The following is a 72,089-nucleotide window of genomic DNA, read 5'->3' on the forward strand; positions in this document are numbered from 1 at the left end:
AAAACCAGCAGTAATTTTCCATGACGTTTGTTTCCCCATCTATTCCTACAGTTCTGTATATACCTACTTCCCAATGTTCCAGGAGGCACCAAACTTTCTGTGAAAAGCCAGATGGTAAACATTTTAGGCTTTGAGGGCCACGTGCAGTCTCTGTCACAAGTGCTCAACTCTGCCATTGTAGTGCAAAAGCAGTCCTGAACAATACATACACAGAGGAGTGTGACTGTGTTCCACTAAAACTTTATTTATAAAAACAAACAGTGGACTGAATTTGGTGCACAGATCCTAGTTTGCCGGCCTCTGCCATCTTCAATTTCTTTCTGCCTGAACTATTTATACAGTGGTTTCTGTTTGCCTAATGCAGTTCCCTAAATATCCATGAATACACTCCTTCCTTAGTGCCTTAATTCAAGCTGTCTTCATCTCTTATTAAATCCAGTTGACCCTGGCTTTGGTCACATCATCTGGAATCTTCTTCTCCATCCATACCTCACTCATGCTGCTACAATTAATTCCCTGCCATTTTTATGTAAACTCCTTCAATGTCTCCCCACCCTTTTAGTTTACCTTGTGTCAATCAGGGTCCCAATAGGAATCAGATGACAAGGTTTAGTTAGGATCATTCAAGATAGGCTCATTTACAAAGGTGGCCTGGATTAGGGGAGCCACAGGCACAGTGGAGTCATTTGGGGTTTGTATCCATAGGGGTGTTTCCACCTTTAGGCCCGTGGGGACTGTGCAGGAGTGATCCTCAGAATGCAAAAAGAGAGTCGTTCAGAAAGACCAGGTTTGGAGTTTTTGTTTCCATGTTGATTTTTCTTAACCTAACTCTTCTCAGACTAGTACTTTTATAAAATGCAATCAAAATTTATTAGAAGAAAATAGGATATTTGAAAACACATAAAGTACAAGCTCAATTTTTTGTTATTAGATTCAACAGATATAAAATATCCCTGTCAAATTGCTATGAAAGTTTATAAACTCTTACTCTCAATTTCTGTTATTACCTCATCATGGGGCCAAGACAACCCTGCAGAGAGGGAGCCAGAGGAATTAACTCCCAACCTTACTTTCCTCCCTCTCTCTCATTCCCTACCAACAACCTTCACTGGCCAAAACCAACCAGAAACCAGGCAGCAGGAGAGACTTTTCACACAACTCATGCCACCCAGTCTCCTAGGGCAGAGGATGGGGTGCAGAGGTGAAGGGTGGAGCTGGAGGAACAGAAAGCAACACAGGGAATCCCAGCTTGTGATGAACACTGGGTGTTATATGCAAGTGATGAATCACTAAATTCTACACCAGAAACCAATTTTACCATATATGTTAACTAACTAGAATTTAAATAGAAACATAAAAGGAAAAAAAAAAAAAAAGAAATCCCAGCCCTGTCACAGAACTAGAATAAACAATCCCAAAATGTGTATGGAACCACAAAAAAAAAACCCTGAATAGCCAAAGCAATCCCAAGGAAAAAGAACAAAGCTGGAGGCATTGTGCTTGGTGATTTCAAACTGTATTTCAAAGCTATAGTAATCAAAATAGTGTGGCATTGGCATAAAAACAGACACAACGCAACAAAATAGGGAGCCCAGAAATAAACCCACACACATATCATTAAATATCAACAAAGCAGCCAAAAATGTACAATGGGGAAAGAACAGTCTCTTCAATAAATGGTGTTGGGAAAACCGGACAGCCATATACAAAAGAATGAAACTAGACCACTATCATACACCACACACAAAAATTAATTCAAAATGGATTAAAGACTTGAATGGGAGGCCCGAAATCATAAAACTCCTAGAAGAAAACATAGGCAGCAAGCTCCTTCACACCAGTCTTGGTGATGATTTTTTGGATTTGACATTAAAAGCAAAGGTGCCAAAAGCACAAATAACAAGTGGGACAACATCAACCCAGAAGGTTCTGCACGGCAAAGGAAACCATCGACAAAATGAAAAGGCATCATACTGAATGGGAGAAGATATCTGCAAGTCATAAATACGATAAGGAGTTCATATGCAAAATACATAAACAACTCATACAACTCAATAGCAACAGAAAGAGAGAAAATCCAGTTTAAAAATGGGCAGAGGATCTGAATAGACATTCTTCTAAAGAAGACATATGAATGTCCGACAGACACATGACAAGTTGCTCAACCTGACTAGTCATCAGGGAAATGCAAATTAAAACCACAATGTGATATTACTTCACGCAAGCCAGAATGGCTACTATCAAAAGACAATAACAAATGTCAACAAGTGTCATGGAAAACCCCACTTCTCCCAGGCAGGTAGGAATTCCTAGTCTAAGGCAAAGCTATTTCTGAGTGCTTCATTCAACTACCAGAGTTAACGACAATAATAATAGCTTCGGTCCATACGCCAAACTGCCAAAAGCTGTACCTTGATTCTTTTAGTGCTTACATCAATTCTGTGAAGTAGGTGTTACCACCCACTCTACAGGTGACAAAATGGTGATTTAAAAGCGTGAGTTGGAGGGCACTGTGGTAGGGTTCCCGGCCCTAAGGAAAGAAAAAAACAAACCTCAAGGCAACCTGGCTGTAGGCATACGTGACAACATCCCTCATGACCACTTAATCAGACCACATGTTTGTGTGTTACCATATATGGGAGACAAAGAAGTAAAAAATAGGTAGAAAACTACACCACGTGGTGTTCGGGGCTCAGTTCTCCAGGTACGAACCCAACTGAGCGGTGCTGTCAGGAATAAAGTTACTTCCTGGAAAGAAAAGCCTCAGTGTCAGAAAGAATCCTGCTACAGCATTTGGGTAGCCCAGTCATTAAGCATCCAACTCTTGATTTTGGCCCGGGTCGTGATCTCACAGTTCATGAGATCAAGCCCTGCACTGGGCTCTGTGCTGACAGTGTGGAGCCTGCTTGAGATTCTCTCTTTCTCTCTCTGTCTCTCCCCGCCTCCCCCCCCCCCACCCCCTGCACACTCCTTCTCTTCAAAAAGATAAACGTTAAAAGAAGAAGAAAAGAAGCAGCAGCAGCAGCAGCAGCAGCTTGAGTTGAATGCTGAGACACTGAATGGGAGGGCCAGTGAATGGGAGGGCCAAGACCCAAATCCAGGTCTGTGGTTCCAAGTCCTGCGTTCCACTGGGCTGTACTTTGAGAAGATCTGAAGCCAGCTTGTGCCAGGGCAGCACCAGAGAGCCTATCTTTCTGCAGCTTCTGCCCCACTATTGGCCTGTAAGGCGCCCCAGATTGTACCTGAGTGATGCAATCGAAGGAGTTTTACGGCATGCAAACATGGAAAGCTATAACTTAATTTAGGGTCGTTTGAAGCATGCTCTTCTCCAAGGAAGTTAATTTTAAAAATCAATATTGAGAGAGGGAAAACTGCCCAGTATTTCACCATCCATCTTTCTCAACTGTCTTTTGTTATCTTTCTATCTGTTGCAAAGTATTAACCTTCACTTTCTCCAGCATACGGACAAGCTATCTCCTTAGCTAATTGGCAGTTAACCTAACTAGAGGGGTACCTGGGTGGCTCAGTCAGTTGAGTGAATTGACTTCAGCTCAGGTCATGATCTCAGGTCATGAGGCTCCTGAGGTTGAGCCTCACATCCAGCTTTCTGCTGTCAGGACAGAGCCCACTTTGGATCCTCTGTCCCCTTCTTCTCTCTGCCCCTTCCCCACTCATGCCCTGTCTCTCTCTCTCTCTTTCTCTCTCTCTGTCTTTCTCTCTTTGAAAACAAAACAAAAAAAAAACATTAAAAAAAAAAAAACCTAACTAGAGAGACTTGGTTTTCATTAATCCATCCAAAAAGGCTCATCTTATCCAAAGCATTTCTCTTGTTCCTTCCTTCCCTGAGATGATCCTTCCCTGACTGAAAGCTCCAAGTGTGGTCTTAGGAATGAATGGAAGACACTATTTTAAAATCAGACTGGAGTGGGGGCACCTAGGTGGCTCAGTAAGTTAAGTGTCCAACTCTTGATTTCAGCTCAATGTCACTGTTGATGAGTTCCAGCCCTGCATCAGGCTCTGTGCTGACAGTGCAGAGCCATCTTGGGATTCTCTCTCTCTCCCTCTCTCTCTCTCTGCCCCTCCTTCTCTCTATCTCTCTCTCAAAAATAAATAAATAAACATTAAAAAAAATGAGACTGGAGTTATCCAGTGCATGAAAACAATCAGAGAAGCTATTCTTAAATATTGGGTTACAAAAGCCACCTTCCTCAAAAAGAGTACTATTTCATGTTTTTGATAATTTTGTGCATAGGATTATTGTAGGATTATGTGAGAAAAGTATCTAGGGCTGACTATATCCCAATACCCTACTGGGCATGGCACATAGATTTATTACATTAATTAATTAATTAGCAATTTTCTTAGCCAACACAAATGATCTGTGCTCCTTGAGTAATTAATTACTCACCAATCTCCTACTCCTCTCTGTAATCAATCTCTAGGTCTTCAACACATATGAAGTATAAAACACAAACAGTACTTTGGAGTGTGATTCTTTTTGTTTTCAGCAACTTTATATGTGGTAATATTAGAGCAACAGAGAAAAAGACACTAAGACATTATTAGTTGTTATCACTGGAAGATGGGTTTGGGCTAATTTTTATTATTTTTGTTTATCTCTGTTCTCCAAATTTTCTACAAAAGTTAGGCATAAGAAAAAAAGCACTAAAAATGTCTTTAATACCAAAAACATCTACTAAATCTGAAACCATGTTCCCCCTGGTGACTTAAGTCTCATTTCCCTCCCTCTACCCCAGTGGTCCCTAAGCTGCCACCCCAGCTCTATTATTACACCCATAGCTCACCCAGGGCAGGAATTTCAATTCCCTAGAAGAAGCTCCAGGAACAAGGGGAGGAGACTAAGGAGAGATTTCTCAAGTCATTGGTCCTAGCCCGAAAGGCATCAGCCTCTGAGTCAGAGGCCCCACCAGTGGAGAAACCACACACCCTCGTCTCTATCCTGGTCTTACCCCCCCTGCTGCCTGATCCCAATAACTGGAGGCAGTCAAAAGGGCAGATCCCTCCCTTGGCCAACCCCACGTTTGTGGTTGAGATAGTCTTCAAAGGCCAAGTTTTCCTGGACTTCTGGCCAATAGTGGTTACTGCTCCCTCCAGCCTTGGCAATAAATTCCGCCCAGCTAATGCGAATCCAGAAGAAATCCCCTGGTGCTTAGAGGTTTATTCAGAATGCATGATCATAAACAGACCCAGGAGGCTCCAGTTCACCTTGCAAGAGATTTCAAAGAGACTTGACCTAAAGCCTCAGCTATTCCCAGAATCCCAGCCCATTGCTAAAAACGCAGAAACTGTCTTCACCAGCATGTTTGTCTACAACCAGGGAGAAAGTAATGGCTGGGTCTTCCCAGGACCTCTTGGGCATTGCAGAAGAAGGTCATGTGGGATGAATAGCCCCCAGCTCTCCCTGACTTGCATGCCTTGTGAGAATGGGCAGCCCACCAGGAGCCAAGCTGCGGCCACCTCAGGCCAGGACTCAGAGTACAGGGCAGAATAATCCCACCACTGCCTGTTTTCACAAGCACGATGTGAACATAGCTCTTGTGGCTCTCCTCTCCCATTCTAGGACTGGGGCAGGGCTCGGTGGGGAGTGTGTTCCCAGGAGCATGGTCAATATATTGTCCAGACAGGACATTTTGGAATGAAAGGGGCACTGGCAAGATAACAGATGTTAAATAGGAATATTGCAGACAAACCAGATGTGTGGCTACCACAGAAAACATCTTCCACTCCTATTGCCCAGACTCTGCTGAGGGACTGGCACCTTGTTCTCTTTCTTCAGAACTTGTGCCACTGAGGAAAGTCTACTTTCCAAATCAACCAAGGCCTCATCCAGCAACCCCCTGGCATCCCAGAAAGAGAAGAGGGAACTATCACATGAACCACAATAGTGTGGGCAGAGCCCTCTCTGTCTGGTTCACCACCGCATCCGCTGGGCCAAAATAGTGCTCGGCAGGTAGTAGGGGCTCAGTAAATACTTGTTGGGTTAATTCACGAATGGCTGAGCAGTTTCTCAAGTCATCAGCAGAACTCCAGGAAACCAGAGAGACTTGGCAATCCCAGATAACACTGTTGCCTGAAGTAGGTAGCTGTTTAGGTTTGAACTCTGAACTGTTGTAAAAATCTAAGGTTTTGCATAGACTGCTATGCATTTCCTTTTGGTGGAGTTTATAAATAAATATAAAATGTACAAAGCTTTAAAATACCAGACTGGGGGTGCCTGGGTGGCTTAGTTGTTTAAGCCTCTGACTTCAGCTCAGGTCATGATCTCACAGTTCATGAGTTCGAGACTCACATTGGACCCTCTGCTGTTAGCACAGAGCTTGGTTTGGATTTTCTGTCCCCCTTTGTCTCTGTTTCTCTCTCTCTCTCTCTCTCTCTCTCTCTCAAAAATAAATAAACATTTAAAAAATGAAATGAAATGAAATGAAATGAAATGAAATAAAAATAAATACCAGACTGAACTGAAACTAAGTTTCCACAAGTAAACCAGTTGGAAACAAATGATTTTGAAGCCACTGCTGAACTTCAAATAAATGAACTACTTCCTGCAATATTTCCAATGTGAACTCATTCAAAATTTTACTGGCCAAATTTGGGACTGAATCAAGCAAATGCTCATCACACACATCAGAATTCCTCTAGTCCCATCCTCACTGTGCATAAGTTCCCTGAGAAGCAGGTGCCATAGGAGAGTAAGATTTGCAAGAGGTTCAGTGGGGCAAAGGTCTGCAAAGTCTAAAGAAAAAAGGAACAGAAACAGGAGAAGCATGGAGGGCTTTCAGACCATGATGCAGGCGGGACACCTGAGAGAGGAAGGGGGGTAGGTAGGAGGGTCAGGGAAAGAGAATCTCTGATGACACAGTTCTAAGAAAGCTTCAGCCAGGTTGATGGGGAATAACTTGGAGCCAGCTGCCAAGTAGAAGAGTACCACATTCTACAGGAATGTGCCAGTATCACATCAGTCATTAACCAGGAGGAGGTATGGCCTCAGCACAAACATGAGGGCCGAGGAGAGGGCAACAACCACTATGACCCTGCTGAGGAATTCTAAGCATCACATGTTCAGGGCTCTCACACACACACCACTTGAAATAATACTCTCCCTGGAGTGACTTTGTGTGAATCCAAACAGGGTCTGGCGAAAATGCATCAGCCATCAATAGAACACTCACAGTAGGTAACAGGTAAGCTCCCACCAGCAACTTTTGCTCCCAACTGCTGTAACTTTTCGTTCTACCACTCAAGATAAAATTGTCTCATAGAATCTCAATCAATAGCAAGCTTTTATTTAAAAAATAGAAATCTAATCTTTCATTTGAATATTTCTGAAGAATCAAACTCATCCTGGGCATATCACATGGTAGCTGTCCAGAGGCACTGAAAAAGGAGGCATTTGGTCACCATCACCCAGCAGTAAACTCTTTGCACAGTTTTAGGTTTTAAGTTCTTCATGCTGCTCTTGGTCAATCAACGACTGTGATTCGGGTTCAGAAGCCATCCAAGGAGAGCAAGGGTTGAGCCATCCTTAACTCATACCCAGATGGAACAACTTCCGCAGAATGGCTGGTCCTCCCCAATAACCCCTGTAAGAAATGACATACAGAAGATTATTTGTTTCAGAAAAGATGGGGGTGACTTCAGCAGCAGAATGTTGAAAGGGAAGCCAAGTTGCTCACACAGCTTGCTTCTCAGCACATAAAGCAAGACTTGTCTAGTGAGGTAGAAAGATCCCATGATCAGGAGGGGACAACATACTTTGGATCCTGGCTTTGACACTGACTTGCTATGTGAGCCTGGACACGCAGACTCAACTCAGCAAACCTGTATGAAGCCTCTGCTACATGCAAACTGCAATCCTTTCTACTCTCATTTGCTTGTAAATTAAGTATAGTTCAGGGTTTCTCAATCACGGCCCTACTGACAATTTGGACCAGATATTTCTTTGTTGTGGGACTGACATGTGCATTTTAAGATGGTTAGCAGCATCTCTGGCCTCTATTCACTAGATACTCACAAGCATCCTCTCCAGTTGTGACAATCAAACATGTCTCCTGATATTGCCAAATGTCCCCTTGAAGACAAAATCACTGATATACATACCTGACTTAACTATCTCTTAAGGGTTTGGACAAGTGAAATGAGATTGTCATTTTTTGGACCAAGAGAATCTTAGTTTTTATTACTCTATTTACTTATTGAATGCCTACTATGTAGCTTTTTATATGTCATCTCATTGATCTTCATCCTGTGAGGTAGGCAATGTTAAGTTCATTTTGTAGATGAGAGTAATTAAGCAACTTGCCCTAGGACACACAGCTAGTAAATGGCAGAAGCAGGACTCAGGGCACAGGTCTGACTCCAAAGCTTTTGCTCTGAATCACTATGTTTTATTTTTCCTAGAACACACACACACACACACACACACACACACACACAGAAGGTGTCAGATGTAAAAGTACTTGACATGTGAAATTGATTTACTATTACTATTATTATTGTTGTTGTTGTTGTTATTAATACAGTAGCAAAAGAACACAGCTAAGGTTTCAGATCCTTCATAGGCTGCCATCACAAATCCCTAAGAAACAACACAGCAAAGCAGATCCCCTGTGCCATTTCTGCCTTGGGTCATGATGTCTCCTGTAGCTTGAAGGCTTCCTTGAGACAACCACCCTGCACAAGGCGGTGCAATATGCCAAAAGGCGTGTCTCTCTACCCTAGGCGATGACCTTACCTTAGCATCATGTTCCAATACAGGAAAGGCATCAGGTCAGCCTTCATGAGGTACATGGAAAGTCGCTCTTTGCTCTGGTCAAAGGGGAAGGTTTCCAGCGGCTGAGCGTTGTAGTCAAACTCCGCAAGAATCACACGGTTGTAGCCAGTCACCAGTGGACACGAGGTGTAGCCATCATACTAAATTTGCATGTGAGACTGAGTTGGAAAGTGGCTCTTTATCTGGCATTATATAATACTTCAGAATTTATTATTTACTCTAAGTAATTACGGTTTTATGTTTTTGAATATTTTTGTGCAGTGAAAAAATGGAAATTATATAACAAAAATATACTGAGGACAAAAATTAAAGTGCCCATATTAGAGAAACCTATTAAGGAAGTGGCAGAATTGTGGGAAAACACTGCTTTCGGGCAGAATAAAAGATGATAATTCAGACAGTGGTTCTTACAAGGCATACAAACCTTCTTTGTTGGTGTTTGATTCTTCATAACCAGAGAAATTGTTCTGTCCAGTATTCCTGACTGGGCAGCTATAAGAGAAATGGAAAAGTCAGAAAAGTATAAGCATCTAGGTTTTCCAAGAAAACTAATTTGCAAATAAATGTAGACAAATTAAGAAGCCTCCATTCCCTATCCCTCTAGATTTTTTCATTGTTTTATTATGTTTAACTTTTTTAAAGTTTATTTATTTATTTTTGAAAGAGACAGACAGAGAGAGAGAGACAGAGAGAGAGAATCCCAAGCAGGGTCCACACTGTCAGTGCGGACAAAGCCTGATGTGGAGTTTGAACTCATGACCATGAGATCATGACCTGAGCCAGATGCTTAACTGATTGGGCACCCAGGCACCCCTATCCCTCTAAATTTTAACTAGAACATGACTCATCTTACCACTTGAAGTTCTCGCTACCAGGAGGGGTTCTTCAATTCATCAAAAGCCTACACAGATGCCTCTCTAAGTTTGAAACTCAAGAGCCAGCTCTCTCCAAACAAGAAAACTGTTAGGGTGGCCCTGTCCCAACCGCAGACCCCCTACTCCTAGGGGTCAATAGTTGTCAACTTGGTCAATAGTTGTCAATAGTTGTCATCCCCTAGACTTTCATACGTTCCTTTGTTCTTGTTCAGACAGCCTAGATTGCCCCATGTGTATTCAATTAGGTAACACAGTGAGCTTTCCTCTGTACTAGAGCGCCCTGGCTAAGGCTGGACCAAATATAGACAATTAGATAGGTAGACGGATGTTTTTGTTTTTGATGGTAAGAGCAGGAGACTACTGTTTTTACTATGAAAATATTCAAACTCTTATCTTTCTTGTTTCATCTATCCCATCACAGATGCTACTTTTACTTTCTGGAGTATTTTCAGAGCAAACATCACAACAATTCACCCAGAAATATTTCTGTGTATATCTCCGATATATGAGGAACTTTTTAAATACAAACACAATAGCAATTTTTAAATACAAACGCAATTCAATATACCTGAATTATTAGCAATAATTCCTTAATACCATCTAATCCCAGTCTGTGCTCAATTTTGAATAATTAAGACTGCCCTTTTAAAAATACAAGCAGTTTGTGTCTCTCGAGGTGGAAAACTGGATTTGCTTTTGAGGAAAGATGGATTAGATTTATACTGTATAATACTCATTAAAGCAGTTGTTTTGCAATCCCCAAAATCAGGAGTCAACAAGCTTTTTCTGTAAAGGAAAATTTTACACCTTGTGGGCCAAGAGGCAAATATCAAAGATATTAAGTAACAAGAGAGAAAAAAAAAGTTTATTAACAAAATCCAAAACATAACAATAATTTTCTGTAATACAGGTCTACTAGTAAGAAAATTGAAATTCTTTTTTCTGAACCTCAATGCTCCCTATCATAAATTGATTGTAAATGTTAACCAGTAGAAATCATTCCTAGCCAGTTGTACAAAATAGGAAGCAGGTTGCATTTGGCCCACAGAGTGTAGTTTACTGATGCCCAAATCAAAAGAGCAATAATTTTTTTTCTCGAATGAGCAGTTTCAAAAAAATGAGGAGTAAATGATTCCGCTTTAAAAATATTAACTGGCTGTCCTCATTGTCTTAACATCTCTAAAGATCCTATTTCCCTTTTGGAAAACTTTCCTCCCCTTTGAGGGCCGTACAGAGTTTAGAATCTTAACTGAGAAGTTCCAAAGAGGTGCCTGAAACAAGGCATTAAGATCAACGAAGAGGAGAGATGTTGGGTGGGTACCAGTTGCCAAGAGGTTGGGATCCAGGAAGCAGTCACACTGTCCAGGTATGTGTGTATGAAAGGGTATGTGAATTGTTGTGCACTTTTTTCGTGTATTATAATCCCCTTTGGCTATGCCCAAACCTTCATTTAACTTTTGTTAATGCCACATCCTGGTCTTGGCTGTGCTGTGGGTAATTAAGGGAGAATCTTGGGAAAGAGAAAGAGGCATGAGCCACAGGAAGCTAGATTCAATGTAGCAAGATGGGGTGTCACCCACAGTAGCATAGTGGTCTGGAATGAGGTAAAACACCTGTCTGGGTAGCGAGTAAAGCCAAGGATGGATTAGTAGAACCGGTGAGAGCATTGCCAGGCATACTGAGAGGACCCAGGGAAGGGAATCTAGTGAAAAACGTAGATCTTCTTGGGGAACACTGGAACTTCTGTTATTTACTTCCTGAAATGTGAAATGACATTTAAAAAAAAAAAAGCATTCACTACAGCACTGTCTGAAATACAAACGGATTGGAAACAATGTAAATACAAATTAAGAGTAGACTCATTAAATAAATTCTGGAGCAACCATGCAATAGAATACAGACTGGAAAATAACAGGTAAAAACAATGGGGATGCTCTCTACATGGTCAGGGGGAACAAAGAAGCAGAGCAGATAGATGCAAGACAGGGCGGGGAGCAAGATTTTTCACTTATAACTTTCCATTTAATCAAATTTAATATTATCTATTCAGAACGATGAATGACATGTGTTTGTTTGAAGTAGGCCACAGACTGGCTAATCTGGGCCTCGTATGCATCCACAGGTATTTTCTTTAAAAAAAATTTTTTTAAATGTTTATTTATTTTTGAGAGAGAGAGAGAGACAGAGCACGAGTGGGGGAGGGGCAGAGGGAGAGGGAGACAGAATCTGAAGCAGGTTCCAGGCTCTGAGCTGTCAGCACAGAGCCTGATGTGGGGCTCAAACTCACGAACCGTGAGATCATGACCTGAGCTGAGGTCAGACGCTTAATGGACTGAGCCACCCAGGTACTCCCACAGGTATTTTCACCACATAAATTCAGCAGACTTACAAGAAGATAAAAGCAAATGGAAAGCATTGTCTCACAGTCTACCTATAAGTCACAAAGAGAAAAGATACCTTTACGGTGCAGAGAACTAACGGTCACTCCTTCACCCAGTGATGAAATTTAGCCTCACCAAGGACAAGACATGCTAACAAGAGGCTCCCAAGGTGATGCAGTGGGAGGCACACAGCCTCCTGTACAGAGGGTCTTACCAAATGGATAACCTGAATCTAATTTTAAAAAAGCCACCAGGGGCACCTGGGTGGCTCAGTCAGTTAAGCATCTGACTTCTGTTCAGGTCATTATCACATGGCTCTTGAGTTTGAGCCCCACATGGGGCTCTGTGCTGACAGCTCAGAGCCTGAAGCCTGCTTTGGATTCTGTGTCTCCCTCTCTCTCTGCCCCTCCCCTGTTCACAGCCTCTCTCTCTCTCTCTCTCTCTCTCTCTCTCTCTCTCTCTCTCTCTCTCTCTCTCAAAAATAAAGAAACTTAAAAAAAAAAAAAAGGAAGAAAGAAAGAAAGAAGAAAGCCAGCAGAAAGGGGAACCAGAAAGGGGCACCTGAAAGGGACACCTGGGTGGCTCAGTCAGTTAGGTGTCTGATTCCTGATTTCAGCTCAGGTCATGATCTCACAGTTCATGAGTTCAAGCCCCACATTGGGCTCTGTGCTGACAGCACAGAACCTGCTTCAAATTCTGTCTCTCTCCCTTTTTTCTCTGCCCCTCCTGCTCTCTCTCGCTCTCTCTCCCTCTCAAAATAAATAAAAAATAAACTTTAAAGAAAAAAGAAAGAAAGAAAACCACCAGACAACTCTAAATTATGTTTGTTCTACAAGACAACCAACCTGGTCTCCAAAAATACCAATGTCATGAAAGTAAAAAAATGTCCGAGGGCCTGTTCCAGATTAAACGAAACCAAAAAGACACGACATCCAGTGCAGTGTATGGCCCTTAACTGACTCATGGATTTAAGGGAGGGTAGGGGTGGGGGTAATAAAGGGGAACTGGACAAATCTGAACTGGATTGTATATGAGATGATTATATATCAGATAATACAGTGTTCAATTCCTTGGACATGATAATGGCCTTGTGGATATCGAGGAGAAAGTCCTTTTTCTTAAGAAATACAATAGTATTTGGAGGCGAGGTATTATTGTCAAAAATTGCTTTCAGGGGGCACCTTTGTGGCTCAGTCGGTTGAGCATCCCACTTTGGCTCAGGTCACGATCACATGGCTCATGAGTTCAAGCCCCAGGTCGGGCTCTGTGCTGACAGCTCAGAGCCTGGAGCCTGCCTCAGATTCTGTGCCTCCTTCTCTCTCTGCCCCTCCCCTGCTCACACTCTGTCTCCCTCTCTCTCTCTCAAAAATAAATAAACATTAAAAAAAAATTTTTTTAACTTGCTTTCAAATGACTCAGCAAAAAATGTACATAGAGTAATAAAGCAAATACTAAAAAAGATAATAATTGGTTAATATCTGAGGGTCCTATGAAATTCATTGTGCTTTCTTTCAAATTTGTCATAGGTTTGAGATTTTTAAAATAAAAAATTGGGAGGAAGTTATTTTTAATAATGAAAAAGATATTCAGCGGGTTTCCTAGAAAGGAAATAGGTTGAAATAGTGACAGTAACACAACATGTTCCGCAGGTATGGGATTTGCACAAACACACTACCATCCCCACCAGCAGGGATGTCTGTGTTTTATAGCATGTGGAGAAGACCATTCCTATCTACAGAGGACAGCATCTAAAAGGCAATTCTCCTCATCACTGCTAGTGCAGAACATGGAGGTAAAGAATTTCGTTTTCCAGGCTGAGGCCTCAATCGTGTACCAATCAGGGCATGCTCCACTGTATTTGTCCTAACAGGACAATTTTCTGGTCTGCAAGCTTTCAATGACTTGCATGTGTTTTCTGTGGAAACAAACGCTTCCCTAGCTTTATGGTGTTTCAAGCAGAAGGAAAAATAGCCAACCTGCCTAGGGTCACAGGCCAAAAAAAAGGCCAAGGATACGAGTATGGCAGTATGAGAAGTAAAAGAATTGCAGAGCTGGAAGAGTGGTACCCTCTCTCTAATGCCCCCTCCTCTGTAAACAACCACCCTGACCTACAAAGGGCAGAGGAGGCGATGCTACTCTTTATTCTTCATATGACACCACGTTCATCAACAGCTAGCCTCTGTGTCAGGGAAGCTGAAGTCATTTTGAGGCCACAAAAGTTTCCTTATGAATGGAATGCTATTTGTGCCAGGCTTTGGGTTTTGTTATGATGGTCCCTTAGGGTGACATCATTCTGAGAGAGTCAGAACATAGCTCATTCGTTCTCTTACCTACTGCAGCAGCGGTCTTTGATGTGGGAAGGTTAGTGCAGTCCCCAATCCCAAACACATTTGGGTATTTCTTGTGCTGCAGAGTTTCTTTATCCACATCCACCCAACCAGCAGTGTCAGCCACGGGACTTGTCTTGAGGACATCTGGCGGGCTCATTGGTGGGGTCACGTGAAGCATTTCATACTACAAAAGAAGGAAAGCATCCAAACTTGTGTTTATTGCAGTATTTCTACAGCCCCACAGCTGTCCCCTGATCTCCCTTACCCATACACCATACTATGGCTGCATGGCACACTGTATACTCAGTGGCTGTCCTAATCCACACCGCCCCCCCCCCGAGGTTTTCCATGCTTCCATGCAGCGTGGTGATAAAACAACTAACCACTCGCTCAGTTGATGTTGTTTCCCCATACAGAGTCAACATGATCCTTTTGGCCAGAGGCGTGGGGAAATCAGAAGCACTGGAATGAACCTCACTCACATTCTGAAAGAACCCACTGATGTTTCTATTATTACTAAAACAAAGGAAGTGGTGTTTCTCGGTTGCTCTCTGCCTGACCCTCAGCTGACTACTTGTAAAGTCCGTTACTTCCGTTTTATTTTGCAAAGTGGTGCTCAGAGTCGCTGAAACCCACAAAGGTCATGTTCGGGGCTGGTAAGTGAGCACCATTTTCAAACATGGATCAACTCTCAAAACACATAAAGGAAACCATTGGAACACCAACTTAAGATGACATAAAAGGGAGCGCCTGGGTGGCTCAGTCAGTTGAGCATCCAACTTCGGCTCAGGTCATGATTGCATGGTTTGTGAGTTCGAGCTGTACATGAGACTCTGTGCTGACAGCTCAGAGCCTAGAGCCCGCTTTGGATTCTGTGACTTCCTCTCTCTCTGCCCCTCCCCTCCTCATGCTCTATCTGTCTCTCTCTCTAAAAAATAAATAATAAACATTTGAAAAATTTTTAATAAAAAAAAATATGACATAAAGGGTGGTGAGAATATCGGCTAGCATTTTGGAGGAGAGAGTGATCTGATTCAGTAATAGGTTTACTGAACAGTCTAGGGGGGGTAGGATGGTTTGTCTGTGTATTTCTCCCAGAAAACCTGTACCAACGTTACCCTTGGTAGCAGTGCACTAACCCACCCTGATCAATTTGGATGGCTCATTTAATGTTTTGTTTATGTAGTACTTATTTGCTTATGTAATATTTTTGTGGTTTATCCTTCCTATTCTTTTTATTATTGTTCGCAAACTCCATCTAGCAATTTCAAACTGATTTAAGAGCTCCAAAACATTTCACTAAGGAGAAAACTTTAGTGTCTTAAGACAATCCCCACCTTGTGGCAGTCCATAGCCCCTGGTTTCTCTGAGGAGGCCCAGCCCTTGTCAGGGCTGGTCAGTCCTTGACAGCAGAGGGAGGTAAGGAGGTGACTTGTATGTATTCCTCCTCCCAAACAATTATAAACTTAATTAACCTTAAAGTAAAGGAGAGCTGTCAATAGGCTCTGCTCCTCTGCAAGGTCATCTTGGGTTCTTTAAGGGCATGGGTTCCAGAGGCTGGCTGTGCTAATGAACATGGAGACTGAGCACATGTCTGCAGGATAATGTATGGAATCCAACAGCCATCAGCCACCAAATTATAAAGGCTATGTCTGTTTTTCTATAGTTAAGTAGAACCACTTTTTTTTTTAGCTGAGGGCTAAGTCTTACCAGAGTCATATCTACCTACTGGCATTAATGTGCTTAAATTCCACAAGCACACATGAATTCCACACATATTTGCTATAAGAAAAGTTAAATATTTCCACACAATCATCATAAAGGCATGAAGTTTTACTCAAACTAATATCCTACAAAAGATATACTAGGGTCTGCTTTATAGATTTATTAAAAAATAACATTGGCATTTAGTTGTAACTTGCTCTTTATCCACTATTTCCACAAACTGTGTGTGACAGATAACTTGGTTCTCCTTCATTAATGTAAATAATCTATTCAGGGTAGTGGTTTTCAAACTTTAATGTTTATAAGCAGCATTTGGGAGACCTGTGGGAAATGCAGATTCTTGGGCCCCACCACCCCATGATCCCAATCCAGTAGGTCTGGGTGAGGCATAGGAATCTGCACTTTAACAAAATCTCCTACCGATTCTGACACATGAAACCTGTAGGTGACAGTCATAGAAGCTCTGGCTTGAAGGAACAGGTCCATTTACAAGGAAAAACAGAATGTTATTATATGGTAAGTCACTTTACCTTCCATTTGTTTACCTATAAAGAAATGCATTACAGGGATCCCTGGGTAGCTCAGTCATTAAGCATCTAACTCTTAATCTCAGCTCAGGTCATGATCTCACAGTTCATGAGTTCGAGCCACGCATCAGGCTCCACTCTGAGCCTGCTGGGGATCCGCTCTCTCCCTTTCTTTCTGCCCCTCCCCTGCTCATGCTCTCCCTCAGGCGCTCTCTCTCTCTCTCTCTCTCTTTCAAAATAAAAAAAAAAAAAAAAAAGAAAGAAATACATCACAGTTGACCATTGAACACTGTGGGGGTTAGGCTATAGGCTTTTTCTTTTCTTTTCTTTTCTTTTTAATTCCTTACAGTAGTAGTTGTCAATCCTGATTGTACATTTGAATTATTAGAGGAACTTTTGAAATGCCCAATCATCAGTCCACACCCCCAAACTAATTAATCAAAATCTGGGGGTTAGACCCAGACATCAGAGCGTTTAAAAGCTCCCCAGGTGATTCCAATGTGCAGCCAGGGCTGAGAGACGCTACTTTAACGCCTTTTGGTAGATTTTTGAAATTCATATTTTAAGAGTGGAATTGGGTCTGGAAAGAAATTCTGACCTGACATCCTATCATTTAAAGCAGACACAAATATCTCTTTTCTTTATAAACCCTTTAGAAGAACAATAACCATTTACATATCCAAGTTTCTATCTGCAACTTCAACAATCCACAGCACAGCTGAGAACCAAGTGAAAAAGACCAAATAACAAAATGAAGTTCATGCACTCAAGCCCATATAGTTTGCTCAGAAAAGTATGTAGTGGGCCCTCACTTGTAGCCCACTCGCTGTTACTTTACATAAAATCAAACAAGTTTGGCTATCTCATTTTCCAGACAATAAAGAATTAACAGCAGCAGCTTAAAGGAGCTGAAGTGGGAGGGACCTTCTAACGTCACTCACGACTGCCTGACAGCCAAGAAAGAAGAAAACTGGAAAGCCACAAAAAGGACACATACAAAATCAAATAGCAGAGTACTTTGAGACCCTTTTATAAAATGATAACTAGCCCTAGGAGGCTCTAGGAGCATAACTTTATAAAAGGTATTCAAAATAATGACCCTGAGCTGGGGCAAGTACATACGAGGTAAACCTAGGACATCCTGTGACACCAGAAAGCAAGAAGGTGCTCAAAATATGATGGCGACATGTCACAAGGACATAGCCATCTTGAAAGGACTCCTACTGGCCAAATCTGGGACAGTTTGAGTGCCAAAAGGACAGTAATGAGTTAAGGACAGTAATAAATTATAAACCATTGGAGGCAAAAAAAAAAAAAAAAGAATTCATAAATTTATACCTATAACTAATGAACTGAAAGAAAGGAGGGCTTTTACAGACAGAATGCCAACAGCTTACTGTTAAAGGTGGACTGAATGTTTGATTGGAAAAATCATCATTTTGCAACCACCATAATAAAGACTGGACTAGGCAAAAATCATCAGTGGATGATAAATCCAGTGGGAAACCTAATGAGGAGGGCATAGGGTATTTTCTTGGTCTTAAAGTGTCTCCCCCACCCCCAAGACTTATTAGTAGCAAAGGAGGAAAAGAATAACAATATACAGTGGAGAAATTGAGCCATCTTTTGACTGGTGATCAAAATAAATATCATTAATGAGGGGCAGGTGACCATCATGTGCTTTCAAATGTGATACACTAGAAAGACACGACATTCCTTAAACAGCATTTCAGTCTAAAAATGTAGAGCCTGAGGGGCACCTGGTAGCTCAGTCAATTAAGCATCCGACTCTTGGTTTCAGCTCAGGTCATGATCTTGCAATTCATGAGTTCGAGCCCCACATCAGGCTCTCTGCTGTCAGCACAGAATCCGCTTCGGATCCTCTGTCCCCCTCTCTCTCTGCCCCCTCCCGCTTGCTCTCTTAAAGCAAAAATAAATAAATAAACTTAAAATGCAGAGCCTGAAACTGATCACAAGAAAATATAAACAAACCCCAAATGAGGAACATGCTATTAAAAAATAAAAGCAGAGAGGGGGGCTGTATTATTCCAAAATATCCACCAGAAAAGGCTATGGAAATGTTCCAGATCAAAGGATGTTCAAGAGACATCACAAACAAATGCAATACCTGCCTGTTGACTGGGTTCTGCCCTGGAGGGAGAAGCATGCTATAAGTGCTATTGGGTCAATCAACAAAACAAATACAAATGGTAGATTAAAATATTGTATCCATGCCAAATTACCGAACTGATAACTGTATTATGGTTATGCAAGAGAAAAGGGATCTCTCAACAGATTTACAGCAAAGAATTTAGGTACATGGCCATGAAGTAGGATGTATATAACTTACCTTTAGATGCTTTGGGAATATTATATCATATCACATCATACTACATTACATTATATGTGGAGGGAGGGAGAGATCAAATGATAAAGCCAATTGGGTAAAACGAAAATAAATGAATCTAGGTAAAGGCTACACAGTATACAGTTTTCTTCGTACTGTTTGCATTTTTTGCAGCTTCTCTAAGTTTAAGATTATTTGCAAATAAAAGTTTAAATTATGACTTTGAATCATCAGTAACACCTTAAATGATAGTCAATACATACCATTTAAGAAAGGAAAGATGTGTGCAATACATTTTAGAAAAAGCCTGCACTAAAAAGCCTAAAACATGAAGTTTTGATGTTTAGAAGATTAGTTGTTGGTTCACTTCAAAATTCCCTTTTTATGGAACCCTTCATTCCTCTAAAATTGCTGAATGAATAAAATGTCACTATGTGCTGTTTTCTTGTTGCTAACAGCTCTTGCCAGAGTGATATAAACAAACGATTCTCCCATGTATGCTTCTCCAGATGCCTTTACATCTTGTTCTTAATCCTCATAAGCCTCTACAAAAGTACTATTCCTGCTACACAGCAGCAGAAGAAGAAACACACAGGATCCAAGCCCATATACAGAGGCTCAATCTTCCCAAGTTAGGGTATGGCTCCAAAACACCTTTCAAGGATTTTGAAGTGCTTCCTTTTGTGCACCAGTGAAAGATGCTTTTTTTTTTTTTAAGTTTATTTATTTTTGAGACAGAGAGAGACAGAGCATGAATGGAGGAGGGGGCAGAGAGAGAGGGAGACACAGAATCGGAAGCAGGCTCCAGGCTCTGAGCCATCAGCCCAGAGCCGGACGTGGGGCTTGAACTCACGGACCACGAGATCGTGACCTGGCTGAAGTCGGATGCTTAACCGACTGAGCCACCCAGGCGCCCCACCAGTGAAAGATGTTTAAAGACATCCTCTTCCACAGGGGAAAGACACCCGTGTCACCTGTAAACTACCCACAAACAGGGCTGTTTCTCACACAGCATAGAGAAATCACCAAATCCTCCATTTAAGGAAGCCCTTCCTGAATTCTAGGCAGACCTGAGGTCATCAAATATTTTTGGCTGCTTCAAGTGACTCAGTAGAAGAAAAGTGGAGATACAAAATAGGATATAAATTCACTTGAAACCAGGAGATAAACCCTCCTCAGCTCCCATGCATGCAGCCCCCCTCTTTCTCTTCCCCATCCATTCTAGTCCACCTTCTCTCCTATTACTGCCCTAATATGCTCATTGTAACCAGCCTCCCCCAGCATGCAGAGGGCGACAGGGAGGAGGGAGCCACAGTGTTGTCGGCATCTAGGGCAGTGTTTCGCCGACAGCTGGACCTCACCACTCACTGAAATCACTTGGGTCTCTCCAGGTTTGTCCAGATTCTCAAAAACGGCCTCTTGTCTATCGGCTCGGACTTCGATGAGGTTCTGCTTGTAGTTAACAGTGAGGTCCCTCTCCTGGATGATCTCCTGCAGTGCAGCAGCGTACTTCTTAACCCCAAAAATTGCTCCGAGGGAAGTGTTGAAGATGATATTGGCCTTGGATCGCTTCCCCGTCTGGGAAAAAAGGAAAGGACAGAAACAGCCGACACCAAAGCATTACTTCAGCCACTTCGTTTTTTAACTTACACAAGAATTAAAACCCTTACAAGAGAGCTCACCAGCTTTCTCTATCACCAGGCACCGGTGGGGCGAGGCCTCCTTCTTACTTTCTGCCAGTGACACAGCAACTAAGGGCACATTTGAGTTGGGGGCGTTAAGAGGGCACTGCTTATTTGCAGGCCAGAGATGAAGGTCAAGTCCAGGGAAAGATGGTCTGAACTGTTCATTCATATACTCATTTGTTCATTCACTCAATAAATATTTAATGAGGTCCTAGAGCTGGTCAGGCACTGTTCTAGGTGCTGCAGGAACAGTAGTGAACAAAGTTCCCGTCCCGCTGGTTCATACACACTAGAATTCTTCGTATGTTTCAGAGGCTAATATTCTCCCAGATGCCTAAGATCTTATGACGCCTGAAAGAGAAACTTCCTCTCAGCTGTCCAAGACTTAGAAGAAAAGAGTTTTGCAGAGACAATTCCAGGAAGGAAGAAACAACTCGTCTCCTCCCCTTTTCCTTTGTTCAGTTCCTTTTCAGATTTGCTCAGCTGAATCATACTATTTGAAAGAAGTGAGGTGGGTGAAAACCTCCAAAGGCTGTGCCATCCAGGAATTCTCTTGAATCAGAAGGCCATTTCTTAGAAATAGAAAAGATGAGAAAGAATGAAATCTGGCCTTTTGTAGCAACGTGGATGGAACTGGAGAGTGTTATGCTAAGTGAAATAAGTCGTACAGAGAAAGACATATGTTTTCACTCCTATGTGGATCCTTAGAAACTTAACAGAAGACCATGGGGGAGGGGAAGGAAAAAAAAAGGTTAGAAAGGGAGGGAGCCAAAACATAAGAGACTCTTAAAAACTGAGAACAAACTGAAGGTTTACGGGGCGTGGGAGGGAGGGGAGGGTGGGTGAGGGGTATTGAGGAGGGCACCTGTTGGGATGAGCACTGGGTGTTGTATGGAAACCAATTTGACAATAAACTTCATATTTAAAAAAAATAAAAAATAAAAAAATTTAAAAAAAGAAAGAGGAATGATGAGTCCGACTGTTGCTTAATTCCCCAGGGGGGTTGGCGCAGGTTGGCATAACTCAGGTGAAGGCTTCCCAGTGTGGTTCCAAGCACACGTCCAAAGGTTCTTTGGTCCCACCTGCCCCTTCCCTTCTCTCCCCTTCTCTCACCTGTCCCTTTACAGAACCACAGACTGCTTTGAATCCTGACACTGCCTCAAGTCAGACCACGCTGTGGTAAACCACATGTGACATGTCACACAAGGGCCGGAGGGCGAAAGCAGCTTCCCGGAGCTTCATGCCAGGTATACTCAAGCTGTGGACACTGGCTCTGACACGTATCTTTGAGGAATGCTGGGAGTGTCCCTACCCAAATACCTCTTTCCACTAAGGTTTGAAGTTCTAGGTCAACATTTTTTTTTTTTTGTCTTTAGATTTGGCATTTGCCTACTGTATTCTCAATGATGTTTATTAAGAACCTGAAAATATACATAACCTTGAACTTAAGCGGGAGCAATTGAGGATACTGTATGTGTAAGAACAATGTACAACAAATTGTCCAACTATATGGAAATATTTAAACAATGTCTAACACGGCTCCCCAGTAGATTTCTATATACACATTAGAAAGTATGTTACAAAGACTATTTAATAACAAGGAGTACATCTAAATTTGCATGGTATGATTGTAACCATGTTAAAAAATGTACAGGAAAAAAAATAGAAGGATGTGTCAAATTGATAACGGCAGCTATATCAGAGTAATTGGATTATAGGGACTTCCTTTTTTTCTAGTTTATAAGCCACCAGTTATATAATTTTGTACATATGTAATAAAAATTTAGAAATCAGAAAGGTATTGTGACAAGGACAAAATGGAATTCTGGCATCTCTTTATTAGCACCGTCTGCCCTCCTTGTCTCTGTCCCTGGACAGGAAGCATACCTTCCTGAAATAGGCTTCTGACAAATACATGATCTTCTGGGGGGCCCCAGCACACTTTACAGGGGTATTCGGGAAGGTGAAGATGGCATTGCCCTCCTTGAAGTCCTGCAAAGCTTTCCACGTCTTCTCTACTGTCCTCACCGAATAATTGGACCCGATTTTGGGATGCTCAAAACCTTCAGGTAAGCCTTTAATCTGCAAGAAAGCACACCAAGAAACTAGTTTTTTAACAAAAGCGCAAATTCACAGGAGTGTAAATTTTTTGACCAAAGTGCAAAAACTCTTGTTTAGAGCCTTTGTTCTCTGCCATTTCTATAACCTCTCAAGTATTTCAGTCCAATTATTAGCCCCCAGTATTCACACACACATTAGAGCAGGCAGGTAGGTGGGTGAGGGATCTGCTAAGACCAGGGCTGTGGGGCCTGAAGTCAACTGTCAACCCACAGAATGGGCCCAGCCCCAGGGAACCCCTTGGCCTCCCTGGCCTTGAGACCATGATTTGGACAGACCTCTTCCCACCATCACAGGGAGGACAAGAAGCCAGCCATACTTCCCTTTTGGAGAACGAGCTGCCATCCTGGGAAGAAGAATGACAGACAGAACCAAGAGCCATACTGTCAATAATCGCAAATGTCAACTACCCATTATCGAAGGTTGTACCATATCATTCTCAGTAAGGGCAGGTAATTAAAAACATGGACTTGGGAACCCCACAGATCTGGCTTGAGTCCCAGCTTTTCTACTTACAAGTGTTATGACCCTGGGTAAATTACCTAATATCCCTGAGCCGGTGGGGTTTCAAAGTATGGTACCCGGGAACTTCCTAGAAATGCAAATTATCAGGCCCCACCCAGACCTACTGATTCAGAAACTCAGAGGCAAGCCCAGAAACCTGTTTTAACAGGATCTCTGGGTGGTTCTAATGGACACCAAGAAGTTTATGTTCCTCACCTGTAAAATGAGGATAAAAGTAACTGCTTCGGAGGGTTGTTGGCAGAAGTATGTGAAACCATGCATGGAAAGCGCTTGGGAAAATAACACCCAACAGTAAGTGCTCCATAAGTGTTAGTGTATTCCTGCCAGGAAGATTACCTGGGCGCTTGTCCTAAATGTTAGGAGGTTGATAGAGGACAATGAAGATGGAATAGATTGAGTTGAGACTCAGGCACCAGTTCTTCCAGCAAGAGCAGAGAACTGTCAAACAACAGTCATCAAGATGCACTGGTCCTTCAGAACCCTGCCAGGCTGCTCTCCAGGCCATAGGGCCACCACTCGACACCCATCCCTCAGCTCTCAAGGAAACAGAGGGCTATGGTCTCCTCCTCAGTGTAAAAAGCAACCATTTCTCTGATCATATCTCCTGCTGCAGTTTAAGTAGTTTTAATATCAGCAGTCTCAACGATCATCATCAGTATGATTATCATTATTATTATAGGATCACCTTGTATTTTAATGTTTCTGAAGTTTCACCCCATGCTAACAGTGGATATTCGCTGCATCCCTCTGAGGCAGGTGGGAAAACAGTACTGGCTCCTAGGCACAGACGAGGAAACTGAGGAGAGCAAGGTTGAGAGACCCACCTAGAATCTTACAGAACCAGATGCCGAGGCTCCTGACCACTGCCTAGGGTTCTTCTCACATGACCTCCATACTTCCTGGTTCCCAAAGCAAAACGCACTATCCAAGAGACAAACAAACAGCTGATCTTTTATCTCCCTCATCACTTTTCTCTAGTTCGAAGACATTGTTGTCAAGGAAAAAGGTGCCACAAAGTGGTAACCAGGTTTATTTTAGGGAGACTGGTCACAAAGGGCCGTTTATGACTCCTCATCCAATTCAAGTTGCTTCCCTGGGAACTCGGGAGCAGAGAGGGGCAGGGAGAGTCACAGAAAGAGAGGAGACCTCACTCCCCCTTTGGCCAAGCTGGCCAGGGAGCAGGACCTCACACTGTAGGGACTCCACAGAGCTTGGGAGGGGAAGAGGCAACTCAGTCCTACACAGCAAGGTAGTTTTCCTGTGAGTGTGAAAAAGCCTGCTGTTTTGCAAGAACTGCCATTAGGGATGGACACACTAAACTCAGATTAAAGCTTAAAGCTAAAATATATCATTATCACTGACAGAATCTTAGAGATGATTTTTCAAAAACCATAAAACGACCACTGAGAAGAAAAAAAACAAAAACAAAACTAAGAGGATCTCTTAGAACTGTTTCTTGTCAAAACGAATACAAAGCAATTAAATACAGCATTTGATCTTAGCATAAGTAGACCAGTGTAACACAGAAGTAGTTTAAAACGGTACCTTCTCAGGTGCCTGTGTAGTTCAGTCTATTAAGCGTCGGACTCTTGATTTCAGCTCAGGTCATCATCTCACAGTTCTTGAGTTCAAGACCTGTGGTGGGCTCCACACTGTCAGGGCAGAGCTTGCTTGGGATTCTCTCTCCCTTTCTCCCTGTCCCTCTGCCCCTCCCCTGTGTTCTCTCTCTCTCTCTCTCTCTCTCTCAAAAGTCAATAAATAAATCTTAAAATAGTACCTTCTCATAGTCCAGCTGGATTCCAAGAGCAATAATAAGATATTTGTAGGAGATCTGCAACACAAAACAGTAATATTTTAGACCAGGATCCCAGGAGCGGCAGCCTTCAGCCCCACCCCTGTGTGGCCACCATCATGTTTCCATTTTTTAATGTGTATGCCTTGAGGCTGTGGGTGATGGGCAGAGCACAGGGAGGGAGGCAAACTCCAGTTTGCCATCATGTCTGCCATTCTCTGTCACCTCACACCTCAGTGTTTCGCAAGTACTGTATTGTATAAACCCCCCCCCCCCGCCCCGCCAAGGGCTTGAGACTCTTGTATTTTTACATAGTGGACAGCAATACAAAGAAGTCACAATTATTTGTATGGTGCCTGTGTTAACACTTTCTCATGCTGAGGGGTGGGAGAATCACTTCCTCATCTTAAAAGACAATCAACTTTCTTTAAAATCTATGGAGTGATGTGTGAATCCCAAGCAAATCTGACCTGTCGTGTGGATTGGACCAACATTGTGAGAAACTGCTCTTTTGAGGGCCATGGAAAAAAATGTGACATAATGTACCTGATCTTACTTAATGATCTATTTATAACCTAAAAGCTCCCTCTTTAAACATGGGTATTGTGATCACTCATGCCAAGGGCAAAGTATCCATATTTATCATGATGGAAATGTGGGTTTAAGATCAGAAGGAAGACAAGTTGAGGCCAGAAGAGTGTAAGCAAAAAGGATATAAAGAGACAGAACTTGCAGGGGCAGCTGGGTGGCTCAGTCGGTTAAGTATCCAACTCTTGATTTTGGCTCAGGTCATGATCTTATGGTTCGTGACATCGAGCCCCACCTCCAGCTCTGTGCTGACAACACAGAACTTGCTTGGAATTCTCTCTCTCCCTTTCTCTCTGTCTCTCTGTCTCTCAAAATAAATAAATAAACATAAAAGAAAAAGAAAGAAAGAAAGAAAGAAAGAGGACTTGCCTTGAAAACTAGAGGTGGAGAATGATTGTAATGAAAGTCAGGAGCCCAGAAAGGAGAAATGGATTGTAATTAATTATCACAATCTTGTACTAAATGGAGAAGCAGAGCAGCGAGCAGAGCAGGTCACAATTGAAGAGAGAGAACTCCAAGACCAGAGAGTGCTTCGCTCAGGCTGGGGAGCCATGGGCAGCAAGCTTCTGCAGAGGTCTTGCCCTGGGATCCAGGAGGCTCAGCTCCAAGGTCACCTCTACAGTGAGGCCTTCCAATGATTCCTCCCCACTGGCTCCTTCTGGGAGCTCTCTTAGTGTGGTGTACATGATGCATTATAGCACTGGTGCTATTATATAGGGGTAATGTCTCCTTCCACTACATTGACGACTCCCAGAAGATAAAGGTTAGGTCTTATTCTTTATATTCCTAGAATCTAGCACAGCCACTAAATTAAAGTGAGGAACTCAGTAATGTTTGATGGATGGATGGATGGATGGATGGTTTCAGTTGTTTATGAAATATATAATTTTTCAAAGTGGATAATATACACATCTTCCTCCATATGATTTGTCTATTCATGACAGCTGTGCCCTGAAACTCCTTGTTCTGTAGGAAAGTGTACCAGGCCCATTAACTACCTGACTGAACTATGTTGAGTCTTCAAGGTATGTGAGGTCAGATGGGACATGGGGTCAGAGCGGGAGGTGATGATCTACAGGCAAAACATGAACACTATCAACAAGAAAAACCTTTGGTTTGTGTCTGCCCTGACTGTCTAATAAGAGCATAATATTGATTATTTTTAAGGACTAGTAACTGTCAAGTTTAAGATTATAAAAAAAATCATTAAGGGAGAATAAACCCTAAGAGAGCAAAGAACAAAAAGAAAGCCTCAAGCCTTCTGAATGAATTCAAGTTTTGAGGCCAGATGATCTAAATTCTAAGGAATTTCAAAAACTTGTAGACAAGACTTTTGAGCAATGACAGAGAACAGTCTAGACATTGCCAGAAGGCTAAATACAGGCAAATATTCTAATTTTATACAGGGGAATGGGGGCAGTAAACTCTGATACTAATAACTTAGTAGATAGGATGTCCTCCATTGCAAAATTCTAGGCTCATTTGCTAAGCAAATGTCTCTTAGTGATTTGGGAAAAGAGTTCCAACACAGGTTCACAGATTGTAAACTGCTTTCAGTCAGTCAGCAGTCAAGAACTATGCTGGCACACAGTAGGTACTTAAGAATTTCCTGTTTCTTTTTTTCAGGTATTCTTTAAAAAATAATAACAGTAACAATTTCTTGAGCATGCACTCTGTGCAGGGCACTGCTCTAAATCCTTCACATGTTTTGGGGTGCTTGGGTGGCTCAGTCAGTTAAGCATCCGACTTCAGCTCAGGACATGATCTCCTGGTTCATGAGTTTGAGTCCCATGTGGTGCTCCGTGCTGACAGCTCAGAGTCTGGAGCCTGTTTTGGATTCTGTTTTGGATTCGGATTCTCTCTCTCTGTCCCTGCCTCACTCATGCTTTCTCTCTCTCTCTCTCTCTCTCTCTCTCTCTCTCTCTCTCTCACACACACAATAAACAAACATTAAACATTAAAACAATTTTTTTAATCCTTCATGTTTTAATCCATTTAATCCTCAAAATAACCCAATGAGGTAGAAGTGGTATTACTCGTCCCATTTTATACAGATAAAGAAACTGAGACACAATTTGTTCACAAATATTTATGGAGCACCTTCTATGTGACAGATCTTGTGCTAGGTCCTGGACAGATAACACCAAACAAGAAAGATACATTTCCTACCCCTCTAAGAACTCAGCCTAGTGGGTGAGATAGGTATTACCAGATAATCACACAAATAGTTACTAAATCACAGAATGCTGTGATAGCGTGTCCAGGGGATACCTGACCCAGTCCAGTAGGTTAGGGAAGGCTTTCCTGAAGGGGTACAGCTAAGGTAAAGCTAAGTAGGAGTTAGCTAGGCAAAGAGATAGAGTCAGCATGTGAAAATGTCCTGGGGAAGAAGGAGGCCAAGGCATGTGAAATGAAAGGAAAATCTACTGGAGCAGAAATGAGACAGAGAACAGAAGCAGAATCAGGTTAAGTCTGGAGAAGGACAAGGGCCAGCCCACACAGAGCCTAAGGGACACATTCCAGACAGAGACCCTTGCATCAGGGAAGAGTCAGAGACACAACGAGGCTGGATTTCAGCAATCCCTTCAACTCAGTCTTGAAAAAATAGTGAAGTGTAAACTAAGAATGGAATAACTTTGGTAAATTTTTAGCAAAAAATATTTGCTGAAGAATGTTGATTCATTGATGCGAGCTAGAAAAAGCTCTCTAGAGACAGAGATTTGGTTTTACCAAATTAAAACCCTGAACTTAAATGAATCTATCATAGATAATGGCTAGGGGGAAAATGTTAATCGGATGACAGAGTCACAAATCCAAAAGATCCAGGCAAGTTGGGAAGAGGAACTAAAACCAACAAGACAACATCTCCCCCATGAGATGTTTTATGCAGATCTCTGATATCTGGCTAACATACTTAATAAAATCTTGGAAGAAAGTTCTGCCAGCTCACGGCAATTTCTTCCCCAGCCCTAAAACAAAACCCTGCAACTTTCCTAAGAGTCTGAGCCTTACATGTCTAAGGCTCAGAAGTGAGAACACCTACCAGTGCCTTTCATTCTTAAGACATGGGACAAGTTTATGATTCTTAAGATATGCACAAACCCAACCACAAAGGACTCTGAGCCATACATGTAATATGAAGGGGTCTAATCAAGGAAGCAGGCACTGCTGTACCAAAGAGGTGATATATGTTGTCAGGGACAGGTGCCCTGGTCCCACAAGCAGTGAACTGGCAGAGGAAATGAGCCCCAAAGCTCAAACTTGTGAACTATGAATAATCTTCTGTTTAATTCTGTCTGTTCTCTTAGAGATGCTGGAGAAAATAAGTTCATCAACAGGGAGAGATAAATAATTTTTAAGTATGTATGTATATATATTATGTATAGAATATGATATATATCATATATGTAATACATGGAACATATATATTCTAATCCATTACATATTTCCATATCCATATATGGCTTTCTACATATATATATACATACATGTACATATATGTATGTAAATATATGCACATTTATGTGTGTGTGTGTGTGTGTGTGTGTGTGTGTGTGTATATATATATATATATATATATATAGCCTGACTTGACATTGGTTCATATGAGAAAAACACCCAGAAGTTTGAACTGACCTCAAGCCCAGCATGAATCAGCATTGTGGTAACTGCCTGCTAAAAAGGCAAATGCTAACTTAGGCTATATCCAGTTGTGGGAGAGAATGATCTCACTCTATTCTGGGCTATTCTGTAAAGTTGCCTATTCTTCCAGGCAACCTTTTTCATGGGGCACTAACAAGCCAGATGATGTCCAAAGCAGGGTAGAGAGAACAGTGAGAGGATCAGAGACCACAAAACAGGAGAAAGAATTGAGGAAAGTGGAGACGGGGCACAAATCTACCTGAAGAATAGATTTACACAGATGATAAGAGCCATCTTCAAATAGTTGAAGGATTCTCCCACAGAAAAGAAAAGATATTCTTGGCCAGGCTACAGGATAAAACAAGGGACAAGAAATTATTGAGGCCAATAACACCCTGGGGGTCTAACGAAGAGTATGAAAGTAGTTACAGAATGGATTCTGACTCAGTAAAGGCAAAAATTTCATATAACATGTCTGTCTGTCTGTCTGTCTGTCTGTCTAAAAAATGGAGAGGGATCACTTGTTATCAGAGAGCTCCTTGACCCTGGGACATGTAAATACCAACCCATTTTAAATTCAATCCCTCCCCCACGTGCCCCAATCTCAGTTACTCTGCTGTATTTATTTTCACTAATACTCATCACCTTCTAACACACTATATAATTTACTTACTATGTCTATTAGTTATTGGATGCCCTTCCCCACTTGAATATAAAATCAAGGACAGTAAGGATTTTTGTTTCTTTTTGTTCACTCATGCCTAAATCTGTATCTAGCTTATAGAAGATGCTTAATAGGGGTACCTGGCTGGCTCAGTCAGTAGAGCATGCAACTCTTGATCTCAGAGTCATGAGTTTGACCCCACATTGGGCATAGAGCTTATGAAAGAAGAAGGGGAGGGGAGAGAAGGAGAGGGAAGGGAAAGAGGCACCTGGGTGGCTCAGTCAGTTAAGCTTTCAACTCTTGATATCAGCTCAGGTCATCATTGAGCCCCGAGTCAGACTCTGTGCTGAGCACAGAGCCTGCTAGGGATTCTCTCTCCCCCCCCCTGCCCCTCCCCCTCTTGCTTACACACCATCATGCTCACAGTCTCTCTCTCAAAGTAGAAAATATACTCAATAATTATTTGTGGGAAGAGGAAGGCAGGCAGGCAGGCAGACAGACAAGCAGGCTGGCTGGCTGGCTAGAGAGCCAAAGATCAATAACGCTATAAGGCAGGTACTCCTGATCTGGGTTTAGAAAAAAGCTACCAAGAATCTCTGAACTCAGTGAAATTAAATGCAAAATTTGGTATGTATGTGAATTTTCTATACAGGGCTTATTTTCAAGTGTTCAGAAAAATCCATGACCCAAGGAAGGGTTACAAATGCCTGTAACCAATGAGCCCCTGCTTAGAGGAAGGGATTGGACTTGAAACCCTTCAGATCCCCACCCACTTCCAGATTCTACAGCTCTGTGAAAATGCCAGAGTGCACCGCCTGCCACAGCCATGAGCATGGCAACAGACAAGAGGACATGACACTGCAGATGCCTCCTGAGCCCATCATCTCACCATCTGCCCTCATCCCCTCAGTCAAACACAGGGGCTTTGATCTCTGGGTGATGGGAGGAGACTCTAAATGGTACTGAACACTTGAGAGCCTCAAGCTCTAGCCACAGAAAATCTTCTTAGCCCTGGTACAATCCAGACTCACACAGTCCCTCATCACTCTGGCATAGCAACCCCTGGTGTAACTGGGATGGATATTTTCCCACATCCCCTTCCTCTGGGAGGTCAGCCATCAGGTAAAGAAGCTGGCTGTTTCAAAGGTAAAAGAAGGGAGGTGCCTGCTATTTTAACACATAGCAGTAGTATTTGTTGAATAAACATTCAGATGCAAGATACTGTACCAGGCAACAGAGCAACAGTGGGTGTTCAACAAACACATGTCTTAGTTGTTCATTTATTCAGCATCACTCAGTCCTTTTGTCTACCCCATCCTCCAATCACCACATGCTTTCCCACCTCATGCTGTATCAACACACATACATCCATGAACACACATTCATATATGTTGCTCTCTCTCCACGAAGCTGTCTAGCTTGGTAACTGTTGGGCATTAACACAAGCCCTGATTAACAAAAGCCAAAGGACCCCAGTGGTTACCTCCTTGCCATTGTCCGTGTGGATGCAGTTCTTGTCTGGGTTCAGCTCAATCACTCTGGCTTTGATCCATTCTACTCCAGATGGTATCACACTCGCGGTGGGACGGCCTGACGAGGATAACTGTTTGGCACCTGCACCCACCAACGTCCAGATTGGTTGGTAGAAATGTCTCTGAGGAGCAAAGTATTTGGTGATTCAAAGGGTTAAAATTAAAGGCATGATATAGACTCTCAGTTACTCCCTTCCAACCCTTGGATCATCACAAGTAGAAGTCTTAGAAGTTTAGCCTCCTCCCTCCATTGGTGTCTCCCATTATGCTAAGCTTTGAAGGGCAGTCACCCAACATAAGAATTCTGCCAAGAACATTTAAAAAAAAAAGCCATCAACTATGTTTCATGACCATTGTATTATTTATTGCTCAAAGTTGACTTGGTGCTTAACACGTACATGTTATATATACATGCATACATACATATACATGATGGATACATTTACGCACACAGACATAAAGGAAAATCAAGCCTAGAATCCTAAATATGGTTCCTTAGAAGCATTTGGAGACTACAGTAAGTCTGGAAAGTTTATAACCATTTTTGAGGAGTCTCAAAACTTCTTTTTTTTTAATTACAAAAAAATTTTAGTATTTATTTATTTTTAAGAGAGAGACAGAGTGCGAGTGGGGGAGGGGCAGAGATAGATGGAAACACAGAATCCGAAGCAGTCTCCAGGCTCCGAGCTGTCAGCACAGAGCCCAATGTGGGGCTCAAACTCGTGAACCACGAGATCATGACCTGAGCTGAGGTCAGACACTTAACCGACTTAGCCACCCAGATGCCCCTCAAAACTTCTTTAACTTCCAACTGTGTTTCCCAAGCCCATGGAAGACTACATACATTCCCTATCAGCCCCAGTACACCCTCCTCTTCTCTCTGAGGCTTTACACCTGAAGCCGGTAGGCACCAGATTCTACCTTATAATGCCAAATTCCCACTGTGTCCTGGAATTCTCCTGTTTCAAATGGTCCTCTCTTGATATAAGTTAGTTTCGAAAGTTCTAGACTCATGGGCAAAGGGCAGATTGATCTAATGGCTTCTGAGAATCCCAATACACTCATGGAGTGGCCTGGGGGACCAAGAACTCTCAACACTGTCAAAACGCCTTAATCTGGCTGGACAGAGTTGCCAGCCACAGAGCAGTAAAGAGGATATGACAAATGGCTTTGCAATCTCCCTACAGCTAGTAATGGATGTGATCAAAGACGAGGGGGCAGACGCCTCCAATGGTGAGAACTTACTCATTTCAACTCCATCTTGAACAGAAAAAGGAATAAAAATAGAAGCCCGGACTCTTTTTCAGACTACACACAAGCATCAGCTCCACCAATCACAACACAGGACACAGGAGGGAAAGTACCAAACCCCTGAGCCCCTGGCAGCACCTTTGAAAGACTCCTGTCCCAAACTTCCTCACGGGGAAGGACCAGGAGGCCAGGATTCTGGCCTCCTAAATTGTGCCCATTGCTTCAGAAGAGCCCTCATACAAAGAGTAACCCCAATGGGAGACCTGCCCATGGCTTAGCTATAATACACCACAGGCCCCTGACAGAGCTCTCAGATCACTGTCATTTAAAACACGGATCCAGGGGCACCTGAGAGGCTCAGTCGGTTAAGTGGCCCACTTCAGCTCAGGTCACAATCCCACAGTTTGTGGGAGCCCCACGTCCCTCTCTACACTGACAGCACAGAGGCTGCTTTGGATCCTGTCTCCCTCTCTCTCTGTCCCTCCCCAGCTTGCTCTCTCTCTCTCTCTCTCTCTCTCTCTCTCAAAATAAACATTTAAAAAAAAATTTTTTAACATGGATCCTGAATCAATCACTTTAGAAAGGAAAATGGTAGGGCACACCCCCTCTACTCTACTCTCAGATCACAGCATACAGTGATTACAACAGAGATTACAACAAAGCCCTAGGCAGTGCATGAGGAACTGGGGAGACTTCTTGAAAAGGTGTGTGCTTTTCTTGACCTACCCTCCCCACCAAACAGGCATTGGATCCATTTTGCTTCCCTCCCAAGGGCACAGGCCCCAATGGGTACATACCTAGTAACTTAGGAAACCTTAGTCAAACCCCCAAAACTCTGGAATCATTTTGCTGAAGCTTTGCTGAAGCTTTGAGGACCACCTTAAAATGTTGTACATGAAATAGTGCCATACAAACACTTCCCAACTTCCTTTCTGGTATCTCTACCTTTTTCTGCTTTATTATCTATTTGTAAACCTTCGCATTTAAATTTCCCAAACCCACTAACACCTTTCCCAGAGGCCTCCCTGCTGCTCAACTCATCACCCGTTCTCCAGACTAGAACGGAGAAAGGAAAGTACCATGGTCACCGATTTTCCTCTGGATGCTAGGTTGGAATTGGGAAGCTTTTGTGGGTTGAACTGTCTCTCTCAGAAAGATATGTTCAAGTCCTCCCTCCAGTGCCTGTGAATGTGATCTTGTTTGGAAATAGGGACTTTGCAGATGTAATCAAGTTAAGATGAGGTCAGACTGGATTAGAATAGGCCCTAAATCCAAAGACTGGTGTCCTTATAATAAGGTCAGACGAAGACACTAAAGACACACAGAGAGAAGGCCACGCGAAGATGGAGGAAGAGACTGGAATGAAGCAGCTACAAGCCAAAGCATGCCAAGGATGGTCCACAACCACCAGAAGCTAGGAGAGAAGCCTGGGACTGACTCCCTCTCCCCTCCACAGCCTTCAGAGGGAGCATCACCCTACCTACACCTTAGCCTCCAGAACTGTGAACAAATAAATCTATTGTTTTAAGCCACAAAGTTTGTGATAATTTGTTATAGCAATGCTCAGAAACTAACACAAAGAAGACCATAACAGCCCAGAGATCTGTCCTCTCTGTCTCTCTCTCTCTCTCTTTCTCCCTCCCTCCCTCTCTCCACCTTCTCCCAGTCCTTTTAGACAGCCTGCTTTTTGTACCCAGAAGAAGATGCACTAATCTGGGAACGTGACGACACAGTGCCTGACAGCCATCCATGACCTACCCCTGAACACACAGGTGCACGTGCACACACAATCACATACTCAGAACAAGGACACTTACCTCACTGGGCTCGACAACGGCCACGTTCTCTGCACCCACTCTCCTCTTCATGCGGGCAGCCATGGTGATCCCGCCACTGCCCCCACCCAGTACCAGCACTTCATAGTGGTTCTTGGCTGCAAGGCTGGCCCCTGTGTGCAGCCGAAGTGGGCCAGCCTGGTGAGTACCCAGCCTGAGGAAGCAGGCAAAGAGCCGGGCCCGGGGGCCAGACACCGCAGTGGCCAATGGGGTCATCTTCAGGCTGGAAAGGAGCAGACAAGGCTGTGCGTAAGGTAGGGACCCTATGGGACTAAAACATTTTCTTTCATGCAGGAAGGGGGGGCTGGCGTCTGACCAGCTCTAGTTGGTTCCCACTGTCTATTCTCAAGACCCTTATATTCCCATCCGGCTGTGGTCAGAAGTCTCCTGGGAACACTCCACTGATAGCTAATAATTGGCTAAGCTTCCTATTATTCTCCCTCCTTCTTTCAGGACCCCTAGGGCTTTTGTTTGAACTAGAACTTACCTTTTAAGTTCTAATAATTTGCCTACACTGGGGCGCCTGGGTGGCTCAGTCAGTTAAGTGTCTGATTCATGGTTTTGGCTCAGGTCATGATCTCACATTTCATGAGATGGAGCCCCACATTGGGTTCTGTACTGACAGCATGGAGCCTGCTTGGGATTCTCTCTTTCCCTCTCTTTCTCTGCCCCTCCCCTGCTCATTTGCTCTCTCTCAAGATAAATAAATAAACTTAAAATAATAATAATCATAATAATAATTAGCCAACGCTTATCCTTGTCCATCCATAAACCTAGGGTGTCACCCATTCTCCTCTCAGGCACACTCTACAACTGTTTCTTTGACCTTTGAGCCCATCAAAGATGTAGGAGTCCACGAAGAGACACCTGTACAATTCCCTGCCATAAAGAGCACCCCAGATCTTGATGAAACAGAAACAGTCCAGAAGAAACCCACCTTCTACAACTTGGAGTTCAGAGCAAGGTAACTAGGGCTGTTGGCCCCACTCAGAGGCCTCGTGGCTCCGCCTGCTCACGGACATGCAGTGTAATCAAATCACTGGCTGTACATAAGCAAAAGCTCTCCACACCCTTGGTAATTGCAACCCGGTGATTAAAAGGCCATAAAAGGAGCCCTGCCTGGTATCATAAAGTTATATTTTATGTAAAGAATCTGCACATGCTGCTGACTGGTCTTTTATTATATCCAATTCAGTAAACAATCTCTCCTTCCCAGTTCCCCCCAGAGACACACTTTACCTTTAGGCAAAGGTGTCTCTTTGCTGAGCCGTTAGTGCAGTGGCAGTGAGAAAGTGAAAGCTTCTCAGAAACTGGCCCTGGCTTCACCCCATCCACAGAAGGGGCCCTACACCTTGGATGCCACCTACTTACCAATAGGTGAAGGGCCCAGACTCAAAAATATCACCTTCTCTGGGTATTCCGTGGCCCAAATTTCACCATCAAGTTTAGTCCTCTGGGTTCAACAACCCTTTATTAAAATGCAAACACAGCTGGGGGATAACACTTCCAGCTGCTGAGGTCACTAACTTCTTACTGGGAACAATTTAATGGTATGATTTTCCCCCAACAAAAAAGAAGGCGGCTACACGAGGGGATTAAACAAAGCCAAGAGGGGGAAAGGATATAAAAGGAAGCAAGAAAGGCTCTGGAGGAGGCAGAATCAACCTAGTAGGAAGGAGGAGCCAAGTGCTGATTTTAATTAGAATTAACTATTCCAGGGTTTGGGTACCCACCCCACCACCCCCTCCCTGCCCCCCACAAACACACAACTTCCAAGCTAGGGAGGTGGGCGGATTTGGGTGCCCACAGTAAGTGGGGCAGGCTCATAAACTGTAGTAGAAGTTTAAAATCAGTGTGACCCTTCTAGAAAGTAACATTTCTCAGCCGTTGCCCCTGCATTTCCATTTCTGGGATTCCAGACTAAGGAAATAACGAATAATGCTAAAGAAAAAAAACCTTTACACAAGTATTTCTCACATATTTATTCCTAATATGGTGAACCCTCAGTTAAGTGGCTTGTGGACTGGCTCTGATTACATCCTGGTTACAGAAAAAACTACAGACTCCACATTGGCCAGAGAAGGCTCGGGACCCAGTTTTAACTAACGTGAATTTATGACTGACTCAATTTAATGTGGTAGGGAGGGGCAGGGAATAGCAGTCTGAACGTCAAAACATCAGGGAGAAAGGTTAAGTATGGTTATGTAAGATAATGGGTGATTTTGATTTTTTCTGCTTTTCTGTGTTTTATAAAGTGTCTACTACATACATATGTTAATGTTATAATAAAATCTTTATTTTGATAAGTAACATTTATTAAGTCCTTTACACAAGCATTTAATTTGTGACCTGGATGCCATTATCATCTCCATTCTACAGATGATAAAATCGAGCCAGGGAGCTGGTACATGATTTGAACCCAGGCACTTTGGTGCCACAGCCTCTGTTTTAAACCACCACTGTACTCTACTGTCTCTGTGATCTTTATCAACAGCAACAAAACACTGCCTATGCGATGATGTTAAAGGAAAAAAATCCAGACATATATTTTCCATACTTCCCAGAGAAGGCAAACTATTTTTTTTATGGTACTGACACCTCAATATTAATGTTTTGATATAACTATAATTGGCTTTTTCCTCTTTTTTCTGTGTGATTTTCTCAAGTGTTCTTTAATGAACTCTAGATTTTTAAATTTTAAAAATCACTCAATTTGATTTTTTTTTTTTTAAATGACTGAGGAGTGGAGGAAACCACCAAGTTGGATGTTGCTGTTTGGTAGGGAAAGAAGATGTTTTATGGTGAACAGACAGTTGTCACATTCTGCCTTTTCCTATTATCCACAAAATGACAGAATCACAGCAAAACCCTTCACTTCCCAGAAAGAGAAACCATTTTTTCATGGTCTTGACACTACATCTTAAAACCTCCTGGAAAGGGCTGAACAATAGTGATCTAGGAGGAGGCCTGGCTAAGTTCCTGGTTTCCAGCCACTCCATCCAACATCATTTAACCTCCTCATTCCCTTCCAGCCTAACACGCCATGGTTTTTCTCTTGAAAGAGGAAGAGTCCACGCAAATATTTCCCTCATTCAGCCAAGAAAACTAGTTCTGTTTCATTTCAGCAGCTACCCATAGGCTGTTTCTGGATTCGATATTTGTAAATGCAAAGTCCTCTCAAACAGTTTTATCAGCTTCATTAATAACAGTCATCAAACAGAATGACATGGGGACTGATTCTATAAAAACTCTTGAACAAGATTCTAAGAACTTCTGTGTTAGTGAACATGCAGAAGTGCTGAGGGCGGGGGTCGCTACCTGGCTCCTACCCCCCCCCCACCCCCGGTACCTATGCTCTCTTCAACCTGGCTGTTTCCGTGTTGAAACAAACTTTATAATAAACTGGTAAGCATAAGTAAAGTGTTTTCCTGAGTTCTGTGTATCATTTTAGTGAACTGTCAAAACTTAAGGAGTGGGGATCATGGGAGCCCCCAAACTTGTAGTCAGCCAGGCAGAAGTGTGGGTCCCCTGGGACCCCCATTTGCAGCTGACATCTGAGGTGGGGGCAGTCTTATGTGGCTGCGCCCTTAACCTGTGGGGTCTGATTTAATTCTGGGAATTAACATCAGAATTGAATTTTTGAACACCCACTTGGTGTCAGAGAACTGATTGGTGTTGGAAAAACCATATATTTGGTGCTAGAAGTGGTGTCAGAAAACATTACACAGGAACCAATAAGAAGGTCTGACATTGACCTAAATCAAGTCTATAGCAACAACCAAAACAACCAGACAATCAAAGGAAGCAACGGTCACACAATCTTAACCAGAAAGCAAACAGAAAAGAAAGGCCAGGGCTGAGCTGGCCTTTTATGACAGTCATTGGATCAGATCAGAAAAGAAACAGATAATTTCTGTCAACCAAATAACTAAGAAGCATAAATCTTACATGATTTCATACATAGTCTCTTGAAAAGGTACCCTGAAACTGGTGAGGTTAAGAAATAAGAATTAACTCTCTCTCTCTCTAAAATAAATAAAATGACAAAAAAATTTTTAAGGGGCACTTGGGGGGCTCAGTTGGTTGAGCATCTGACTCTTGATTTTGGCTCAGGTCATGATCCCAGGGTCATTGGATCAAGCCTCGAGTGGAGCCTGCTTAAGATTTTCTCTCTCTCTCTCTCTCTCTCTCTCTCTCTCTCTCCCCCTTTCTCTTTCTCTCCCCTCTGCCCCTCCCCCAACATGTGCACACTCTCTCTCTCTCTAAAATAAATAATTTTTTAATTAAAAAAAAGAAACAAGAATTAACTACCAATGATACAGAAGAATACAGCCACTTTATCGCTACATTCTTAAGAGGTGAAACACACACTTTTAAAAAATAAATAAGGCAAACTTAACTTTCATTTAACATGTGCATGCAATAGATTTTATAATTAAATAATTTCATTATTTGAAGTTAGATAAACAGTCTTCAGTGAATCCTAAATCAAGTGCCTCCTTTAAGGGATCAAAATAAATGCTTTGCTGTATCTGTAGCCTAACTAAGCAAAGTAAAATCCCTGCTGCCTGAAAGGAGAAGTCGGTCTCTTCCGCATCTCCTACTTACATCCCTGACTGCGGGCTCTGGGCCGCGGTCCAGACAAGTCTTTGGGCCTCCACGCCTTCCCACTGCTGGCCCTTCTTGCACAGGCAGTGCAGATCGCCTGTGTCAAAATCTCCTTAATCTCATGGCACATGACATGACACTCGATGGGTGTCAGGACACCTGGCTGAGTTCAAACAGAGCGGGCCTCCAAGTAAGGATTATTCAGAGCATTCTTAATGAAAGATCCATGGGGCCAGCAAGACTTGTACTTAACCTTGCGGCTACTTTTGCTCTTGAGGAAACAGTGGGTCTTTGTACGGTTCACAATTATTTTACCTCAAGCCGACATCAAGCAGGGCCCTCCTTGCTTCGGGTTTCAATAACCACAAAGCCAACCTTCAACTTGTCGGCTTTGTAGAACACTTCCAAAATCAAAGCAAAAAATAGATAACGAACAGCCTCCAGCTCTGGTCACCCACTCTGTTCCTCCCACCCTACCACTCGGCCTCCAGCTTCCCTGGGCCAAACTTACTCCGAGCTGTTATGTCCTGATGGTCTGAATCCCTGTGGGTCCCAGTCTCCGAGACACAAGTGAGCCTTGTCCACGCAGCACAGGTGGGGCTTGCCCCTAGTGCCCAGGTGGTAGGACTCCTGGAAGGTTCCTCCTCTCCCATCTGCTCCTCGCCCTTGGGCTCTCTAGGCTTATTTACTTAAGTCAGCCCTTAGGCTATTTATCACCAGTTACAGCTCTCAACCAATTACTCCCAGAAGACAGGATTTGATAGGAAGAAGTGGGGAGAAACTGTCATAATAATAATAGCTAACATTTACTGAGTATTTACTGGTTGTACTTTACTGACACCGTCTCAGAGACTCCTTAAAATAACTTTATAAAAGAGATGTTAGTATCCCCATTTTACAGATAAGAACATTGAGGTTTAGTATAAGGTTAGAGAACTTACCTAAGGTTATAGCACTAATTTAAGCAGCAGAGTTTAATTCAAACTAACTCTTCAGTTGGGTGTTCTCACAGTTTTAGACCTAAGAGATAGTTGAGGGAACATGCCTCACAGCTGAATTCTATTTATGTTCAAATTTAAAGTAACTTCTGCCCCATGGAGAGGGGTGGGAAGGAATCTACAAACTGAAAAGTAAAAAAATTACATTTCTTGGAGAGGGGTGAGATACAACAATAATACTGATATAATTTTTAAAGAGCCCTTATCTTTTATAAATACATACTGAAATTCTTACAATTGAAATGATTTGGAATTTGCTTAAGGCGGAGTGGGTAGGAGCTTAGAAGACACAAGATTGGCCATGAGTTGATAATAATTTGAAGCCAACTACGGATATATGAGGGCATTCCCCATGTTAGTGTATTTTTGTACATATTGAAAAGTTTCCATAATAAAAAATGGGCACCTGGGTATCTTAGTCAGTTGACTGTCTGACTCTTGGTTTCAGGTTAGGTTGTGATCTCATGGTTCATGAGTTGGAGCCCCACATCAGGCTCTAACCTGACAGCACAGAGCCTGCTTGGGATTCTCCCTCTCCCTCTCTCAGTCTGTCTCTCTCTCTCTCTCAAAATAAATAAATAAACTTAAAAAAAAAAAAAAGAAGAAGAAGAAGAAGAAACAGCAGAAAACAAAAATTAAAAACCAGTGTGTCAGGGGCACCTGGGTGGCTCAGTCCATTGAGCATCCGACTTCGGCTCAGGTCACGATCTCACAATTTGTGAGTTCGAGGCCCCCGTCGGGCTCTGTGCTGACAGCTCAGAGCCTGGAGCCTGCTTCGGATTCTGTGTCTCCTCCTCTCTCTTCCCCTCCCATGCTCATGCTCTGTCTCTCTCTGTCTCTTAATAATAAATAAATGTTTATAAAAAATAAAAAAATAAAAACACCGGTGTGTCAGAGTGGGCAGTGACTTTGCTCTTTAGTTACTGAAATGGTAAGTTGTGGGCATATTTCAAGTAATAGCAAGATAACAGAAATACAGGTAATAGCAACATAATTATAATCATACTTCCCTCCCACGTGCACAGAGCTGTACAATTCACAGGGCCCACACCGGAACCTGCATGGGAGGTATGGATACCACTTTACAAATGGGCAAACTGGGGATCAGAGAGGCAAGGTGATCCTCCAAAACTCACACAATGAGTCCGCATCAGGGCTGGAGCCATGATGAATACTTTATGTGAACAACAACTTTTTCTGAATATCCCCTGGGGTAGCAAGGCAGGCATTAGCCAGAGCTCACAGTTCAGAGGAGAAGAGGGACCTTCTCCGGGCTCCAGATCCCGGGACAGCCTCTGTTCTGGGTTGGGTAGGGCAGGGCAGAAGAATCCTGCAACCCCAAATGGCCACACATACCATCTCCCAGAGGGGCAGGACTCCAGTCCTGGTTTTATGGCCATCGAAGCCTATACAACTTAGGGACTGAAGTTACAAATACAAAATTAGATATGATAGTTAATGTTAATTTTGAATGAGAAAATAAATCACAATAAATGTCTGGATTCTTGGTGACTCAGGACTCTTTCTTCTGATCTGTCTTTGAGGCAACTTATCAGAAATACAAGCATAGAAATAATTCCTGGTTACAGCCTGGCTACCCCTCCCCTCCTGGAACCCCCCGCTCTGCACGCAGGTGGACCTATACAAGAGATGGCCCCTGAAGCTTGAACTCCAGTTGCTTCTGGGTAAATCCGCATCTAGTGCCTACAGCACTTCTTTAGGGCACACTGCCCACCCACCTGCCTGGGACTCACAACTTGCCAACCTTTCCTTTTACCAGTTCTGAGTTTTGCCAATCCCCCTCCCACCCCTTCCCAACACAACACGGCTTCTCTGAACAATCTGAAGCTACATCCGGATCCCTAATGTAAAACTGGTCCATCACTGCCCTACAGCACATTCCTAAGTGCCAGGCACTGTGCTGGGCACTTGAGGTGGACACATTATCTTCATTTTACAACTGAAAAAAGTTCTAGAAGATAGATTACATTCTCAAGGGCACACAGCCAATAAGTAAATTAAGTTAAATTAAATTAAATTACAAAATAAAATATAAAATAAAATAGAATCGGGATTCAACCAGAGGAGACGGAAAAGAGTAAGGAAGAGAACGAAAGCAAACATCATCATTTTCCCTATGACATGGAGAATACTCCTGGGAACTGGCTTACACAATTATGAAAGCAGACAAGTCCAAGATCTTCAGTCAGCAAGCTGGAGACCTAGGACAGCCAATGGTGCACTTTCTGTCCAAAGGTCAGCAGGCTCAAGACCCAGGAAGAGCTCATGTTTCAGTTCCAAGTATAGGCAGGAGAAAACTAACGTTCCCACTCAAGGCAATCAGGTAAGAAAGATTCTCTGTTAGTGGGAGGGTCAGCCTGTTGGTTCTATTCAGATCTTCACCTGATTGGATGAGGCTACCCACATTGGAAGGGCAATCTGCATAAGGATTCCTCAAGAAAACACCCTCATAGACACACAAGAGTGATGTCTGACCAAATGTGTGGGCACACTGTGGCCCAGGCAAGTTGACACATAAAGTTACCTATCATACCCTCTGACTTAACCTATAAAACAGCAAATCCAAATCTAGAAAAATCTTAGGAAAGAAATTGTTACTACGATTGGATTAGTACCACTTTTGGGTCTCAAGAAAATGCCAAACATTGTCTCATAAATACTGTGGTTCCTTAATATGATCTCATCTTAATCTGAAGGGCATTCAAGTAAATGATGCAGTCCTATTTGTGGTACATATCAAAGGCACTGGATTAGACACTTCATGAAATCTTTCTGGAGGTGTTTTGAGTCCTACTGTATTAATAATGTTTTTAATTTTTTGTATTTTAGGATTGTTTGACATCTGGGGGACTTGCTAATCCTAGAGAGACTGCCCCTCCAGTGCTAGCTAACTCCTTAAGACAGTAAATAACTTGTCTGGGAGCACCTCTCTATTATGTAAACCAACCCATGGGGAGCCCATACTCCCAACCACCTCCCCCATCTGGCTGTACACTTCAGAAAGCAGTATCCTTCTGCCCTAATTATTCTACCACCAGACATCAGGCAACTGGGGTAGCCCCTATACCCCAAAGCCCACTAAAATTTATTCAAATTAGCCAACCCCAAACCTGGTCATCTCGTTCCCCCTGCCTCACAAAAACTACGATATAGGTTTGTGGGGTCTTGGGTGGCTCAGTCGGTTATGCATCGGACTTTGGCTCAGGTCATGATCCCCTGGTTCAAAAGTTTGAGCCCCACATTGGCTGCCTGCTTCAGATGCTCTGTCCCCGTTACTCTCTGCCCCTCCCCTGCGTACACACACGCACTCTCTTTCTCTCCCATTCACAAATAAACATTTTTTTAAAATAAAGTGCTTTTTAAAAATAAAAAATAAAAAACTATTTTAAAAATAAAAAAATAATAAATAATAAAAAATATAGATTTTGCCCATGCTTTCCCCTCAATTTTCCTGCCTACTGACCCACCAGGTGCTTCCCCGTGTGGCCCAATGGGGGGTATCTTGCTCCTGTTCCCGGGGAACTCTGAGGAACAATTTCTTCCTTCATAGCGGTCATCTCCTGATGTGTTGGAAGATTTTATATGTGTAACAAATTTTTTTTCTCTGCTCCTCCTTACATATCTGTTGAACTGTCAGGTGGCAGGCATTTAACTGTCAGGTGGCAGGTGGCAGTGAGGGAGAGAGAGAGGGAGAGAGGGAGGGAGAGAGGAATTTTTTTTTAATTTTTTTTAACGTTTATTTATTTTTGAGACAGAGAGAGACAGAGCCATGAATGGGGGAGGGTCAGAGAGAGGGAGACACAGAATCTGAAACAGGCTCCAGGCTCTGAGCTGTCAGCACAGAGCCTGATGCGGGGCTCGAACTCACGGACCGCGAGATCATGACCTGAGCCGAAGTCAGCCGCTTAACCGACTGAGCCACCCAGGCTCCCCTAAAAAGCAATTTAATTACATATTACTGTGGAATGTTATAATTATGTGGGTGATTGGGTCAAATTTTTACAAGTAAATAACATAGCTACAGTATAATTTTTTAATGCAATAATTACTCCAGAAGAATAGAGCACTGGACCTTCCTTTCCTTTGTCATATATTTATCACCTGCTCTACTAAAACGAGTGATCTTCTCCACCAAGGAAAGTCTCCCCATCCTTTTTGTCCTTTTACTCTTGATAGAGGGTAAGTGTCATTAGCCAGAGTTGCTCAGAAAGGGGTTTAAGGAGCAAGTTTTCTACAGGATAGAAATACATGTGCACATTCATACGTATACTAAATTTGTCTCAATCATGCAGTGGCTAAATTTGCAGAACCAAAAATCAGGAAACATAATCTAAGCTACCTTTTTATTTACAGATTTATTTCCCGCACAACAGGTCTGCAAATTAAATTATATTTAGCTGTGCTAAATGTGTAAGTATATCTTTATGGAAAGAGTAGAGTTACATGAAATCTATATGATGCTAAGACTGTTTCCACAAGTGCTTATTGAGAATCTACTACACACCAGGACCTGTGCTGCTGGACAGACACCTCCCCACCCCAGTCCTGGTCCTGGTCCCAGTCTATTAGCTTCAGGTGCTAAGGGCAGAACACAGCTTTGCCACCTAATTATAATGTAGGCCAAGAATAAGGGTGAGCCAAATTCCAGGGGAAAGTTTTTTCTTTTGATATGATATGGTCTAATTTAAATATTAGAATGTTAAAAATAAGCCATGAAAAAGCTAGAAGAATTTTTTTTTTAAGTTTATCTATTTATCTTGAGAGAGAGTGAAAACGGGAGGGACGGAGAGAGAGAGGGAGAGAGAGAATCCCAAGCAGTTTCCATGCTGTCAGAGTAGAGCCCTACACGGGGCTCAAACCCATGAACTGTGAGACCATGATCTGAGCTGAAATCAGGAGGTGGATGCTTAACCAACTGAGCCGCCCTGGCACCCCAAGCTGGAAGAAATTTTAACTGGACCATTGGCATCATTGCTGAGTAATATTTTTTTAAAAAATCTTTCTTAGTGTACCACAATTACCACCATGCTGGGTAAGATTCAGAAAGAAGTAAGGAGCACAGTAGAGAAAAAAAACAAATCATCTTAGAGACCACCTAGAGCACCAGAAACAGACAATTAGTAGAAATATAAACATTAAAGGCTCTGATGGTGAGGGCTTAGAATGAAGTGAGGAACATATTACTGAACACTGGAGAAAAAGGATCCTTGTTATAGAGGGGCAGAAAGCTTAAGATAATTCTGTCCTACAGTTATGTAAGAAGGAGAATTTGTAAGAGATAAAATTGAACATTTAGCTGAGGAAATTCTCAAGCAAGTGTTGAAGGTGCAGCCAGATTTCTTCTTGCTCCTTTAGGAAAATGTGAAAGAAAAGAGATAAACTAAAGGAAGAATTGTTCAGCAAAAATGAACTAGGACTACTTACTGGCAACCACACACTATATTTGGTGACAAACCAAGGATGGCCCAGTGGGTGGAGCCTAGAGCCGCAGAGGATTATTCCCAGGCCTTGAAACCGAATGTAATTTGTCCAACTGGATTTTATTTTTATTTTTCTAATGTTTATTTTATTTTTGAGACAGAGAGAGAGAGAGAGAGAGAGAGAGAGAGAGAGACAAAGTGCGAGTGGGGGAGGGGCAGGGAGAGGGAGACACTGGATAGAAGCAGGCTCCAGGCTCTGAGCTGTCAGCACAGAACCCAACATAGGGCTCAAACTCGAACTGTGAGATCATGACCTGAGCTGAAGTCGAACACCCAACCAATTGAGCCGCCAGGGGCCCCTGTCCAACTGGATTTCTAAAATTTCTTGGGACCAGTGACTCCTTTCTTTCCTTCCACTTTTTCCCTTTTTCAAGCAGAACCTTTATCCTATGCCTATATAACTTTTATCCTATGCCTACCCCACCGCTGTATTTTGGGAGCAGATAACTTGTTTCTTTAGTTTCATAGGCGCACAGATGAACAGGAATTGAACCCTAGGATGGATCATCCCTACAGCCTCGCTCACACGTAATTTAGATTATTCAGTAGATGAAATTGAGACTTCAGAGCTAATGAGACTCAAATTGGATTTTGTGCCGTAGTTAATACTCTAATAGGGGACCTATTTAGGGACCTTGGAGGGAATATATTTTGTATATGGAATAAGTCTGAATTTTGGGGAGCCAGAGTATGAACTGCGGCAGGCAGAATAACTGCCCCCCCACCAAAGATTCCCTGGAATCTATGAATATGTTACATTGCAGGCAAAGGGGACTTTGCAGATGCGATTAACATAAGGACATTGAGATGGGGAAAGTGGTCTGCATTGTTATACAGGTGGGCCCATGTATGAATAGGATGGATCCTCAAGAGTGAAGAACCTTTCCTAGCTGCAGCCAGAGGGCAGGCATGACTCTTGGAAAAAAGGTCAGAGAGATATAAAGTTGCTGGCTCTGAAGATGGAAGAAGGCAGCATCTAGAAGCTGGAAAAGAAAAATAAAACAGAGCAAAACAGATTCTCCCTTGGAGCTTCCAAAACGAATGTGGCCCTGCTGGCACTTGGATTTATGGTGAGACCCATGTTGGACTGCTGGACTACAGTACTGTAGGAACAGCAATTTGTATTGTTTAAACCACCAAGTCCATGGGAATCTGCTATAGCAGCAATAGGAAACTAATGCATCCTCTTACTTAATCATCACAACCATGTCAAGAGGAAGGTGTTGTTATTCCCATTTATAGATGCTGAAAATGAGGTTCAGAGAAGTTTAAGTAACATTCTAGTTAAATCCAAGAACTTGAATATAAACCTAGATTTTTGGAAGTCAATCCTAACACTCCTTCCACTAACCCAGAGATGGTGGACGTGTAGAAAATAAAGGTACCAAATTTTTTGGCAACTGTTCCTACGGAGGTGGCCAGAGAGTTTAGTGCTACCCTCTTGGTAGACTACAGAGGTTTTCTGCCTGCTACCACCAACTATCCTGACCATCCCAGAGGATGACAGGAATGGTCCAGTGGGGATAGATAAAACCAGAGTCTAGCACCAGAGTCCAAAACCACCAGGAGGTTTCAATCTCTCTGGGAAAAAAGATGCATCAAAATGCCAACAAATGACTGAGTGACCACAAGAAAGTTCCTAGAAGGGCAAGGAAGGCAACATGACTTACAGAATCGACTTGGGCTGAAGGGACTAGAGCAGCTAGGACCTGGGCTGGACGTTGAGCAGGGCATTTCAGGAGGGTATAATAATAAGGGGACAAAGGAATACCATGTACTCCATTCCCCTGGAAAGTAAGCCCTGTCAGTACAAACACCTCATGTAACATGCTCATTGTTTTAGTCCCAGCACCTAGCACAGCACCTGCCACAATGAAGGATCTCAGTAATTGCCTTAGTCCTTCCAGGCTACTATGAAATACCAGAGACAGGGTGGCCTATAAATAGAAATTTATTTCTCATGGTTCTGGAGGCTGGGAAGTCCAAGATCAAGGCACCAGCATGATGAGTGAGGACCTTTTTCCCATGTCCTCACATGTTAGAAGAGGCTCTAGATCTCTTTGGACCCTCTTTGATAAGGCAATAATCCCATTCGTGAAGGCTAATGACTTAATCACCTCCCAACGACCCCACCAACTAATACCATCACTTTTGGGGGCCAGGATTTCAACAGATAAGTTTTGGAGGGAACACAGACATTCAGACCACAGCAGTAATATTTGCTTTAAAAAATGAATTAAGAGATGAGCAGATTTATTCAATACCCTTATATGCCAGATGCACACACAATGAATGAAGGTGAGACTTAATTCATTCCAAAAAAATTTACTGAGTGTGGAGGAAAACGCAAAGTTCTAGCCTGTATCCCTTCCCAAGCTAGTAAGAGAATGGAGTGCACACTTCTAACTACCCTTAACTTTAGTGACTATAGTGCAATGTAATCAGTACAAGCCAAACACCTTAGGTATTTTGATGAAAGAGTAATCAATGAAAGCTTAGTGGGACAGACAGAATCTGAGCAGGAGGCAAAAGACTGGCAGCATTTTGACAAGTGGAAACACTTTGGGAGGGTGCACCAAGAGGAGGGAATAGCAGAAGTAAATGAATCGATGATATGGTAACTTCCCTGCACAGCTCACTCCAACCTTCTCTGCCCTGCTCAGAGCCCTGAGAGCTGACCTGTGAGGCATCAACTCGCCTCTCTTGTCTTCTAACTTCCACTGGGGTGTATTGCTCAGCCAAAAGCCTTGACTTCCTGTGGGGTGGCCCTCAGCTACAGCTCTTTCTCAGGCTTCTGGTAATCACGTCCTCTCTTTGCTCTTTTCAGGCCTCAAATCAATACGATTGCTTCACCTTCTCGTTGGTTTCTGTTAACTTTGCCCACACCTTTACAAATAGTTATTTTATTAAATCCTTCTAAATAACATGTTTGAGTGTGCCAACTGTTTCCCAGAGACGCTGGCTGATAAGGTGGAAAGGCCCAGAATGTGTTTGGGCGATGGAAGGACAACCAGATTTGGCTGCTGTTCAGAGGAGTAGAAAAGTAGACAAGAAAAAAATATCACAGCCTGATTCTAAAGCGCCACACTGATGGGGTGCCTGAGTGGCTCAGTCGGTTGGACGTCCGACTTGGGCTCAGATCATGATCTCACAGTCTGTGAGTTCGAGCCCTGTGTCGGGCTCTGTGCTGAGCGCTCGGAGCCTGGGGCCTGCTTCAGATTCTGGGTGCGTGTGTCTCTCTCTCTGCCCTTCCCCTGCTCATGCTCTGTCTCTCTCTGTCTCAAAAATAAATAGTAACATTAAAAAATAATAATAATAAGATAAAATAAAGGGCCACACTGAGGCTTTCTACTGAAAATCCATTTTGAGAAATGGGGAACTGCGGGAAGTTATGAGAAAATGAATCTGGTGTCAGGGAGCAAATTAAATAGGAGGAGCGTCAAACCAGTTCTGGAAGTCATTTTGGAGACTAGTGCAGTGGTCTAGTGTGAATGACAAGGGCCTGGTTAGGGACGGGCATTAGAAATGCAAATAAAGAATCAGATAAGAACAAGGTAGAGGAAAAGGAATGATTCAATGAGAGGTGGGAAGGGCACCCTGGGCGGAAAAAAAAAGGCAAAGTTGACATTCAAGTGGCAGAAGAAAGAATTCTATGAAACAGGAAACATGGAGGGCAAGGTAAGAGCCTGTTTGGGGTAGTTTCAGGGAGTTAGGTTTGAGGTTTGGCAAGCAGAATCACCTAGAATGAGCATCATATAACTGTGAACAAGGAAGAGGGCAGACTACAGCAGATAGATGTCCACTGGGAAGAGAGAAATAAGATTGGATAAGCATACATGACTGAAGTTTCGGCTGGGAGCTTAACCCCGGACAGTTGCAATCCCATCTAGGGGTCACAGAGCAGCAATGTGCAGGTGAAATGCAGACCAGAGATGTATTTGGGTTGACTCACAGAGTTTTCTCAAATTTTGAATTAATGCCAACAGTAAAATTTTTGGTTATCACACCGAAACAAACCTCCAGATTTTTGGCCTTACAACACTGGGCCCACATTCTCGCATGTCAACCCTTAGCTGGAGCTGAGCAGTCATTGCTCATCTATACTCCACACAAGGTTACAGTTCTCCCCAGCCCCACCTGGTCTATGTTACTCATTTGTGTCACCTGCTCCGTCTTGGCGTGCATTTGAACTCATGGTCCCTGCTAATGGCCGTTCTCGATGCAACTGATGTCTTGGAAGATCCCCAGGGGGAAGTACAGAGGATAAATTGAAGCAAGTCCATTGAGTTCAGCATTTCCGCGCGTTTACTATGTGCCAAGCATTGAGCTAGATGCTGGGGAGACGGCAACGATAAAAGAGTGGTCTGTTTTAACAGGAGAGACCAGGGGCATAAGGATCCCCTAAGTGGTTGTTTCAGAAACTCAGGTGGGGTGGGGGGTGTGGTGCTTGGAAAAGAAGGTGACAACAGAGATGGAGGTGTGAATACACATGCCTACTGAATTTTTGTGACAAATTAGCCACAGGGGATAAAGAAGGAAGGAGGTGGACATGACCTTGCTCAGGTGGATACAATGAGAGAGGGTGTAAGTGACAGTGTCGGATTAGTCAAAGTGCGGTAAAGGTCCAAAGCAAGGTGGAAGAGAAGGAAACCACACCCCCTAAAAGTCCAGTGAGCGCTGTTCTGCAAAGGCGTAATGCAGGTCGCGCCCTTCCTCTTGGCACACCTCTTCTTGAGTAATGGAGGTGCTGTCGCCGCCTGTGCGTTCAGGAACTGGATTACTTTATTGTTAACAAATGAACAAAATTAAGCAATCTTCATTTAGGCCTGTAGGACCATGTTGGAACTCTACAGAGTTGTACAATTAAATATTTTAATATTTTAACATTAAATATTAAGCTGTGGAACAAGTGCTCTGGTAGTGGACCAGGAGCAAATCATCCAGAAAACAAATATCATGTACTGCTCCTGATGATTCAGGGGTTAGAGCCACAGTGGGGTTCTTTAGTTCCCTAACTCTTTAGGAACAAAGCATAAGAAATGTCTTTGGGGGCGCCTGGGTGCTCAGTCGGTTGAGCATCCGGCTCTTGATTTTGGCTCAGGTCACAATCCCCCAGTGGAGAGATGGAGCCCTGTGTCAGACTCTGTGCCGAGCATGGAAACTGCTTCAGATTCTCTCTCTCTCTCTCTCTCTCTCTCTCTCTCTCAAGATAAATAAACATTAAAAAATAAATGTCCTTGAAGAGTTACTGAAAAAGAGTTACTAATGAGGACTTGGGCCCCCTTTGCTGCTGAAAAGTGTCCTACAAGTTTCCCTAGGCTACGTGCATTTTACAATCAAGAAAGCCTAATAAGGGGGGGAGGAACTGACAATTTCACCAGCCTCATATTTGCTACGCAGAAGATAAAAATTCTATTTACAAAAGGAAAATTCTTACACTTTGGCTTCAGAAAAGGAAGAAATAAGTCAGTCAACTGGATTATTTCAACTGAAAGTAAAAAGTTTTGATTGAATTATATGGGGCGGGGGAGGGGGGGTGCCTTGCTTTTCTGCTTGCATTAGCCAATGGGAGTGTGGCTCATGTTCTGGGGTATAAATAGTCATAATTTAGCTCTCCTTCAAGTCCATCACTCACAGTTGGCCTCTAGTCAAGTATATTGCAGGCTTCCTTTCAACATCTGCACATGCATGTGTGAGCCCATCCCCAGACTGTAGATGGGACACACTGGGGAGGGAGGCCTGATGAGCAATTAATTTGCTCCTAGTCACACAGCAGGGGGTCAGCTTAGGCGGAGTCTATTAAATGATCACCATAAAATTACTCATCAGCCTCAGGAGTGCTGGGATTCTGGCTCAGTCCCACATACACGGAATTTCATTACAAACAGGGACTGGCCAATTAATCTCTCATATTGCTCCTTGGAATCCAGGGTGTGAGGTCTTCACACAATGAGAAAAGACTCTTTAATTACAAGTTATATATCTGTTGTTTGAATGTGACTGAAGGGATGACAAACTCAATCCTTTACTGGTTAGAACAGAATGAGGGGTAGGCTGGGTAACAGGTGTGCCGGGTTCCCTAAGCCCATGTCTGTCCTATGCCTGACCAATGGCACAGTTCCCCATCCTGGTGAAGCTTTGTCTGAGGGCGTGTCAGGAGTCAGGGAGTTGGGAGACTGGGTCCACATTCCAGGCAGGGCCAGGCAGGGCTCGTCCTTAACCATTCTGGGCCACACTTTCTTCGGCAAAGGATAAAGGACTGGACTGGAAGCTTCAAAGGTCCCTTCCTTTTCCAAAATGCTGTGATCTTCTAAATGAGGGGGAAAGGGAAACGGAGGTTCACAAGCAAGTACTCAAATGGGAACACTTGCGGGGTGCCCGGGTGGCTCAGTTAAGCATCCTGACTTGGGCTAAGGTCATGAAATCAGGCGCTTGTGAGTTTGAGTCCTGCATTGTGCTCTCTGCTGTCAGCGCAGAGCCCACTTCAATCCTCTGTCTCCCTCTCTCTGCCCCTCCCTCTCTCTCTCTCTGTCCCTCCCCACTCCCTCTCAGAAAAAAAAAAAAAAAAGATATTTCAAATGGGAATACTTGTTGTACTAACTCCTTAGATTGATCAGTGCTGTAAATTATTGCAGCAGAGAATGACAAAGGTATTAACCAGGCCTGCCCTGGTGTCACTTCCTCTTATAAGAACATCAGTCATATTGGATTAAGCCCTACCCTTATCATCTCTAATCTTAATTACCTTTTTAGGGGCCCTATCTCCAAACAGAGTCACATTCCAAGGCACTGGGGATTAACGCTTCGACACACGAATTTTGAGGGGACACAATTCAGTCCATAACATCAGTATTTGCCCTTCCCAAAGTTACAGACATAGTTAGCTATAGTGTGTTCTAAATTTCTTCTTCCTTTCAAAGTTCTCTCCCCATCTTCCTGCCCCAATTTAGCACTTTTACAAAGTAAACGTCAGGGCTGGCTGGACCTACTTTTCTTCTTCCTGTTACCATCCACAATTGTTGCTACATAGACTTTTAAGGCTGGGAATTAAGCAGCAACTGGTTTGCTTCCGGCCTAGTCTGGGCAGCTTCTAGCAACTTACCCCCTCTGCTGCTGTTTACCAAATCTTCAGGGTCACAGAGGAGGTACATAATGGGTGGTGGGCAGGGAAAGATAAGAAGCAAAGAGGAAAAAGAAATGTGTATCTATGCCCAGAAATGCCTCATCATGGGTCTGTCTCCGTTCCCTATTAGACATTTCCTGTGTTGCAACACATAGGATTAACAGGCCTAGACATAGGCAAGATGGAAGAGAAACTGCTCTGCAGAGGAATCCTGGTTGCCTCTCAACATTCAATTTCATTTTCTCTGGTAGAACACCAGCCGCACAGACCCACACACACAACCTATCGTCCTGAATGATATCTCAAGCTCGCCAACTCCAGATGTGTTTATATATTTGTTCAACCAGTAAAAGAAGAAGGAGGAGGAGGAGAAGCCCAAATTTTAGACATATCTCAAACCACCAGCTGTCTCCTTGATGAATTTTGGTTTTTTCAGATATAATCATAAGCAACCCTTTCCAACCCACTTATTCATTCAATAAATATTTACTGAGTACCTTCCATGTACCAGGACTGGTGATACCAATGGTGACGGCCATAAACTTGTAGTCCAGTGAGGAAGACACACAAGTTCTAACGAATGTAACCATTCACATCTCTGTGTCAGGTACAGTGCTGGGTACTGTAAACACGCGGGAAGACATGATTATCCCCACTGAGCAGTGAAGAATCTAAGGTGCAAAGAAGTTCAAAGCCAAGGTCATGCTGCTAGTCAATGGAAGTGTCAAGACCACAGCTATGTCACCTGACCTTGGGCACTGTCCTTCCCACTATCAGGGGGGTATCTTACCCTAAGGTGTGAACTTGAATGGAAAAAAAAAAAAATCACATCTCTACTTTCACCAATCTCTAACTGAAATTTAACATTTTTTTCAATTGTACGTGTTGGCAAAAACCACAGCAGCATTAGCAATACCTATGATCGTTGCCAAAAAAAACTGCAGATGTTCTCTTTTATTACAGGGGTTGCCGATATCTTGAAATACAGTTTATGCTCATTACTACTTCAAAATTATGGTAGCTGTCAGATCCCCAGAAGGGCGCTGGGGCCACCTGTCACTCCCGCCCCCCCTTCCCCCAAGTCCTCCTTCCCCACCCACTCTCCCGGCCAGTGCCACCTGCACTGCGTAACTGGGGGGGGGGGGGGGGGGCAAAGGGGGAGGCAGGGCTGTGGACTGAGGCCAGATCTTTAATGCATTAGGGTATTTTTTATTTTATGTTTGAGAGAGAGAGAGACAAAGAGACAGAGCGCGAGCAGGGGAGGGGCAGAGAAAGAGGGAGACATAGATCTTAAGCAGGCTCTAGGCTCTGAGCTGTCAGCACAGAGCCCCAGGCAGGGCTCGAACCCACAAACGACTGGAACCCACAAACCGTGAGATCATGACTTGAGCTGAAGTCAGACGCTCAACTGACTGAGCCTCCCAGGTGCCCCAATGCATTAGGTTTTCTTAAACGCACATATATTACTACATTATAAATTATTTTTAATATTTTGACAAGAGCTTTGGAAATAGCTTTCTTTATAATGCTTGGCCTTTCAGGGGCGACTGGGTGGCTCAGTCAGTTAAGCATCTGACTCTTGATTTCAGCTCAGATAGTGATCTCACAATTTGTGAGTTCGAGCTCCTAGTCGGGCTCTGCACTGATGATGTGGAGCCTGCTTGGGATTCTGCCTCTCCTTCTCTCTGCCCCTCTCCAGCTTGTGCTCTATCTCTCAAAATAAATATTTTTTTAAAAATTTTTTTAACTTTTAAAAAGTATTTTTCTGAGAAGGCATCCTTAGTCTCCCCAGAACTGCCAAAGGGGTACATGGCACAAAGGTGGGTCAGAACCCTACATTACAGCAATGAGAAGCCGAGGCAGACGCAGAGGCTCTTCTCCCGATGTCTTTGAGCAAAAAGCTAGGCTGGGATTTTCCTAATTAAAAGAGATGAAGAGCAAATGCTAAGACGCCCGATTCCACCAAAGAACTTTTCTCTCCTTTCCACCAATTCCCGTTCGGCACGAGCCCTGAATGCTCTCTCCTCTGCTTGCTCCCGGCGAAGCTGATTCCTTGAGTCCCCCCTCCGTCCCACGCGCAGTGTCAGAGGATAAATGGGTCCCCGCTGCGTTCAGACGGGCTGTCAACCTCCGGTCCCCAAGGCTGAGCACTTATTGGTGTCCCGGGACGGTGCTAAGTGGCACATTCAACAAGTGAAAGGCGCCAGAAATTCCCACACACCAAACCCACGGATTACCCCAGTTTTCAACCTCCCCTCGCAGGTTGGCCCCTCCGCGCCCCCGAAACCTGACGCTCCGGGAAGGAAGCGCGAGCACCACCCCCGAGCTCCAGACTAGGGCAGCGAGAGCGGCGGGGGTCGCGGGTGGGGAGAGGGTGTGAAGCGGCATGGGACGCACGGTGCCAGCTGAGTGGGCGGAGGTGGGCCCACAACCAGCCTCTGGGGTGATCCGTGTCCCCGCCCGGTCCCCCTCCCCTGGCCGAGGGCCCGAGATCGGCCGCGGGAGGCCTCTTACCCAGGGGCGAGCGGAGCTTCCGGCCACAGTGTCCGCGCAGCAAAAGCGGCGGATCCCTGCCCGGGCTGGGCGCCGCGGCTGGGGCCCCGCCCGCCCGCCTGCCCGGCCCCGGGGCGGACGCTGGAGGCGGGGAGAGCGGGGCTCCCCGCAAGAAAGGTCCGGAAAGGTCCTGCCGCTGCCCCGCCTGCCGCCGCAGCCTGACGCCGAGGCCAAGTGCAGACAGGACCCCGGCTTTGAGGACAGAGGACAGAGGTCCCGCGGGCCCAGAGCTCTGCCCGCGGGGCACGCTCGCCCCTAACCCTGGGGCGCTCTGGAAACTGGCCGGCGTCCTAGCGTACGCCTGCGAAGGGCACTGGGGCCACCTGTCACTCTCCCCCCCCCACACCCCTTCCCTCAAGTCCTCCTTCCCCACCCACTCTCCCGGCCTGTGCCACCTGCACTGCGTAACTGGGAGGGGCAAAGGTGGAGGCAGGGCTGTGGACTGAAGCCAGGCACTTTGGGTGCGTGCTTCCCGCCCGGTTCCCAGGACGTCCCAGGAAAACAGCTACCCTAGCGCACACCTCACAGATAAGCCCACCGTGGCTCAGAGAAGCCCAGCCGTTTGCTTTGGTAAACGCTGGTAAACGACCGAGCCGCGCTCTCACCTCAAGGCACAGGCTGGGGTCAGCTGGCTTCAGCCACTAGCCTTCACGCCGTCTTCCATACTACCTTCATAACTGGACATTTTCAGTTGGCTGCTCTTTCAAGGGGGTTGCAAAGTGTAGATGAGCGGTCCCTCACCAAATCAGATGGAGCGGCACCTTTTCATGATAAATATGGGGTGTCCCCAAGGCCTTACTGCAATTTGAAGCTAGAAGACGTTGAAAACTGCAAGATGCTGATGAATGAAAGAGAAGAAGACACAAATGGAAACATAGTCCATGCTCATGGATTGAAAGGATTAAGGTTAAAATGTCCATACTACCCAAAGCAATCTATAGGTTCGATACAATGTTTACAAAACTTCCAATGACTTTTTTTTTTCACAGAAATAAAACAATCCTAAAATTTGTAGGGAACCACAAGACCCAGAATATTCAATGCAATCTTGAGACGAATAAAGTTGGAGGCATCATGCCTCCCCTAACACCCTTCCTTCTTCCAAGAAGATCAGTGACTGACTGTAACATCAGACAGCCAGGAAGGGGCTAAGAGGTTACTCACTCACTCATGCAGTCATTCTTTCTTATGATGGATACTCCCCAGTCCCTGCCTGCGAGGTGTCAAGCAAGCCTCTGCCTGCTCCCTGGTCATATGCTGTTGACAAAACAGACTTGGTTCCTCCCCACGTGGGGCTCGCTAAGTCGTCAAAAGTGCACTTGTGGAGATGGGGGTCTGGGAAAAGCATCATTAAAGGTGGGAAGAAGAAGGACTGGCACTGAGAGGAACTCAACCCAATTTGGGAACATTTAGGAGAAGGAAAAGCAAACTGACATGGCTCTGGGAAGACGGTGCAGGCTCCTGAGCAGGAAGGGCCAGCAACGGGAATGGGCGGGAATAGGGAATGGAACAGAGAAAGGGAGCCTCTGGAGAACAAGAAAGGGAAGGTGGGAAGGAAGGGCACGTAGAGAGGCCGGTCCTGCAAACAGGCAGCTGTAAACAGTACTCCCCGCTCAGCTCCCCAGCAAGCCCCACCCTCTCCCTTCCCGCTCTTCCCTGGGTGGAAGAGTAGCTAGAGAAAAGGCTCACTCCCTGGCCCCAGCACACCCTCCCTAGCTGAGACAGCAGCCCGGCCGAGGTGAAGGTGACGTCAGCTTCTGAGGGCCTGCAGTGACACTTATAGGGGAACTGGGGCTGGGTTCCTCCCGGGTCCCCACTGCTGGGACAGAGCGGCACACACAGCAATCATCCAGCCAGACCGCCAGGCAGCGACAGACCCACAGCAGCAAATAGGGCATAATGATAGCGTCATGCTGAGTTTTTAAAAGCTGCCCCCACATCTCCCAAATGTGCTGTTTTCCTCAGAGCCATCCTCCCTGTCAAATAAGAACTAAAATTGCTATCAGGCTCCAGGAGAGCTAGAGATTCCTCATCGGTTACATAGAAGATGAAGTTGTTTTTCAGACCAGAAGCACTTCATGCACTATAAAGGGCTCTATCTCAGTCGACATTCTTGGTAACAAGCAGGAGACCTCGTGTAGAAAAGGGATATTAAGGGCTCCCAGGGGAGTGCCTCGGTGGTTCAGTTGGTTAAGCATCCCAACTTCAGCTCATGATCTTGTGGTTTGTGGGTTCAAGCCCTGCATCAGGCTCTGTGCTCACAGCTCAGAGGAGCCTGCTTCGGGCTCTGTGTCTCCCTCTCTCTCTGCCCCTCCCTGCACTTTGTCTCTCAAAAATAAATAAACATTAAAAATTTTTTTAAATAAAATAAAAAATAAAGGCTCTCAGGGGGGTTCATAGAACTACCAGAATGATGAAGTAGTAATGGCAGGAGAAGTGGACAGGAATCAAGACAGCTCTGCAGAATCAAAAAAAAAAAACAAAAACAAAAACAAAAAACCAGAAAACACAACACCATCTGGCACCACAAGAATGCTCCCAACTGCTTTCACAAATGACACAAATATAAAGGGAATGAGAATTCCAGTCCTCGGTGGGAGTGTCCACTGACCAAATCTATGTCAAAGGCCAGCATTGTAGCTATCAAAGCAGAGAGCGAGCACATCCGGCCCCTCTGAATTCCACAAGTATTCTTATGATGGGCGTTCCCCCCCCCCCCCGCCTCCCCACCACCACCCCCCCCCCCCCCGCCATGGGGAAAGGGGATGAATACTGGGCAGCAAAACAAAACAAAAAAAAAGCTGTTTACTATGGGCTCCACAAATATAAGATCTTATTAATATAGATGTCTTCTACATACATAAGCAAGGTGGTATGATAGCAGAAACCCACAGTCCTACAGCAACAAAGGGTTCTGCTGAATCCTGTGTTCGAATGCTGTGGCATGAAGGTGTGGCTCAGGCAGGATCGGACTCTCCATCCACGGGAGTCTCCTAGGATGGAAAAATAATACTGGATCTGGAATGACGTCTTTCTCAGACACTTAGTCTCAGACTCAGTTTGGGGCAATTCTTTTTTGCCCAAACTTCCTTGTTTATAAAATAGAGATAAAACCTGCCCTCCTATCTCCAGGATACACAAGAAGAATAAACATTGTGTCTCTTAGGCCATGAATACTTAAGAGTGTGTGGGACTATGAGGACCCATATACTTTGGGTTTGTACACCACCAGTCTCAAAGAGAATGTATTAATATACCTCAGTTAACTGTATCAGTAAAATGGGTATGTTTTAAAGCGCCTACCTCATGGTATCCTTACGAAAATTAAAAGAGTTAATACATATAAAGTGATCGGTACCATACGTGGCATAGAATGTGTATTCTGTAAGTGGTAATTACTAAAGTAACTATAGTATTGTAGTTTTTCTTATTGTTGCTATCCAGCATTCAGGCAGGTGTTATACTGGGTACTGGAGAGAAAGAAGTTCAACGTGCCTGCCCGAAGACAAATGGAACGGTACAAACATTGCCCTGGTGCATGAATATTAAACCCAGTTTCTCAAAGATGGGAGGGATTTGAGATGTGGAAAAGCTAACTGTTTGCTCTACAGGCAGATATACTGCACCCAAAATTAAACATAAAATTAAACCTGAGTGTGGGAGTGATACTCCCAAGAGATGAAGCAAAAGGGGGGAAGGCCCCAGTCCATCCTCAGGGGCACATACATGCAGTGAGTGTTCCTTCTGCCTCAAGAGCAAGAGCTGGTGAGTGAAAGGGGTTTCTATGGAGTTGATGGTTGGCTCCTTGTCAAAGATCCTTTTCTCCCCAAGCAGTGAGTCTCCTCATTCCCCATCTCAGTTCCTCTCACGCTTTTTAAGTCATCATTACTTACTGCTCCCACGAATATAGTTATGTATAATGTGACAAACTGTGTCTCTCCAAGAGAAATATAAACCCATTGAAGACAGGAACTGTGTCATCTTCTTGTTCCCAGGGCTTAGCACTATGTTTTTTATCTAATAAAAGTGTGTTGGGCTCAGCAGAATGGTCTCTAGGTAAGAGTAGAAGCACCAAAACAGTTCAAACAGGCTGCCTCAAAGGAGTCTTAAAAATCCAGTAAACTTACAACTCACAACGGATAAGCACCTGGAGGGCTAGGAATTTGATGAAAAGCTCAAGACTGGGGGGAGTATGGGAATCTAAGGTCTTCCTGATCCCTGGAGCAGGTAGCAATTCTCCTAGTTGTTCACTTACCACTTTTTACACATGTTTTGAGTAACACAGGAACAGTCCATCTAGAAGGGAGCTCTAGGGGCTATGAAGTTGCAACAGGCATTTCCCTGGAGGACTGGGGGGTTCCCATAGCTCCAGATGGAGCATGAAGAATGCATGAGCTTGGGACTGGTTTGTGGTAACTCTGTTAAAGTTGGGCGATTGACACAACCCTGAAAAAGTGGCTGGGGACCTGAAGAGAGCAGTGAGTGAGTGAAAGCAAGCAGCCTCTTTCCAGCGGCCAATGACATTGGCCCTGGGACTACCAACATCCAAGATCCAAGGGGACCCCTGTTCAGGGTCTTTCTCCAGAAAATGCCACTTTTAGGCTTCCTTGTTTTCTCTCTCAACTATTCCCTACTTTTGTCCTTCTTTCTTACATGCATCCTCTCTCCTGTTACTGATATCTCCCTTTTCTATCTGGTATCTCTTTCTCCTGCAGGAGTTTTAACTTCTACTACAAACTCATGCCCAAAATACAGTCAGCCTTCTCTGAAAATGGGATAAAAAAAAGTTTAGCCTCTGTATAACCTGTGTTGCCCATTTGAAATCAGGTCACTTTGGGGGTGCCTGGGTGACTCAGTCGGTTAAGCATTTGACTTTGGCTCAGGTCACAATCTCACGGTTTGTAGGTTTGAGCCCCACGTGGGGCTCTGTGCTGACAGCTCAGAGCCTGGAGCCTGCTTCAGATTCTGTGTCTCCTTCTCTCTGCCCCTACCCCACTCACACTCTATCTCTCTCTGTCTCACAAAAATGAATAAATATTGAAATCAGGTCATTTTGTGCATAAGCAGTATCATCCAGCTGAGACCCAGGAGACAGGGGGCCTAACTTGTTTTTATTGCTGGGAAGAAAACCCTCAAAGTCATGATGAAGGGTCTGTTACATACATATGTGATAGCATAGCAGGATTAAAAGGCTGTGTGAGTCTAGGCCTTGTGAGAAGCAGATACCAGTACAAAATTAAACATGCAAGGATTTTATTAGGAAATTCTTGGGAGAAAAAATGAGGAGGAAGCTGGAGAAGGTTGGGATAACCATCAGAGTACGATGTAAGTCTGACCCTAATAGAAGAAGAGAGGGAAGGAAGGTTGAATGGAAGCTTTCTAGACAGCTGTATAGTCTAAAGAAGTTTCAACAAAGCTATCAAGCCAAAGTCAGCCTGGGGGATACCTGTATCTCCTAGCCAAAGCCAGCTTAATGAGAATATGACCTGTAGTCACACAGGGCCCACACCTGGCTTAATGCTATGCTGCTGTTGTTTTAAAATTATTTTTTTAGTGTTTATTTATTTATTTTGAGGGTGGAGGGGCAGAGAGAGAAGGAGAGAGAGAATCTCAAGCAGACTCTGCACTATCGGCACAGAGCCATACACAGGGCTCGATCCCATGAACCATGAGATCATAACCTGAGCAGAAATCAGGAGTCAAACACTTAACCGACTGAGCCACCCAGGTGCCCCGCCGTCTTGAAATTCTTAACAAAATTTGAACAAGAGGCCCTGGGCTTGCTTTAATATCCCTGCTGAACTCAGTCATTGACTAGGAGCAGCCCATGGGAAGCATACTTTAGCAAAAATGTGGTGTTAGAATTCAGAGTGAAGTGGTTGGGGTCCTTGTTCAATTATGCTCCCTATAGTTGGCGGGCTGTGAGGCCTGGTCTCCTGGCCCCACTGTGTACCTCCTGGGCCACACAGATCTGCCTCTCCATAAAGGTGCAGAGAGCAGCTCTACCATGGGCCTCCTGACCTCCCTCCTCCTGTGAAACAATTCAGAAGGCCTTTACTGGATGAACTACAGACCCCCAAGATCATCACAATGGATCTCAAGGCCACAGTGAATACTCACCTTCTCCCTTCTCCACCATCCATTCTAAACCGCCTTCAGCCTCAGCTTCACCTTAGCAGGTTTTGGGCCTTCACTGGTGGTGTGACCAGACCTTATTCCTGAGGGGTTTGAACACTTGATAATCATACCTTCCCTTCTCAGGCGGGGTTGCTGCATGTGTCCTATTCACAGTTCTAATCGGGCAAGGGAGCATAGGAGGTGCCCACCTGAGTCCCACACACATTCCTCCTGGCCCCTGTTGTGTAAAAGTAGCTCCCCTCCTCCTGAGGATCAGGGTCAGTTATTCCTGCTAGTATAGCAACTCCTCTCTTGCCTGCTTGTCCCTGGACACAAAACTCCAAAGTCAGCAGTCATAACTTCTTATTCTGTGGGACCTTCACTGTGCCTCTGGGAAGGGTGCTCCAACCATGAAGTACTTGGGACCAGGACCCATGCTCTGGGACCAGGAACCCCAATCATGCAGAGCCCAGAGTTTCAAGGAAAGGAAGCATAAATTCCCTGTGGGTCATTAGGTATGATGGTAAGTTATGCCATTCATGCTTCCACCCCTTGGTCTTCAGACCCTTGTATCCTTCTTAGTGAGAACACAGTACCATGTGGAGGTCTCTAATAAATACACCATGTCCTGAAGGACATCAGTCCACCTTCTCAGAGTGCTTTCTCACAGATGGAGCTTCCATTGGCTTTTAGAAGGCCATTCCAACAATCTGTAAGACCAGTTACTTCTGGGTGGTGCAGTACATGACACAGCCAGAGGATCTCATAGCTATGACCCTCTCCTATACCTCCTTCACTTGATGTAGATCTCCTGGTTCGATGCTCTGCTGAATGGGATTCCATACCTGTGGATGAGACACTTCTTAAGCCCCCAGAGACAAGTGTTGGCTGAGACTCTGTGGGCAGGGAAAATAGACAACATTCAATTTACAGTTTGCTTCAGGGTTATGTTAATTATCCCATTTGCAGGGTGCCTGGGTGGCTCAGTCAGTTCAGCATCCGGCTTGGGCTCATGTTATGATCTCACGGATTGTGAGTTCAAGCCTCGCATCAGACTGTCTACTGTCAGCACAGATCCTGCTTCAGATCCCCTGTCCCCCTCTCTCTCTGCTCCACCCCTGCTCCCTCTCTCTCTCTCTCTCAAAAACAAACATTTTTTTAAAAATCTCCCACTTCCTATCATTATACAGTCTGAGAGCTCTGGGCTTCTTAGACATGTAAGAGAAGAGCACAATGACCCATTTCACTGATGACATCCAGCTGGCTGGACAGGTCGAGTAAGAGAGGCTAAAATGCTACAGGTCTCAGTAAGATGCATTCACTTCAGAGGATGGGAGAAAACTCTATGAAGAGTCAGGAACAGGCCATTTCAGTGACATTTTTAGAGTTCCAGAGGCCAGGGGTATTCTGGGACATCCCCTTCTGAGATAGAAAACAAACTGCTGCATCATACTATCCCGTCACAAAGAAGGAAGTACAGTGCCTCGTAGAACTCTTTGTGTGCTAGAGGCAACACTTTCCACCCCAGGGATATTTCTCTGGATCATATATTGGGTGGCACAGAAGGCTGCCGCTTTGAGTGGAGCTGAAGCAGGAAAGGGTGTTGCAAAAGGTTCAACCCGGTGCTGTTAGCCCTGCTAGCTGCCCCCATTGTGTTAGGGGTGTCAATGATGGGAAGAGATCTAGTGTGGCCCCTAGATGGGGCTGTGGCCTCAGTAGACCCATTGTAAACTGGACTTCATGCAGGACCTAATTTTTTACTTGGTCCTCATAGGCCCCCGTTCCAACAGGGGGGCCATGATGCCTCTTTAGGTCTCTATGTATCAGTATCAACTCAGAATCTTTTGTCCAACAGTCCTAGTGAACAGTCACCCAAGTAAATGGCCATGGGTTCCTTTGAGGAAGGACTGGGGGAACTGTCACAGTCTGTACAAGCCAGAGTGCTGCAGGGTCCTTCCTCCAGACACCTCTTTAATCACTGGGCTCCAGATCTCAAAACTGACTCAAGTCTGGGAACTGAGCAAGAGATCATGACTTCTTTTTTTTTTTTTTAATGTTTATTTATTTTTGAGAGAGACAGAACACAAGTAGGGAAGGGACAGAGAGAGGAGACACAGAATCCGAAGCAGGCTTCAGACTCTGAGCCATCAGTACAGAGCCCGACACGGGACTTGAACCCATGATCTGTGAGATCATGACCTGAGCCAAAATCAGACGCTCAACCGTCCCACCCAGGCGCCCAAGAGATCATGACTTCGTATTGAAGTGACTGCCACCAGCTTGTTGCTCCTCTAATTTTGCTTTAAAAAAAAAAAAAAGAGATAAGGGATCAGCAAACAATGGCCCATGGACCAAATCAAACAACCGCCTGTTTTTGTAAAGGCAGTTTTATTGACACATAGCTACACTCATTGGTTTACATATTGTCTGTGGGTGCTTTTGTACTGTTACAGCTGATATGACCTACAAAACCTAAAATATTTACTATATAGCCCATTACCTACAAAGTTGCTGACCCCTGTTACGGATGCTAAGCTGCACCCTTGTTGACTATCTGCCTATTTTGTCCGCTGATGCAAAATTGACACCAAGGTCCACTAACCATCTCCACAACCCCCTGCCGTAAAGCCCATGGACTACCCTCCAACCTTGCCTTTTGGTGAGTAAGGGAAGTCTGGCCTCAGGGCTTTCAGCAGTTAAGAGCCACCCCCTGGCCTCTACCAATCCTCCCATGTGCTAACATGCTCAGTTTATAATCACTTCTCAGAAACTCCACCATTCCTGGCCTGCAAAACCTCTTAGTGATGCTGGTGGCCCTGTCACCAGTGCATTGTGATGACTTGGTGATATGTCCTGTGCTCTCTCATGGCACATATTCTCCGGTGCATCTTTTGGCCTTACATGATACAGCCTTTCCAGCATGTCTACTTCCGTCAACCTCTTTATTCCTTCTTGTACTTCCTGCCAGAATGAAGAAGAAAAGGAAGGAAGTTGTGGGGGGTGGGGAGGGGAGGATCCTAAACTGCTGAGCAGAACTTCAGTGATACCCATGGGGAGTCCTTTAGCCAAAGCTGACCGTCAGAAAAGTCCTGTCTTTCCCAGGAGCAGCCTGTGGGAAGCACGCCTCAGTGCAAATGCAGATGGGTCTCGGAGAACCACAGCTGGGGGCCCTTGGTCAGTGATGTAGAGGTGTGCGAGGCACGTCCTCATGGCCACGATGGGAACCCTCAACTGAGGTGGATGTGGCACAGTCTGATTTAATTGCCAGTCTCCATCCTTAACATCAGGTCTGACTTGTAAGGTGCCACAAGCTGCTGCTGAGTGTGACAGCTCTCTGGGGAGAGGAGGTGAGTCAGTAGGGTAAGAAAACTCCAGGGTGGACTGCAGAGAGGTGAGGTGACTCATCACACCTCACCTCCTGTACTTACCATTAGACTTTTATCCCATCATAATCCAGACAGGAAAGGGGCATCCGCCCTCAGTCACAAGCAAACAAGCAATCTCTTCTCTGCCTCCCTCCCCACCCTGTTCTGAGAGGGTAAACTTATGGACCGCAAGATTTGTGTGAGACCCACACTGTGAGGTAGTTAACGGCCAGAAACATCTCATCTGAGATTAATTCATTTGCCTGGATGCTGCCACCGCACTGAACAAATACACTGGTGCCATTATTGAGCGAAAACGACAGTCCAGGAGTCAATGCTACTTGACAGCCACAGAATACAAGGTGTCTTATAATGTTAATTAATGTTGGAAAAGTGTTAGGGCTCACCTCCGGGCTGCACGTTTACCCCCAAGGGAAACTGAAGTACTTAGGGCCCCCCCAGTGAGAAAACGGGGATTCTAACTCTAGCTGTGCTGTTCCCCCAAAGCTATTAAAGTACAGAACAGATGGAGCTGAGAGGTAGGCTGAAGATCCAGAAATGCAGGCTCAGCAAGGCCACATCAAAGACAGCTTTCTTGGGGCGCCTGGGTGGCTCAGTCGGTTAAGTGTCCAACTTCAGCTCAGGTCACGATCACAGTGCATGAGTTGGAGCCCCGTGTCGGGCTGTCTGTGGTCAGCACAGAGCCCGCTTCAGATCCTCTATCTCCCTCTCTCTCTGCCCCTCCCCAGCTCGTGCACACTCTCTCAAAAATAATAATTTAAAAAAAAAAAAAAAAAGCTTTCTTGAGGTGGCGATGGTGACATGTCTCAGAACAGCCATAACGGGAATGTCCTGGCCACACAGTTGTTCATTTCTCCTAGCAGTGTGACTTGTCTTCTGTCAACTCCATCCTCATCCTCGTCATCTCAAGGCAAGGCTTGTGAGCCACATCCCACCCAGTTCCAGTCTTTCCGTTGCTTGTTTCTCTCCGAGAGGTGTGGAGCTTCACGGTCAGTCTAGAATTAAAACAGCCTTGGAGGAAAATCAAAGACTTCTGTGCCTTCTTCCCACTCGGCTCTCTCCTAATGGAGGAACGCATGCCTCTTCCACTTCTGTTCTTCCTGTATTGTCAGACTCGATTAGGGGAATTAGCAGATGAAGTGGTACATCCATGTAACTCCCCATCACTGGTATAGTTTTATCAAAAGAGTTAAACTCTCAAGTTAGAGCATTTAATCTCTGTTTCTAGGGTCTCCAGCCCAAGAAAGTTCCCCAGCAATGGGGTGGCTTTGGGTGTTCCTCTAAACCAAATCCCAGCTCCACCACCTGTCCTCATCTATAACACGGCGATAAGAATACAGTGTTACGGTGATCACCTTCTACTACCGCGGTTATACAACATGTGTAGTAATGCACCTGCATGCACCAGATGCTCCACAGAACTGGGGCTCAGAATGTTAGGCTTGAGAATGAGCTGCAAATATAGCGGGATCAGCAATCCAGTCAGAGATGACACTACTCTAAGAAATTGAACAAAACAAGAGAAGAAAAAAAAAAAAAATGAACAGTAAGAACAGGTGTGTGGTTGATGGTAGGACCACATCTGGGTGCTGGTCATCGTCATCTTCTTCCTTGAATTCCTGGATAAGTAGGCAGGGAGATACATACACTCCTAAGTAGCATCCTTATTATTAAATTAGATAATGCATATTAAAACACTTTGAAAAATACAAAATGCTAGGACAACCTGAAAAACAATGACACTGTTAGGGGCTTCTAGTTGCAATAAATAGAGATTTGTTAAGGTTACCTCATAAGTGGGAAAGGTAGGAGAAGGGAGGGTGGTATTGTAAGATCCCTGTGGGAAATAGTAAACTTAGCTCAGGAATCAAATCCCGTAGGAACCCAAGAAAAGTCCAGCACGTGAGTCACACAGAGCCTTCTGCAGGAAAACTTCTCAGGATCCAAGGCATGTTGAGGGGTCTGATGACCTCAACCCCTTTCAAGAAGTGGAAGTTCATGGTTCCCTACTCCTCCTCATTTGACACTCAGCTGTTCTCTGTCTGCATCTATGTGTCTTTTTATTCCTCCTTCAATTACTAAAGGGCTGATTCTGAGTATTCTAACACATAGTCCCAAGACAATAATCAACTAAACCAATGAGAGTCTATGTAGTTCCCATTTACGCAAAGTTTTTAATGCCAGGCTAATTTTTCACCAAGTGGCCTACAGGTTGGCTGCTCTTGGGTCAAGTGCCCACCCCAAATCCTATCAGCTGAGGCCCCGATGTGGAGGCTCAGGGGAATAAAAACACAGAAATTTCCCAAAGCAAAATCTTTTTAGCCTTAGAACAGGATGCTGAGTATGGTTGATGATAGACTACATGACTGAAGAAGAAAAAAGCCCTCAAGCCCACCATCAAACTAAAAGACTCAGGGTCCCTGGCTGGCTCAGCCAGTAGAGCATGTGACTCTTGATGTTGGGGTCATGAGTTCAAACCCCATATAGGGGGGTGGATTGTAGTCATTCTTTTTTAAATCTTAAAAAAAAAAAAAACACAAAAACTAAAAACTAAAAGACTCAAAAAAGTTAGAAAAATGTAATTTTAAACTTTATCAGCTGCTTCACAGAGATTACTTCCAAACACCTCACTGTTCAAACAAAAGTTCAGACCATACAGAAAATCATGACTTACCTAAAAGTATAGTCGAAAACAGGCCAAATTTCATCAGACAATACTAGAATTTATAGAACTAGGGGAGCAAAAAGTACCACAAGATGGCAGCATCATCCCATCTGTGCCTCATTGGATTAGAAATCGAAGCACGTGCTCATCCGTTGAGCCTGCTCTGAAACCGTCCACCTCCTTCCTTGAAGCTATTCTTAAGAGACTGAAACAGCCCGTACTTGATAGAGAAAGTATAAATCTAAACAGTACATTCATGATCTCTGAGCTCATTTGATTCCCAAGGTCTTAAAACTGGCTATCACTTGTTTCAGTCTAAGTGAATTAATGGAAGCAGGTACCATGGATTATCCAAGGATTACAGGCTCCGAGGCATGTTTGAATTGCAGAAATTTGATCTTTCTATTGCAATATTCCTTATCTCACATTCATGCAAGCCAGCTTTTTATTATAGCTGCTTTTAATATCTGTATATCTCTCTCCTACTAGATTCAAATCAATCTCTTAACTGAGGTTAATTTTATGTGGCAACTTGGCTAGTTCATGGTATCTAGGTATTTGGTCAAATGCCAGTCTAGATGTAAGAGTACCTGTTTACTGTGGGTGGCCCTTAATTAGTTGAAACCCTCAAGAGGAAAACACTGAGGTCCTCTGAGGAAGAGAGAATTCCCTCCAGATTGCCCTTGAACTCAAGCTGCAACATCAGCTCTTCTCTGGGTCTCCAGCCTGCCCTGCAGATTTTGGAATTACCAGCCCCCACAATCATAAGAACCAATTCCTTAAATCTCTTTCTCCTCTCTCTCTCTCTCTCTCTCTCTCTCTCTCTCCACACACACACACACACACACATACACACACCTACCCTATTGGTTCTGTTTCTCTGGTGAACCCTAATATACGCCAACTGTAGACCATGGTCCACTACTGCACCATGGAATAAAAAGATGACCATGAAGATCCTCGATCTTGAAGAGACTTGTGAGCACATAACTAATACTGTAAATGCCAAATGTATTATTAACTACTACAGAACACAAAGAAAAAAGAAAGTCTTTGGGAAGTGGTTTGAAAAACCGTAAGTGACATTTGAGTTGCAAAGAACGAATAGGTGTCTCAACAGGTAATAAACATTAGGGGATGAAGGATCCTAGGCAGCAGAAACCCTGTGAGCAAAAAACATGTAAAAAGGGGCAAAATAAGCACCAAGACCCCCACGTGGATATGTGCCATCAAGATACTACAACATCCAACAGTTCGTGAGCTCTAACTAGTTTGTTTTCCTGTGGATATCGTAAAACCTTCTAACTTATAAACCCAGAAATATTTATCCCAACCTTACAGCTTAGGAAAGTAAGGTACACAGGGGTCAGGCAAGTCCAAGCCCAAATATAAACCACAGCAGTCTGACTTCAGAGTCCACAATCCTAACCACTACTTCTAAGACCCTACATACTGCAAAGTTTTAGGATCAAAACAGAGGCCAGGAATGTTCACACATCACAATTTTGTTACTTAGTATTCCCTTGCAGTGTTCAATATACTTTTTGACTGTCTTTTCCAAAGTCGGAATAAAAGTCAAGTCTAGAATAGGAGTGAGCAACACCCATACGCACTCAGACATTTTCAGCCCCATCCTTATCCAGATTTGAGCAGTGCAGGCCTGAAACACATTGAGAACAGATTGTCTTTATGATCGAAACCTGAAGGAACAGCACGCTAGAACTTTCTCTCCAATTTACAACGAAGTGACAGTAGGGGGCGACCTTATCCTAAATTGGTGAATATTAATTTATTATTCTGTACATGCCTATCAATGTCCCTTATTTTCAGGATACACGGGTCTACAAAAGATACATTGCCTCCCCTTCTACTTCACTCTTGCCTTTCCTTTTTTTTTTTTTTTCCAGTTCCCGACATCGAGCTACTGAAAAACAATCATCTTTCTTGATTACCACTCCCACACTGCTCCAAATTTTCCCTACCCTCTCTTTGACTGCCCTTCCTTCACATTGCGTTTTTTGGAATTTTTGCTTTAAGTGCTTTTTAAACTAGCCGTTAAAACTGTCTCCCTTGACTACTCTCTTCACTCTCTCAATGGCTTTGAAATAAACCTGCCCTCACCCAAATGCTAACCTGAAGACTAGGTGGCATCTGGCCACATACATGCAAAACAGAGCTGAAACAGTATGAATGTGCAACAGAGCAAATCTCAAAATAACTGATGAATCCGTATAAACACAGTCTTTGAACAAGCACACAATACAGGAACTATCGGGGTGCCTGACAGTCTCAGTTGGTAGTGCATGCAATTCTTGATCTCTGGGTTTTGAGTGAGTTTGAAAAACAAAAAAACAAACAAAAAAACTGAACTATCTTCTTCCAAAAGGAAAACCTAGAAACTAAGTAACTTTTTTTAATATTCACAGTGAAGTTTGGAGGCTTAATGATTAAGGATCATTGCTTTGAAGGAAATTTTACATGTACATAAGAGAATCTAATGAAATCTACAGACCCAATCCTGGGAAACACGTACAAAATTCTACAAGGGATTTATGAGAGTTCATGTCCCCTCCAAAGGCCATCCACAGAAGTCCACGGACTCACGGGTTAAACAAATTTAAATTTAAATATTTATATATTTTTGAGAGGGCAGTGGGGGACAGGACAGAGAAAGAGAGAAAGAGGGAGACAGAGAGACAATGAGAGAGAGAATCCCAAACAGGTTCCACGCTGTCAGTACAGAGTGGGGCTCAAACCCACGAACCGTGAGATCATGACCCGAGCCAAAATCAAGAGTTAGATGCTTGACTTACTGAGCCACCCAGGTGGCCCCAGGTTAAAAAAAATTTTTAAACCTGACCTAAAATATCCTATTAGCTGGAAATGTTCATTATTTACAGGCGATTCATGCAGGGATCCTTATGAAGCACTTCCTACCAAATTACTAAAATGTGTAGTTACTATTTCTATTCTCAGATAGTAAATAACTTTATGAAGTTGGGTTGTTTCACCCAGACTCTTTTCACAACACTTTCTATCACCTTTCTGAAAAGGATTCCATGAGTGGACCACTCATTTTGTGATACAATCTACAGAGAACATTAACAGAAAGATGACAGGAGGGGAAAGCAAAGGAGTGAAATGTTTAAAATAAGAAACATAAAGGGAGGTATACAGTGCTGTGAACAAAACGGTGCTGGATAAATGACATGGGATAGTTCGGAGACTTTTTTTTTTTATTAAATGTGTAAAAAGTAGTCCTCATTGTACAAGTTCAAAATCAGACAAATGTACAAGGGTGTATAACTGGCATATTTATAAACTGTACCCACTCAAAAACTCACTGCAGACACAATCCATATTACATTCAATGTCTGCATCTTTACATATTACCTACTGCAAAGTAAATACAAAATTAACTCTCATCATTTTAGTTCAGTACATACGTGATACAGTTCAAAACAAAGGCAATTTTTTCAACCAAACAACCAACCCAAGTACCAATTCATTATACTGTGCAAAAATACAGCAAGACTACTAGAAGGATTCCATTTAGGTTTAGTCAGTAAGATATGTTTCTATGCTACTGAAATACAGCTCAAGTGTTAGATTGTAATTACCAACGTAACAGTACTTTTGATTTACAACTGACCTAAAAATAGTGGTTGCTAATATATGTCCTTGACATTTAAAAAAAAAAAACTTCAAATCTTAAATACAATTCTAAAAGTATATGTGCCTTGTCACTCATTCAATAAACATGATTTATTTTAACATAGGTCGCAAAAGTTCAATTAATTAACCAGAATTCTATATCTATTTCCTGCCTGCTATCTATTTCAGTCTTAAATCTGACTTTCTATCAAAAGCAGTTCAGAATTTATTTCATAAGATTAATCCCAAGAGTTATTGGGTAGCTTTTAAGCTATTTCATTTCTTATAAATATAAATCACTAGACATTCTAGACCAGTGGTTCCCCGCATCAGAATTATGTGGGAGCTCTTCAAAATTTGCATGGACCCCACCTCAGAACTAACGAGTAAGAATCTTCCAGAATGTCTGTTTTAAGTTCCCGGGTGACAGTGGCATACAGTCTAGTGTGGGAACCTCTGACCTAGACTACTGGACCAGTGGTCTCAACTTTTAAGGTACATCAGAATCATGTGGGGAAACTTAAAAAAAAAAAAAAGACAAAACAAACAAACAGATTTGCTTCAGCAGATTGAGAGCGGTGCCCAGGAACCAGCATTTAATGCAGCTGGCCCATAAAACACTCTGAGAAACAGTGCACAGCCTTTACAGAGGAGTTTATTCAGCAATCTAAGTGACATTGTCCCACAAGTGCTAATGAATCCTGCCCTAGGCAGTTTTAGCTAGTGTTTGAGGACAAATGTAGCCTTTTAAAATAAAATGTATTTATATTCTTAATATAAGGTCAAAGTCAAGTAAATTGTGAGATCATAATTCATTCATCAAAGAAGGGAACAGCTTTCCCAAAACTGTAAACCTTCAAACAGACCAGTTTTTAG

At 43.7% G+C, this 72,089-nt stretch overlaps 2 protein-coding genes across 3 annotated transcripts in view; both read right to left on the reverse strand.

Annotated features, from left to right (window-relative positions):
• Positions 1-7,282: 7,282 nt before the first annotated feature.
• Positions 7,283-55,600, reverse strand: SQOR (sulfide quinone oxidoreductase). 2 transcript variants are annotated; one of them, XM_043555504.1, is made up of 10 exons: positions 55,354-55,600; positions 34,591-34,831; positions 31,474-31,644; positions 25,082-25,135; positions 22,549-22,743; positions 20,345-20,554; positions 14,378-14,561; positions 9,216-9,283; positions 8,753-8,931; positions 7,283-7,601 (listed from the first exon to the last, which is right to left on the reverse strand). In XM_043555504.1, exons 2-10 carry the CDS (start codon positions 34,822-34,824, stop codon positions 7,544-7,546), a joined length of 1,353 nt encoding a protein of 450 aa, XP_043411439.1. In that variant the 5' UTR covers positions 34,825-34,831; positions 55,354-55,600; the 3' UTR covers positions 7,283-7,543. The 2 variants fall into 2 exon arrangements, with proteins under 2 accessions (XP_043411439.1, XP_043411438.1); XM_043555503.1 differs by lacking the exon at positions 55,354-55,600 and adding an exon at positions 53,336-53,504.
• Positions 55,601-70,781: 15,181 nt separating this feature from the next.
• The window catches only part of BLOC1S6 (biogenesis of lysosomal organelles complex 1 subunit 6), a 19,444-nt gene continuing 18,136 nt past the window's right edge, over positions 70,782-72,089 (reverse strand). Inside the window, exon 5 of the mRNA XM_043555505.1 lies at positions 70,782-72,089. This exon is cut by the window's right edge and continues 1,428 nt beyond it. The gene's annotated coding sequence lies outside the window, so the exon portion shown is untranslated.

Source organism: Prionailurus bengalensis, chromosome B3 (assembly GCF_016509475.1).
Source record: "Prionailurus bengalensis isolate Pbe53 chromosome B3, Fcat_Pben_1.1_paternal_pri, whole genome shotgun sequence".
NCBI lineage: Eukaryota > Metazoa > Chordata > Mammalia > Carnivora > Felidae > Prionailurus > Prionailurus bengalensis.

Excerpts from the sequence above, each read along its gene's own strand:
- SQOR (XM_043555504.1), bottom strand. The coding sequence starts at position 34,824 with ATGACCCCATTGGCCACTGCGGTGTCTGGCCCCCGGGCCCGGCTCTTT. Across the intron at positions 8,932-9,215 it reads ATCAAACACCAACAAAGAAG|TATGATGGCTACACCTCGTG; the intron begins GTTTGTATGCCT and ends ATGCAAATTTAG. Across the intron at positions 7,602-8,752 it reads TATTGGAACATGATGCTAAG|GGGTTATTGGGGAGGACCAG; the intron begins GTAAGGTCATCG and ends CATTTCTTACAG.